The sequence below is a fragment of the Nelumbo nucifera genome, chromosome 6, assembly GCF_055504915.1.
Source record: "Nelumbo nucifera cultivar China Antique chromosome 6, China Antique-T2T, whole genome shotgun sequence".
Classification (NCBI taxonomy): Eukaryota; Viridiplantae; Streptophyta; class Magnoliopsida; order Proteales; family Nelumbonaceae; genus Nelumbo; species Nelumbo nucifera.
The window spans coordinates 31,077,483-31,149,571 of record NC_142654.1 but is presented as its reverse complement, the minus strand read 5'-3'; the positions used below and the strand labels follow the sequence as shown (position 1 = coordinate 31,149,571).

General features: G+C 37.5%; 3 protein-coding genes across 3 annotated transcripts; all 3 read left to right on the top strand.

Annotated features, from left to right (window-relative positions):
* Positions 1-8,049: 8,049 nt before the first annotated feature.
* Positions 8,050-12,340, top strand: LOC104598693 (uncharacterized). The gene is made up of 3 exons (XM_010260874.1): positions 8,050-8,211; positions 10,568-11,113; positions 11,396-12,340. Exons 1-3 carry the CDS (start codon positions 8,050-8,052, stop codon positions 12,338-12,340), a joined length of 1,653 nt encoding a protein of 550 aa, XP_010259176.1.
* A 2,026-nt stretch (positions 12,341-14,366) lies between these two features.
* On the top strand, positions 14,367-20,795 carry LOC104598420 (ATP-dependent caseinolytic (Clp) protease/crotonase family protein). The gene is made up of 8 exons (XM_010260468.3): positions 14,367-15,567; positions 16,324-16,493; positions 17,487-17,561; positions 17,843-17,933; positions 18,039-18,090; positions 19,082-19,185; positions 19,275-19,351; positions 20,476-20,795. The coding sequence occupies exons 1-8, from the start codon at positions 15,348-15,350 to the stop codon at positions 20,650-20,652; spliced, it is 966 nt and encodes a 321-aa protein (XP_010258770.1). The 5' UTR covers positions 14,367-15,347; the 3' UTR covers positions 20,653-20,795.
* A 5,385-nt stretch (positions 20,796-26,180) lies between these two features.
* On the top strand, positions 26,181-71,867 carry LOC104598421 (protein VASCULAR ASSOCIATED DEATH 1, chloroplastic-like). The gene is made up of 18 exons (XM_010260469.3): positions 26,181-26,560; positions 26,733-26,792; positions 30,282-30,332; positions 37,983-38,048; positions 52,808-52,903; positions 53,117-53,218; positions 53,742-53,839; positions 53,933-54,123; positions 63,505-63,545; positions 63,690-63,777; positions 64,406-64,489; positions 64,601-64,655; positions 66,852-66,918; positions 69,246-69,345; positions 70,740-70,801; positions 70,895-70,937; positions 71,017-71,318; positions 71,424-71,867. The coding sequence occupies exons 1-18, from the start codon at positions 26,366-26,368 to the stop codon at positions 71,664-71,666; spliced, it is 1,944 nt and encodes a 647-aa protein (XP_010258771.1). The 5' UTR covers positions 26,181-26,365; the 3' UTR covers positions 71,667-71,867.
* Positions 71,868-72,089: the final 222 nt, after the last annotated feature.

Here is a 72,089-nt window from a genome sequence, read left to right as displayed (position 1 = left end):
ATCATATGTGAATAATAATATGGGTTTGACTATGATATGGAAAAGATATGATATTGAAAAAATAATTGACCAATAAATTGGAATCATAAACGTAGTAGTGAATCAGGTGTCATTTATCAAAATTCATGGGTGGGTTTTGATTGGTCAAAACTCTTTTCATATATCTTTCTGGTATCATAGATTTTCCCTAATAATATATAGTATGCTAAAAATATAATATAATATAATGTGTGAAAATACCTATAATATATTAATATGTTAAAAAGCATATATGATTATATGTTTTTTGTGTATAAAATATGTATTGCATTTTATACAATATAGAATATGGCCCGTGATACATAGAATCACTTGGTCATGTCAACCTTCTTTTTAAACAATGTGATTGTGTTCAAAAAATTATCTTCCATAGTGTTAAAAAATGAGGATAATTTTTCTTTCTTTTTTTTTTTTTTTGCCAAAAGAAATATGAGGAGGTTCATTTCAAAATATCAGACATACAAACTAACATTTTTAACAAAGGAAAGATCCAATACGTGGACTAGAGAAGCCATTCCCCTTTACATTATTCCTGAAGAGCAAGAAAGTGAGCAATAGAATTTAGCTCCCTAGAAAGATGATAGATATAAATTTCATCAAAAAAACCAAGTTCCACCTTAACATCCAAAAGAAATTCAGATTTTCCAAGGGAGGAGAGAGAAATCATTTGCTATAGCCTGAACCAACGTGTAACTGTCGAATAAAATATGAAGGTACTTCATGTTTAACCTTCTAGCTAGATTAACACCAATGAGCAAAGCTTGAGCTTCAACAAAGATGGGTAAACTTTGATCAACACTAGATGAGAGAGAACCCTTAAATCTGCCATCTGAGTCAAAAAGAACTGCACAAATACCAGCATACCTCGAAGAAAAAAATGCACTGTCCACCATTAAGGTCTTAAAACGTACGTAGGTTGCACATGGACAAAGAGCACCATTAGTTAATCTCACAAACTTGCTCCGCACACCTTAGATTGGGAACTTGATTCGGCACTGCTGACTGGTTGAGATACTTGTTATTGGAGTACAAAGTAGATTGGGGATTCAGATTCTAGCCATTAAAAATGAAATAATTCCCTATTATTCTAGATAACCCAGACAACTATTGCAAGGTTTAAACACAGTTTCTGCTTCTCCAACTTTGATAACTTTGCATCATTAAGTAGAGACAATAGAATGGATTTAAAATTGGTACATATTTCCTTCTGGCAAGAAATGACAACCTAGCTGGGAACCGAACTAGATAATCCTAGCCATTTCACAATGGAGTAAAGCATGTTCCACTGGTTAGCTACAACTAAAACAAACAGGGCACATGTTAGTTGGTCTGATACCTCTACTATGGAGATTAGTAAAGACCGGGATGCTATTGTGGCAAACCCTCCACAAGAATAGTTTTATCCTTGGGATAGTGTTTATACCCCTATAAAATGCTAGAACACACTATCATTGGAGTTAGTAGTGCCATCATTGACCAGAGACCCATTTCTAACCAACACAAGACCTTTATTTGCCACATGATAGGTCTTTTCAAAGATCCAAATCATCTTATACTCCATTTCTGCAAAGGGATGTAGATCTTCACAACCTCTCAAGTAAGCTGTTGAAGAAAGATATAGTTCAAACTTAGAAAGATCCCAAGTTCAATTCCTACGGTCAATGAGATTTGAAACTAGCTCCAAATCACACCCAAGAGGCTTTTCAATTGGGATTTTAAAATTCTATAAGAAAGGAATCTAAGGGTCCTTCCAAATGTTAATACTATCTCCACAACCAAGTTGCCAAATAACACCTTTCTCAAGAACTTTTCTACCCATGGTAATACTTTTCTATCCCCAAGATGCATTCGGTGAATCTAAACACCAAGAGAGCCGCTATTAGGGTAGTATTTTGTTTTCATAACTCGAGAGAACAAAGAAGTTGGGCTTTGAAGAAGGGACCACCCTTATTTTGCAAGAAGAGCTTGATTCATACTTCTCATATCTCTGAATCCAAGTCAACCTTCCTTTTTGGCTTGTAGAGTGTATCCCAATCGAATCCAGTTCACTCTTCCACCATTAGTTGAACTACCCCACCAAAATCTTCTTTGAACATGTGTCACCTCCTCACACAAGGACTTAGGTAAGAGAAAATCCAAAAGGGTATAGACTGGAATAGCATTTAGAACAGATTTAATAAGAACTTCTTTATCATTAAAGGAGAGAAGTTTCTCTTTCCACCCATGGGCTGTATTGGTAATCCAATCCAAAAGAAAGCTAAAGGTTTCTTTTTTAAACTTGCCTAAACCAGGTGGAAGCCCCAAGTACACATTTGGTTTTGTTACCCTCCAAACTTTCAAAGCTTTTGAGAGAATTCTTTGGAATCTTAGAGGGGTATTTGAGCTAAAGAATGCCTTTGACTTGTTGAGATTAACTTTTTGTCCTAATGTCCACTCATAACTTTTCAAAAAACTTAGGATTTCCTCGCTATTTACCAAATTGGCTTTACGAAATAGGCTGTTATCATTAGCAAACAGTAAGTGAGAGATCAAGGGACTTCTTCTATTGATTTTAATTCCAAAAAAATCCTTTGAGAGTTTCGCTTTTGTCAAATTGGCTGAAAGAGATTCAATCACAAGAAGAAAAAGGAAGGGAGAGAGAGAGAGAGTGAATGACTCTCCCAAAGAAACCATTATCGATGACTCAATATGAAACAATGGAAAAGCAATGCATGATCCACCTTTCCACTTAGGCTGCTATATCTACTTACTATTTGGTTGTATTTACATGCCTGATAGGATAGTTCATGAGCAGCTATATGGAAAGATCTACTAATATGTTTAATACATATTATATCAAAAAAGTTTTAAGAGACAAATTTTCTCCTTGATCGACATTATAGTCTAGTCCACCTTCTCAACATCATAGAAACTATTCACAACTTCCATAGAATCAGTCAACACAGTTAAAGACTTGATATGAAGTCTGAGGGCTTCCTCTAACCCATGAAGGAGGGCTCACTACTCAATTTGGAGGCAATGGCATGCTGCAACTTTGCTATTTCTTGCATAGATTAGCACATGGTTAATCGAATAAATGGTACACCTCATGCCTACCCGTTGCAATTGAGAGATGAAAGAACCACCAATGTGCATGATGAATTTCATAGTGTCAATAATATGGGCATGAAGAAAACTTGCTTGGTGTTGAATGGATAAAGGATCTCTTGGCAAATAAATTTTGGCTCTGCCTATCAGCTAGGCTGGGTCCAAGACCTTTCCATTGTGGGTTGAGGCATTACTCATGTCCTAAATTAATCTAAATCGAATAAAAAATGAGATGTGAGGAGGGATTGATCTTCTTATGACAGTAGAAAGAGCTTTGATAACTCGAGTAGAATGAGAAACTATTCCTCTTTTCTTTTTTTATTATTCTTCCTTTGCAGGGGTTCAGAAATATATATACAAGCATCTCCTAATTATACATAGATTCTAGTTCTACCTCTCCTAGTTACATACAACTTAGGCTGAGAGTTATCCCTGAATTCAAGGGATATCCCCTAGTTTTACATCTCACGCCAATACTCCCCCTCACGTTGGTGCGTACAGATCTTGGATGCCCAACTTGCCAAGTGAGTTGTAGAAGTTTTTACTGGATACAGCCTTTGTAAGTATATCTGCCAGCTGGTTTTCAGATTTGACAAAGGGAAATCGAATGGTTTTGTCTTCGATATTTTGTTTGATGAAATGTCAGTCCACCTCCACATGCTTTGTTCGATCGTGTTGGACGGGATTCTGAGAGATGTCAATGGCAGCCTTGTTGTCGCAGAATAGGTCCATTGCAGAGGTTGGGGGAAAACCAATTTCAGTCATCAATCTTCTCAGCCAGAGTAGCTCGCACAACCCTTTAGCCATTCCTCGAAACTCAGCTTCAGCACTTGAAAGGGCCACGACCTTCTGTTTCTTACTCCTCCATGTAACCAGATTTCCTCCGACGAATGTAAAGTACCCCGATGTGGATTTTCTATCTGAGACATTTCCGGCCCAGTTTGTATCTGTGTACCCTTCTATCTTCAGATGATCATTTTTTGAGAACATGAGTCCTTTTCTGGGTGAGGACTTCAAGTATCGAAGAATCTGCATTACAGCATTCATGTGATCTTCGCTTAGGCAGTGCATGAACTGACTCACTACGCTGACGACGTAGGCGATGTCTGGGTGAGTATGGGAAAGGTAAATGAGTTTACCCACCAGCCTTTGGTATCTCTCCTTATTGGTAGGTACTTGGTCTGGGTACTCTCCAAGTCTATGGTTCTGAACGATAGGCGTGTCTGCTGGCTTGCACTCCAACTGTCCTACTTCGGAGAGTAAGTCCAAGGTGTACTTCCATTGGGATAGAAATATGCCTTCTTTTGATCTAGCAACTTCAATCCCTAGAAAGTACTTTAGCCCACCTAAGTTCTTCATCTTGAACTCGGATGCCAATTGCTTCTGCAGTGTTGCTATTTCTCCCGAATCATTCCCTGTGATAATCATGTCATCCACGTATATTATTAGGGCTGTCACCTTTCCTCGTTGGTGCTTTAAGAATAGTGTATGATCTGAATTGCTTTGCTGGAAGCCATATTTTTTCATCGCAAGACTGAACCTCCCAAACCATGCCCGTGGAGATTGCTTTAGTCCATATAGTGCTCGTTGTAGCTTACACACAACTTGGTTCTTGGAGTTCGCTGTATAACTAGGTGGGATGTCCATGTATACCTCCTCTTCAAGATCACCATGGAGGAAGGCATTCTTCACATCGAACTGGTGTAGTGGTCAATCAAGATTTGTGGCAAGAGATAATAAGACTCTGATCGTATTCAGCTTGGCTACTGGGGAGAAAGTCTCTTGATAATCTATGCCCTGTGTCTGGGTATATCCTTTTGCGACCAGCCTTGCTTTGTATCTCTCGACTGCCCCGTCTGCATTGTATTTGACGAAAAATACCCATTTACACCCTACTGGTCTTTTCCCTTCAGGCAGGGTGACTAGAGTCCATGTCTTGTTCTTCAGTAGTGCCTCCATCTCTTCTTGTATGGCTTGAGTCCATTTTGGGTTTGTCAAAGCTTCTTGGACACTGGTGGGAATATGGTTAGAGGACAATTCTTGCACAAATGATTTTAGAGGTTTGGTGAGTCTCTTCGTTGATACATAGTTGGCAATTGGATACTTTGTCCTCCTATCCTCAACATCTGGAGAATATCTGTTTGGCGGTTTGCCACGATTATGCCTGAAAGGTAAGGTGTAGCCAGCCAAAGTATCGTTAGAGCTTGAAGGAGTGGTAGGGGAGGTTACCTCAAGGATGCTTTCATGTGCTTCCGGGATATCCTCAGGAGGTGGGCTTTCCGGTACTTGCGAGGTTGGGGTCTCTACTTCTTCTACTGGTAGAGGTGATGCCGACGTTGAGGTTTTTGTAGATACTTCTGGTGTAGTCTCTGTAGGTGCCTTACTGGTTGCTTCATGGTCCACCATTTCTGTTGAAGCACTCGTATTCGGCCAGTCGGGTAAAAACCAGTTTTATTCTTCACTCTGACTCTCCCCCTGAAGAGAAGAATTGGTTGTAGGTCGAGAGTAGAAGGTTTCAGATTCCAGAAAGGTGGCATCCATGGTAACATAGGTACGGTGGGTGACTGGGTCATAACATCAGTACCCTTTCTGGTGTAGCGCATACCCCAAGAATATACATCGAGTTGCCCGTGGATCCAATTTTGTATGTTGATTTGGATGTAGATGCACGAACGCCACACAACCAAAAACTCGAGGTGGAATCATCAAAACAGAGGGCAATGAGACATGAGATGAAAGAGCTTGTAATGGTGTTTTAAACTGCAGGACCAGTGAGAGCATTCAGTTAAGGAGGTGCACGGCGGTAGCAACAGCATCAGCCCAATGTCGGTTAGGTACATGTGCTCCAAGTAACAAGGCGCGGGCAGTTTCGAGTATGTGCCGATTCTTCCTTTCTGCAATGCCATTCTGCTGTGGAGTTTGGGGGCATGAAGTCTCATGAAGTAATCCATGAACCCGAAAATAATCTTGGAACCGTTGATTCATGTATTCCCCACCGTTATCAGACCGGAGTACCTGAATCTGTGATTTGAATTGAGTCTTCACCATTATATGGAAGGATTGAAAGACAGTCAGCACTTCATCTTTATGTTTTAGTAGATATAACCATGTCATGCGAGTGCAATCATCAACAAAGATTACAAACTATCGGAATCCAGAGACTGTAGTCACCAGGGATGGCCCCCACACGTCCGAGTGAATCAAAGCAAATGGAACTTGACTTTTATTCATACTTAAGGGATAGATTGTTCTATGACTCTTAGCTAGGATGCAAGTGTTACATTGAAAAACATGCAGCTGTATATATGAAAATAACTCCGGAAATAAATGTCTCATATAACTGAATGATGGATGTTTTAACCGGCGATGCCAAATCCAAATCTGTTGTTCCTTGGCGTTCCCTTGATGATGTGTATGATGCGCTTGACCCGTGCTAAGATCATCCATGTAGTAGAGCCCCCCTCGCCTAGTACCACGCCCAATTATCTCCTTGGTGAGAATATCCTGAAGAAGACAGAAAGTGGGATAAATGAGCACAACACAATTCAGATCAGAGGAGATTTGACTAACATATAGTAATTTGTGGGAGAGCGAGGGAACAAGCAAGGTGTTTTTCAAGGATATAACAGGTGACAAGGTCACAGTCCCTGCTCCTGTGACTTGAGAGATTGCCCCATTGGCATTAGCAATTGTAGTCCGTCTTGGTGGTGAAGTCTTTGAAAAATTAGTAGCATCATAGGTCATGTGGTCAGTAGCTCCTGAGTCAAGTATCCATGCCTTGTTGTCAATGGTCTTGTTGGGAAGATTGTTACCTGAATCCGAGAGGTGAACTTCTCCCTGTGGTGCGAATGAGGGTTGAGATTCTGTTGTAACTGTTGCAGCCTTACCACTTGTTTCAGCCTTGTCTTGGCGTTTCCGAGCTTGGAGTTCATGCCACCAGTCGGGATAGCCATGTAGCTTGAAGCAGTTCTCCCGGGTATGCTTTGAGTTGCCACAATGAGAGCATTTAGTACCACCAGAAGATGCTCGAGATTTAGAGGTCTTACCAGATTTTTCGCTGCTTGCAGGCAGAGAGCTCGTTGAAGAGGGCGTAGGTTGCCCAGTCTTAACACCTTTAAAGGTCAATACTGCTCCTGGAGTTTCAATATGGTTGCCGGTTATCATGACCCTCTGTCGGATAGCTTCTCTTCGAACATGTGCGTAAGCCTGTTCAATAGTGGGAAATGGGTGCATTTGGAGTACATCTGCCCGAATCTTGTCTAGTCTGTCATCAAGACCATCTAGGAAGATATACACTCTCTCCTCTTGAAGGAGAGTATTGTACCATTGAATATCTACCACACACTCCATCAGATTCGGATGGCGAAAATCAATTTCTCTCCACAATCCTTGGAGATCATTATAGTACTTTTCAAGAGACCCTCCAGACTGGCGCAAGCGGGTCACACGGCGCCGGAGATCGTATACTTGCGAGGTATCACTGCCATCAGAGTACGTGGTAGCCACAGAATCCCACACCATCTTTGCTGTAAGGAATCGAATAAAGTTACCAATCAAGGATACGTCCATGGAGTTAATTAACCAACCTTTGACAATAGCGTTGTCGGTGCGCCACCTTCGAAAGGTTGGGTCAGTTTGTGGAGGCTGAGGAAGTTCTCCATTAATATATCCCAGTTTGTCTCTGCCAGATATATACATCTCAACAACTTGGGACCAAAGGGCATAGTTGGTGCCATCCAACTTGATACCGATCTGAGCAGCAGAGGTTTTTGTAGTTGAGATCGGTCTGTGCAGGAGTTCAGTCATTCTGGTGGTCAATTCAGTGAGAGTAGGATTAGGTCGTTGTTCTCCAAACGGATCTGAGGTTTCCGAATTAGACATGATTATTAGCGGGTTGTAGCGGTAGTAGCACCGTCGACCACGATGGGGCAGCGAGATTGCAGCAGAGCACCTGTCGGTCTTGCGATGACAGTAATAGTAGCCAACCACCCGGGGTTCGCGGTGAGGTTGATAGTTCTGGATAGATCCACTGCCGGAGTTGCAGCGGTAATGGCAGTGGATAGAGCCACCACCGGACTTGCAGCGGTAACGGCAGCGGTCACCTCCCGGTGACTAAGATTCGCGGCGACCAGGATTTGCAGCGGTGATAGCGGTGGTCCCCTCTTGGTATCCACAAAAAATCAATAACAGGAGATCTCGGTTGACGGATTGAGAACTTTGATTGAACCTCAAGAAGAAGAAGCAGAGAGCAAAGGAATCCTCAATGTTTTTTTTTTGTCAACGAATGCTCTGGAACAATCTTCGAAACTAGGAAGCTTCTTCGCTTTCCTCCCAGTGAGAAAAAATTTTCCTTGATTGTCTCGATCGCTAGGTGGAGAAAACGATATGGAAGAACAACCTCCCGGCGACCGAGTTCTTGCAGCGATCACGACCTGCAGTGGAGATAGCAGTGGTCGCCTCCTGGCAACCGAGTTTTCGTAGCGATCACGACCTGCGGCGGTGGTAGCAGTGGTCACCTCCCGGCGACCAAGTTTTCGCAGCGATCAGAACCTGCGGCGGTGATAGCAGTGGTCACCTCCCTGCGACTGAGTTTTCACAGCGATCACGACCTGCAGCGGGGATAGCAGCGATCACCTTCGATGACCAAGATTTCGCAATGATAGGGATTTGCAGCGGTAATAGCAGAGGATGGAGCCTCTGTCAGCGACCAAGATTTTGCGGCGATCATATCATCGAGTTTATCATGGATCGGTATGCTCTGATACTATGATAACTCGAGTAGAATGAGAAACTGTTCCTCTCTTCTTTTTTTATTATTCTTCCTTTGCAGGGGTTCAGAAATATATATACAAGCATCTCCTAATTATACATAGATTCTGGTTCTACCTCTCCTAGTTACATACAACTTAGGCTGAGAGTTATCCCTGAATTCAAGGGATATCCCCTAGTTTTACAGCTCACGCCAATAAGCTTTTCCTTTCTCCAATCTTCAAAGATTTTGTGCAACATTGTATTATGAGTTGCATCTGGGTTTATACCAATCTGGCCATGAATCCAAATGGATCAAGCATAATGACTGTTGAAAAAGAGATATTCACATGTCTCTATTGCCTAATGATCACAAAGTGTAAACTAATACATGTGTTTATGACTTGTGTTGGTTATAACCGACCTTGCTGACATGGACGTCAAACTTTGTATCTATAAATAGATGTCAAGTCTAATAAGAAAATACAATTCATTCTTTCTTTCCCATCTCGGCTTCATTTATCATGGTATTAGAGCCATGATGAGGTGCGCTTCCGTTGGTGCGTCGATCATTGTTTCTCTCCAACCTATTTTTTCTCATTTCCAGATCACTGATCCTTTGTTCTAGTTTCCTCTTTCTTTTTTTTTGGTTTTTGAATAGACTTGTTCATGAGCCAGGCCGGGCTGGGCTTTGCCTCTACATTAACAGAATATGTTCAGGCTCAAGCCCGAGCTCAGCCCAACCATCGGGCCTAGGTCTTGAGCCGAGTCTGGCCTTGATATAAAGCCCGAAGCTAGGCCCAAACCTGAGCCCAACTAGAAATTTGGAAAAAAAGATTTTTTTCCTTTTAAATTCAATTAAAAGCTGTTTTATTTATACTAAAAGACCTCAAGACCTAAAAATTAATGAAAAGTCTCATTATTTGAAAAAGAGAAGAAAAATATATTATATATATGCTTTTTATTATATAAAATATATTTTTATTAATATAATACATTATCAAGTAGGGCGTGGGCTCGGGCTTGGGCCGAGCTTTTTAGAGAAAGCCCGAGCCCGCGAGCTTGAAAGAGCAAGAACCCAAGATTTTATTATATAAAATCTATTCTTGAACAAAAGAATAGATTTCTGGTTTCTTGATCCCTGTTCAAGAACCCAAGAATAGAGCAAGATCTAGCTTCACCACCATATTTTTTGTATTCTGTCATGTCAAACCAAGATCCATCTTTACCATACTTTCTTCATTCTTTAGACAATCCAGGAACTGTATTGGTGTCATGTCCCCTTACAGGATACAACTATTTCACCTGGAAATGAGCTATGCAAAATGCCTTGAGAGCTAAAACCAAGTATGGGTTTGTTGATGGCTTTGTTCAATGACTAGTTCCATGTTCTATTGAAGAACGATCATGGATGAAATGCAATTCTTTGGTTGTGTCCTGGATTTTTAACTCCCTTGTCCGTGAGCTACATGAAAGTGTAGCTTATGCAGACTCTACCCAAGAAATTTGGTGTGATCTTGAAGAACAATTCTCCCAAGGCAATGCTCCTCGAGTCTATCAATTGAAATGGGACCTTTCTCCACTTCATCAAGGTGATCTATCTGTAGCCTCATATTTCACCAGATTCAAAGGCATCTAGGATGAATTAACAAATCTTTCTTCCATTCCTAATTGTTCATGTGGTGCAACAAAGGAGATGCATTCTAAACACGAGAGGAACAAATTACACCAGTTCTTGATGGGTTTAAATGAAACTTTCAATAGTGTTCGCTCCAATATTTTAGCAACTGACCCACCTCTGAGCGTTAACTGTGCCTATGCATTCATGATTCAAGAAGAGAAACACCAAGCCATGGTTAGTCAAAAGAGCATCTCAATACCAGATGTTGAAGCGTTTCACACCTCTATCTCAAAGTTTGGTAACAGTTGTCCTCGCAATGGAAATTCTCATCCCAAGTACAAATGCAACCACTATAAATGGCAAGGCCACACCAAAGATCACCGTTATGATCTCATTGGCTACCTTGAAGGATGGGAGAAAGGCAAGAGCAATCATACTAACAAAAACACAAGGCCCAATTCCACTACTGCTTGTGTTCAATCAGATCCACTTGGACCCCCCATTGTTGGTCTTACATTAGAACAATATTTCCAACTCCTATGCCTCCTAAACACTGAAGCTTCTCAAGAAGCTAGTGTCAATATGACTGGTAAGACCACTACCTCCGTATCTACTTCTGTTTGTTGGATAGTGGATAGTGGAGCATCTGAACATATGACCTCCAATTATATAAATTTGCTTATGCATCTTGAATCATTGCCTCTTGAGCCCTTGGTTCATTTACTAGATGGCTCTGTCCTATTTGCAACTCACAAACGATCAACCAATGTTGCACCTAGTTTATTCATTACCAATGTCTTATATGTTCCCCAATTTCGTCACAATCTTTTATCAATAAGTAAACTCACAAGCCAACTGCATTGATCTATGGTTTTCTCCAGTATTGGTTGTATTATTCAGGACCAAGCATCTCACACTCAGATTGCTTGGGGAATGCTCTGTGACAGCATTTATTGTCTTCATCCCCATTCGCCATCCTTTGCTCTCACATCCAGAGCTAATGGTTCTTATCAACTGTGGCATAATAAATTAGGCCACGCCTCTCTACAACAGCTATCTCTTAGTCTTGGTGATGGTTTTTCGACTCCAATAAAGCATGCATGTGACGCATGTGAACGTGATAAGCATTGCCGCAATCCATTCCCACTTAGCTCATTTCGGGCAACTACTCCTTTTGCCCTCATCCATTGTGATATTTGGGGTGCATATCATGTTCTGTCTCTATCCGGTGCAAGATATTTCTTGACCATTGTAGATGACTTCAGTCATTATACTTGGATTTATCTCACGAAAAACAAATTTGAGACTTATCAGTTGCTTGTATCCTTTTATCACATGGTTCGAACACAATCCAATGGAGAAATTAAGGCAGTTCGTTCAGATAATGGCAAAGAATTTATGTCTGGACCCATGCAGATTTCATGTGCCTACCTACAAATTGTGTTTACTACTGCTTACACAATTAATTATCTTCCCTCTACTCCTTTACAAGACAAAACACTATATGAAGTGCTCTTTGGAAAACCCCCTACATATGGGCATTTTCGTACATTTGGGTGTTTATGTTATGCCCAACACCGACCACTTTTAGGTGATAAATTTGTTGCTCGGACTGATCATTGCTTATTCATTGGATATCCTAATGCTCAAAAGGGATATCATGTCATCCTAAACACCAAGGAGGTGTTCACATCTTGGGATGTAACCTTTTATGAAGATGTATTTCCTTTCTTATCTACCCCACCTAAGACCCAAAATGATGAAATGCCTCGGCCCAACAACATTGTTGTTCCATTACCACAACTTGATGATGGGATTGATATGGTGACACAACCCAATAACTAGGTTGTAACTGAATTCAATGTCATTGAATCACCCACTAGATCACTTCATACTGAGCCCAATCTCAATGAACACACAACTATTCAATCCCATGTCCTCATACAGCCCCAACGTGTTAAAAAGCCATCAGTTCATCTTCATGATTACATTTTTCATGGACCCACTGGCCCTTTTGCAAGTCAGATCTGTGGGACAACAAAAACAAAATCCTACTTTGAAGCATCACGAGACCCAAACTGGTGTCAGGCCATGCAAGATGAAATTGTCATTTCGGAGCACAACCACACTTGGTCTATTGTTGATCTTCCACCAGGTAAAAGATCCATAGGTTCCAAATGGGTCTACAAACTCAAGTATAAGGCCGATGGCACAATTGAGTGATATAAGACACATCTTTATGGCAAAAGGGTACACCCAAATTGAAGGGTATGATTATCATGACACCTATGCTCCCGTTGCAAAACTAGTTATGCTCTGCTACATTCTTTCTTTGGCAGTCGTTCAAGGTTGGGAATTACATCAGCTCAATGTTAATAATACTTTTCTACATGGAGATTTAGTTGAAGAAGTTTATATGAACAATCCTCTTGGCTTTCCGAAGCAAGACAAAAATAAGGTCTGTCAACTACATAAATCCTTATATGGGTTGAAACAAGCTTCTCGTTATTGGTTTGATAAGTTCTCTTTTACCCTCAAAAGAATTGGTTTTTAGCAATCAGCTGACGACTATTCTCTATTTACCTCCACCCAAGGAGAGTCTTATATTGCCATACTGGTTTATGTCGATGACCTATTGATAACTAGTAATGATCCTCCACGCATTTAGGCCCTCAAATCCTACCTTAACGGGTGTTTTTGTCTCAAGGATCTTGCCCCCTTGCATTATTTTCTTGGCCTTGAAATAACCAGATCCTCATTTGGTATCTTTGCCTGTCAACATAAGTATGCTATGGATATTATTTCAGAGTCAGGCATGCTGTCATGCAAACATGTCTCTCATCCTATGGAGTAAAATCGTCATTTCAATGATGAAACCAGCCCATTACTCACTGATCCTGGTATCCTACCACCTACAAACACTCATGGACCAACTAGTCTATTTGACCATCACCAAGCCAGAATTGAGTTTCCCAGTTCATGTTCTTACCCAACATCTCAGTGCTCCACGAGAAGAACACTTATAGGCTGCCAAGCGAGTTATTCGTTATGTTGCAGCTAAACCACGTCAAGGTATCTTCTTTCCAACATCCAATGATCTAACTTTGTGGGTCTACCGTGACTCTGATTGGACCTCATGTCCTACTACTCAGAAATCTATAACCAGTTACATCACTATTCTTGGAGGTGCTCCTTTGTCATGGAAAACAAAAAAGCAAACCATTGTCGCATGATCTTCTTCTGAAGCTGAATACCGCGCTATGGCCACCGCATCTAGTGAGATTTTGTGGCTTTGACGTGTTCTTCAAAACCTTGGTTTAACCATTTCTGCTCCAGTGCCACTCTATTGTGATAGTCAGGCTACTATCCACATCGCCACAAACCCTGTCTTCCATGAATAGACAAAGCACATTGACATTGATTGTCATTTTGTCTGAGAGCATGTTCTATCAAAGGCATTTCAGCTTCACCACATATCCACATCTTCTCAGCCTGCCGATCTACTCACCAAAGCCTTAAGCGCTGAACAATTCCATTTTCTGATCAGCAAGTTGGGCATCAAAGACGCACTTATGTCAGTTATAACTGGCCTTGCTGACGTAGACAACAAACTTTGTATTTATAAATAGATTTCAAGACTAATGAGAAAATACGATTCATTCTTTCTTTCCCGTCTGGCTTCATTTATCACAAAGAGAGAACATTGCTTCTTTTGACTCTTTCAAAAACATTAGTTTTTCTTTGGTTGGAAAACTGTTCCACCAAGCTTTCCATATGAAAAGCTGGAATAGTAGTGGGACTTTAGTTTGCCATACAAGACTCCACTTTAGGAAAGGACCAGAAGGCCAGGGATGCTGACCCATGAAAAATTGATAACCAGACTTCACAATGTAAACTGCATTCTTAGATCCCTTCCACAACAGGCGATCTAAAGGCAAAGTAGGTTAGATAATAGTCTAAGCAATATGATTAAAACTCTCATCAGTGAAGAGTTGTTGTAATTTTCGTCTATCTCAATCCCCAGAATTACTTAAGAGATCATGAACCTGCAGTGTCAAATCTGAGGTTATGGATTCATCTCTAAATTTAGGAACATCTCCATATATAGTAGGGACCCAGGGGTCTCTCAAATAAAATTTCCTGTCATCCTTCACTTGCCAAATCAAATTATTTTTAATAAGATTCATGGTGTCAACAACCTGCTTCCACCATCTAGAATCAGAGGGTTTTTTCTTCAGACTGAAGAGAGCCATAAGCCATATTCTCCAGTGAGCTATCTCGAGATTTGCTTAGAGAACAGAGCCAAATAGAATTCCTTCCATCTTCCTGAAATTTAAACCCCCCTCTTTTTCTTAGTCTACACAATTTGTCCCACGAAATTGTATGGAAGGATTTTTTTGAGAGGGAGCCCTCCCACAAAAAGCTTCTTTGAATTTGTTCTAATTTTTATAATGTCGAGTTTGGTAAAATAGAAGAGCCCATTATGTATGTTAGTATAGCCTGGAGGACAGTCTTAACCATTGTAGTTCTTCGAGCCTGTGAAAGAAATTTTGTTTTCCACATTCATCTTGTCCACCATGGCTAATTGATTCTTCTCTCAATATTTTCAAGATGGAGAGTAGCCCCTAGATATCTCTCTTGAAGTTTACAAGATGGAAGATGAAGTTGTTTCAGCAACAGCAACAGTTTTCTTATCTCCAGTCAATCGATAGTTAAAAAAGGTAAGGGTATATTTGTAATTATGGCTCCGGGTGCCGTTATAGTTGACACCGGAGCAGTGGAACTGTACAAGCCTCGTCTCTAACGATCCACGCCTATCTCTGAGACTCTGACACAAACCCAATAATTCCATATGGGTCCTTTTCCGATCCTTGTCCGGTCAGTCGTTCATCACGTAGGAAGGAAATCGAATCCCTTCTTGTCTCAGCTCTTTGGTCGGGGGAGTTATACTCGACGAGTGAGCCCGGTTTCGGGGAGTTCTTATCAATGGCTGAATCAGAGCTACAGAAGTCTTATTCTGCAGTCCGCTTCTGAATCTGTGAAGATGGAGAGACTCTCTGGTTCCGATTCCGGTAATCAAATTTCTGTTTCTTTCCATTTGATATCTCTTTTGTTAATTTTTCCCGATAAATATTGTAATTTTTGGTATTTGACATTAGTGGTTCATCCCAAGTGAGTTTCATAGTTTGTTAATCCAGTTCCAGTAGAGCTTATGCTGAATTCTAACTAGAAAAAAAAATTGCGTGAAAATCCGTATTTTATGCTTTCTCTATATGGAGCTCTACCCTTTTGGGGGTTCCTTGATGAAAACCAGTCCACTATGAAGGTTTGAGCTTTACGAGATACTAATTTTTTGAAAGATACCAAATATTAGTTAAAATGCAAATCGTGTGAAAATTTTCCATTTAAGATAGCTGTATTGCCTTTACTACCATCAAGTTGAAGGTGTTTCTCCTTGGAAAACCCTCTTTAGATATATATTGTAGTTTTTCAGAGTTGATAATGTTGAGAAACATCAGTCTCGTGCAGTGATCCTCAAAAATGGGAAATGAATGGTTTATACTACTAACTAATTGTGAATTCTAGAAGTATTTTTCCCCTTCTTTAAGGGAAAGAAAAGAACCACTTCTATGCATACTGTTAATTATAACTCTGACTATTAACTTCCTAATTGTGTCATATAGTATGCACATTTTATAAATTTATATATCTGTAACATCTCGGTAAGTTACTGTCGCTTTTGTCACAAAGAGTTTGCTCATCTTGAAATTTAGCACTTCTCTTTTTATCATTTTCTCAAATTGAAGTGTATTTCATTTTCCTTACAGGAATTATTGAGGTGAACTTGGATAGACCAGAGGCTAAAAATGCCATTGGAAAGGATTTACTGAAAGGCTTACAGCATACTTTCGAATCTATTAACAGGGATTCCTCTATTAATGTTGTGATGATTTGCAGTTCTGTTCCTGAAGTTTTCTGTGCAGGTGCTGATCTGAAGGTAGAGTGTGCCATCATTGTTCAGGTTCATTTATAATGTTGGTTAAACTGGCTGTAAAGTTCTAGACCAGAATTGATGTTTTAATGGGGAAAGTTCTAGACCAATGTCCAAAAGCCCTAGCAGACTGGGTGGAATAGATCTTGGCCTTTGAATGATGTCAAACAGAGATTTATATCAAACTGAATTTGCATTACACCAGAAAAACTTATTGGTTGAATTGCTGAAGGGAATGATAAATGGCCTTTGATTTTTTCCCCTTTGATTTTAACTCTATAGTTAACTCTCATTATGTTGATAAATGGTTCAATTGATTGACACCATTTGCCAACATGTCAAAAAGTGATATACACAGCTAATATAAAAACAAAAATTGTAGTGGTCTGTGGTCATGTTACATGGAGGTTTCAACTCTCAACTCCCAAGTAAATACACTACCTACTTACCAAGTTCAAGTTTGTCAAAAGGCACTCTCTTGAATCCAGGTATACAGAATCCATTGACAGGTCTGAGCCCCCATGACTTGCTACATCTCCCATGTTTTGGATGGGTTACCTAGTAGATCAGAATCAGATAGCCAAAGATCAGCTTGCACAGGAGACTATAGCCATCTAACTTTAATGCATTTAATCAGATTCTGGAGAGAAGTTTCTGTCTAAGTTAAGAAGAAGCTACAAAAACAGTCCCCAAATGAGATGGTTAAAAGTCATCTGATTATGCTGATTTCTGGCGTAGCCAATCTTAGTTGGGAGACCTTCCATGGTGAATCTCAATTCTTGAAACAAGGGACAGGTAACAAGTTGTGGGTCCCCCAGACTGAAACATTCACTTTGTTAAAGTACTTCTCTAACAGAATTTCTTAATGTATATTTTCTGCGATTAGATATTTAGATAGAGCTCTTATTATTCAATCTTCTTTATTTATGCCTCCCTGTATGCATATCCATACAATGACTACAAAATACTGTTAACCATTTCCATGTGATAAATTGGCAGGAACGCAGGACGATGAATCCATCAGAGGTCCAATTTTTTGTTAATTCTTTGCGTTCAACATTCTCATATTTAGAGGTTAATGCTCAGAATCATGAAGTTTTATGTTTAAGCACTGTATTTTCTTCCAGGGAAATCAAAGCATGAAGTGTTTAAAAGACATGATCATCAGTTACAGAATGCTTCTTTTGACAGCTTGTGACAAGAACAAGAATTGATTTTGATCTTTCTTCCAAGTCATTCTTCCCCCCTTCTCTTTTTAGTTATCACCTTTAGATGGTGGTCTTGTTGCATGCATCCATTTCTTAATTTTTTCTTGTGTTTGACTAGTCTGCTGAACATGGCTTGATTTTGTTCAGGCACTTCACGTTCCTACAATTGCTGTCATCGAAGGGGCAGCATTGGGTGGTGGACTGGAAATGGCTCTTTCCTGTGATCTTCGGATTTGTGGTACCCTTCAATTGCACAGAATTTCCTATTGAACTCCCTTTGATTTCTAAGTCATGGATGCTATATAATTTCTGTAACTGATTTCTAAGACATTGAATAATTTAGGAGAAGATGCAGTATTTGGCTTGCCAGAGACAGGACTTGCCATCATTCCTGGGTATGTACTGAAATTCTATTTATATTTATAGAATGAGTGAACATTTATCCACAATTTATTTGACTTATATATGACTAGTGTAAGGATATGTGCAAGTAAAGGGTAAAGATATAAGTAAACATTATATAATCAAATTTAACTTTTATGACCTGCACCAAAACCAAGGCAAGTATCTATTTTATATAGTACAAGTGTAAGAGCACATGCAATGCACGTGTGCAAGTGAAGGGTAAAGATGTAAATTAACACCATATAATCAAATTTAACTTTTATGGCCTGCACCAAAACCAATGCAAGTGTCCACTTTATATAGTATAAAGATAATATCAAGGTTTTAAAATTTGTCTACATCTTTGAAATTTTGAGATTTTCTTTTGGTATCAACTGTGAGTGGAATGAAAAATAGGTAGAATTTGGCATTATACAGTTTGAATGAAACAGAAAATAACTAAATAGATTTAGATAAGGAAAAGGAGAAAAGATAGGAAAACATATGCATGAGAGAAGAAATAGGAATAAAATGAGAAAAAAATGGGGAAAATATCATATATTTGTGAATCAATATTATTTTTTCTCATGTTTCATACAGAAGATTGAAATTCTGACAACATTTTGGAAAAAAAAAATTATTGAGGATGTCAAAACCCATCTAAAAATGATTTAATACCTTGCACATTATTGCTTGATGTGTCTCTGCAACCAATTTGCTTTGTTAATGTTTGTTAATGTAATAATACTTGGACATAATGTAGTGCCCTGTTAGTAAAATGTGATTTTATAGATCAAGCTGCACCTACTTTTATTTGGAGTTCTCCTTTCACAATTCAACTGTAATTATAATATGCATGAATTCTTGGCTCCGATGTTTTCTACAATTTCTGAAGTGCAAGTGTTTTTAACCTACAAGGCCCAGTTCCATATCCTCGTAAATGAAAATCATTATATTAAATTGATTTTTTAGTTTCTTTAATGGAGTTCTAGTAATTTGCAGTGCTGGTGGAACCCAACGGCTTCCTAGACTTGTGGGAAAATCAGTTGCAAAAGAACTTATATTTACTAGTCGAAAAATTGGTGGAAAAGATGCAATGTTAATGGGTATAAATTTTTTGCATCCTGCACTGTCTAAAATTCTGGTATTCCATAATTAGCTATTCTGTCAACCATGAAGATGCACTGTGACACAGGTCTGGTTAATTACTGTGTTCCTGCTGGTGAGGCTCACCTAAAGGCTCTTGAAATTGCTCGAGATATAAATCAGAAGGTATGATTTGTATCTCTTTGGATGTTTTTACCAATATGTGTTTGTGTGTATCTTTCGTGGTTGTTCCACACTGGATTACTTTTCACTTTTGGTTGGTAATATATGTTTGAAGTTGAGAATACATTAAGTGTGGGTTTTTGTTTTTTTTTCTTGTGTGTGTGTGTGTCTGGGGTAGCATACACTAAGTGAGGTTTTTTCAGTAGTTCTATGGACCAGCCATATAATGAATATATGTAAAATTTTGTTACTTTCATTGTATTTTTAAATAATCTAGGTATAGGTAAACTGATGGTGGAACAAATTGTTGCATTTATCTTTATTAGAAGAGGCATATAGCTTAGCACAAATTGATGTTTTGTTGGCCTTGTATTTGATGTACTTCAATTAGAGCAATTCATTCAGTGAAGCACCTCAAAGATAACCTATTAATTAAACCTATGGACCTGATGGCCAGGATTTGTAGACAAGTTTGGTTCATCTATGAGATCCCATAATCAAATGGTAGTACTTTTCTACTAGTAATCAAACAATGGTTTTTGTTCATTGTTCAGGCACACACCATTCCTGTTACTTGTTTTTCTACAATACAAGGTTAGAGCTTCTTTCTTCCTTCCTTTCTTTTCTCCCCCCCCCCCCCTTGCTGGATGGATGGGAGGGGCACTGAAAACTTCATCTTATGCTCATATCAGGACTTTCTAGCACCTTGTCATCAAGTTGGAGCATCCAACTGTTAGACCAGCATGTGGATTGGTGACAAACCAACTTCACATGGATCTAAGGATCCTTTTTCAATGTTGAAATATTTCAATTGCATTGTAAACTAGAGCTTTTTTCCAAAAATCCTGGTTGTCTAAAAGATCTCAGTTAATGCTTGAATTTACATAACTCTGATCTTTCTAAATTTAGGACCTCGAAGGCACTTGATTCAAGTTTTCCATAGGCTGCTTGTTCTTTCATCCCCATCTCACCAATACTTCATCTGCAATTAAATATTACTCTTGCTATCCATTGGAAAAGAAAAGTTAAAAATCTTCCGTAATGCTTGTGTTCTATGTGCAAGGCTAAAAAGTGTGCCTTTGTGTCAAGACTGACAAATAATAAGAGTTTGAATTTATCTTTCACAGGGTCCATTGGCAATTAGGATGGCAAAGCGTGCTATTGATAGGGGTATTGAAATAGAGTTGCCATCAGGTTTGGAGTTGGAAGAAGAGTGCTATGAGCAGCTATTGAACACAAAAGATCGCTTGGAAGGTTTAGCAGCATTTGCTGAGAAAAGGAAACCAATATATAATGGCCAATAAGAATCAAGTATTCCTTTTTTTGTCACTTTGTAGTGTTCAACTCCATGTCTTCATTATTATGAAAATAAAATCAGAAAATGTTCTGAAAAATTGATTGTATTTTTACAAGTGTGTGCTATAGAGGAATTTTGTTCAGTTCTAAATTGCATATCAGGTAGCACCGCCGTAACTGGGTGCAATTTCCCATTGCATTGGGTTGAATTTGATGAGTTGGAGTGTCGAAAACAGGTCTCCCTTGTACAGTTGGAACTGCTTCGGGCTTAGAACTTCAGTGTGGGACTGCAGTGTCAATTTCAGAGCAACTATCTGAAAGGATAATCCATGGTTCAATACAGTTTCTTGTACCTGTTTGGCTCTTATGGAATCCTCTTACAGGCACAACTTAATCTCTCAACCTTATGCTGTGTTTAGTTTGAAGGAAAAAGTAGGGAAAGGTAGGGAAAACGTTACAAACCTTATATAGGTTTCCCTACCTTTCCCTCCCTTTCCCTACCTTTTCCTTCAAACCTAACATAGCCTCAGTGAAAACTACTTGATGGAATTTCTTGTCTTTGTAATTAGAAAGTATCAAGGCTCCACTGTTAAAATTGTAGCCCATGTGAACCAAGATTATGGATTTCAATACAATATAACGGCCTATGATCCTGAGGAATATATACGATTGACCACACTAGTTCCAAATTAACAGTTTTAGCCTATGGAGTTCCAAAACAAAAGCCTTGGAAGGTTGATCTCAGGTGTTAATTTTCACATAATGTTTAAGTTCCTGTATGAAATTATAAATGTAAAATTGACTATTAATGTTATATTTTAAGGTTTTATGTTTTTATAATATAATGAAATTAAAGTAGTTCAGAAACATGATTATTTCAAAAACCCTAACATATTCATGCATATCCAAATCATTCTATCACATCCATGCATATCCAAAGCATATCACTATATCATGATACATATCATAAAATCACCAGTGTTATTATGAACGATACAGCTTAGGGGCATTTTTCTTTGAAAAAAACCACCTATCTTTTGGAAAACAATATATTAAATATCAATTGATACCATTATTCTAACAATAGAGTTTCTCCATTCATCTATATCTGTATTGTTATGAAAAGTACGAATAAGGTTTTAGATTTTTGGATTCTTTTTCACTAAAATAACCCACTTGTCAAAGTATAGCCAGTTAGCCACTCTTTATTGTGGAGAGAGAAAAATGTAATTTGAATACTATTATTCAATTTATTCAATCCCCTTTAATTAAGTCCCACATTTAAGGTGTTAATTCCTATTCTCCCTCATTGAGCCATATATCTAAGGCATTTTATTTCTCATCATAAAATTCCATTTATCATATCCATCTATAATAGTTTTAATAGTATAAAAACTTATGTTTTTTAAAATTAACCCAAAACTGAAGTTGTATTTCGATCTAGGTGGTGGTAAGAAGTTCAACCATTTTGGGTCAAATGGGCTAATCCATGATGCTATGATTAATAAAAGTAAAAATAGAAAATCAAGAAAACTGGTAGAAAATTTTGGTCACATCTTTAACATTATATATTCATCATATTAAACAAAAATAAACGATAAATAAGAAATATCTTTATTAATGGTGGAAATGGAATATAAAATTTAAAGCCAACAAAAAATGAAACCATTTTCCTATTCTCTCTCATTAAGTCCCAAATCTAAGGTATTAACTCTTATTCTCTCATTAAATCCTATATTTAAGATATATTTGTTTCTCGTCATTAAATTATACTAATTAAATCCATAACATTAATTTTAAAAGTATAAAATCGATATTTTAAAAAAGAATTTTGAAAACAAAACCATTTTTTCACTCCTAGTGGTGGATAAGCAATTCAACCATTTTGGTAAAAATTAGTTAACCAATGATGCCATAATTAAATAATAAAAATTAAAAATTGATGAAATATAAAAATATAGAAAATTAAAAATATTTTGGCATATCTCTAATATTATATATTCATCATACAAAGTAAAAATAAATATGACTTGTAAAAAGTATTTTTTATTTTTTATTAATGATAGAAATGGGAAAAAAATCTAAAATCAACCTAGAAATGAAATGATATCATAATCAAATAATAAAATTTTAAAAATAGAAAATACAAAAAATCATAAATACAGAAAGATTATAAAAATTTGGGCATATTTGATGTTAAACAAAAATAAGAATTAGACATAAACAATTTTATTAATGATGAAAATGAAATACAAATTTTAAAATCAACCTAGATTTTAAATGAATTAGCCCATAATGTGAAAGTCAAAAAATGATTTTTTTTTTAAAATAGAAAAGTATAAAGAATCACAAAAAAACAAAAATCAGATACATCTATAATATAATATTATACATTAATTATATCAAAGAAAAGCTAAGTGACAAGTAAGAATTGTTTTTATTAATTATGTAACTGAAATATATATTTTAAAATTGATTTGAAAACAAAGTTGTTTTCCTATCTAGATGGTGGGTTAATTATCCAACTTTTCGAGTCAACTCATGATGCCATAATTAAATAAATAAATAATTTAAAAAATGTATAGCACAAAAGAAATCAAAAAGTAAAGAATTTTGTAGAAAGAATTTGAGAACATCTTTAATGCTATATATTCATCATACTAATTAAATAAAAATAATTATGAAAATAAAAAGTATTTTTATTAATGATGAAAATGGAATACAAAATTCAATATCATCCTAAAATCAAAATAGTTTTTCCATCTAGGTGTGGGTGAGAAGTTCAATCATATTAGCCGAATGAGCTAACCTATGATGTCATAATTCAAGTAATAAAAAATTAAAAAATAAGTAGAAAAACAAAAAAGTTTTAAAAAATAGAAATTTTGTAGTAAATGTGAATACTTTTTTATTAATGTATTTTTGTCCTATTAAAAATTAAGTGTGATAAATAGTAATTATTTTTTTATCAATGACAAAAATAGAATAAAAACTAAAAGTAAAAGAGAATTAATATTTAATCTATTATCTATGAGCCCATTTAACAGGTTAAATGGTTTGGTTAGTTATATCAACATGCCAATGGTTTTTTTTTTCCAATAGGTAAGTAGTTTGGTGATAAATGGACCTAAAATTTTGGTCTTTGAATAGTTGATTTGAGCACAATATAGAAAGCACTAATAAAAAATGAATGTTCTAAATCAATTGGATATGTATTTCCCTCCTAATTTAACAAGTCAATATGAGATTCATATAACAATCTTTATAAATTTTATAAAATAATTGAGAATGCCGTTAATATTACATATTCATCATATTAAACAAAAATATGCGTGAAAAATGAAATCTATTACTATTAATTATGAAAATTGATAAAAATAAAAAAAAAATAATTAATGTATTGCTTATAGCTTATTGACCTGGTAAAATACGTACATAGTTTAACCAATAAGGTCATCTAGTTGTTAATGAAGTTAATGGTTCTTTTTTTATTTTATTTATTTATTTTTTGCAATAGTTGCATTGAAGCATATTCATTTGTTTGGTCCAACCAATAAGGTCATCTGTTTGGTTCAACCATGAGTTAAAACCATTAACATAAAATACAAACAAGAAGTTAAGTTTTCAAGTTAAAAGGCAACAAATCCACTAGTCATGTTTCCATTATTTGTCTTTGTTGCCACATGATCTATTGTAAAAACAAGTGTATGAAGCTGGTTATATGGAATGACGGAAAATATACGGGAAAGATATGGTATGGGAAGAGTTTTGATCAATCAAAACCCACTCATGAGTTTTGATAAATAACACCTAATTGGCTACCACGTTTATGATACCAGTTGATTGATAAAAAAAAAAAATTCAAATATCATATCTTTCTCATATCATAGTCAAAATGATGATGTTGTAATGTGCATCATCATTTGATATGATGTTGCATCATAGTCACCTATTAAATGAATTTATACTATTATTAAAAATATGAATAGGGTCCCATATATTTGAAATTTCTTTTTGACTAAAATACCCTAATTTTAAATCTAGCTAGGCAGAAAATATAATTTGCATTATCACTTTTTAGTTTATCCCATTCTCTCTCATTAAGAACTATATTTTAGGTATTAGTTAGTTCTTAATCTTTCTTGTTGAAATTTATATTTAAAGTATTTTTATTTCTTATTATTAAAACTTACGTTTTTAAAATTGTATAAAAAGGAAACTGCATTTCCATCTAGGTGTTGTTGGTGGTTCAACTAATAAGGCCATTTTATTGTTGATCAAACCATTAAGAAGATTTGAAGCCAAGTATTTAGGTTGGAAAGCAATAAATCTATTTGCACACCATATGGGTTTTAGTATATTATCATCATCATCTTCATTATTATTAGGGTAAATTACAAATAACCCCATATTTGACACAAGTTAAAAGAACCAAGACCCTAACCGTACTCTATACTAAAACCAATAAACCTGACCCTAGGATCGGGTTAAAAGGCAGATTTACCTAACCAACCCATTGACATCATTATCATTCCTCTTTCATCTTGCACATGCACAACTATCATTTAATAAGGAGGAATCTTTTTAGGTAGTGAGAAGTTGAGAATTTAGGAATAGGGATGGCAATTTTCCCCATTTCCTTGATCCTCATGGGGATCCACCCCGAATGGGCTGGGGATGGGGATGGGGAAATTTTCATTCCTATTGGCGGGGACTGGGAGAGCATTCTCCACCTTAAGGGGACCCCAATTCCTGCCGAGCATCGAGTGGGATCCCCACTAATATATATGTATATATGTTAATATGTACGCATATGTTTATATATGTACATATGTACACATATGTCTATATATTAGTATTTTTTAAAATATTGTAAATTTTAATTATTTTATTTTTATTTTTTAATAAAACAAAAAACAAAAACAAAATGATTGCCATTTTAAAAAATCATGAGGAGTGGGGGTCCCCATGAGAATGGGAATTCCCTTGGGGACGGGGATGGTGATAACTTTGTCCCTGGGGACGGAGATGGAGATGGGGATGGGAATTTTTACGGGAGATGGAAATGAGAAGAGGCTCCCTATCCCCGCCCCACCCAGTTACCATTTTTAAGTAATGTGTTCATTGGCCGTTTATCTCAACATCCATCATTAAGGCTATGCTTGGTTCGAAAGAATGTATCCTCAACCGAATAAAATATAGATCCGTTTAGATTCCTTCATATGTGCATCCGATTCATGCCCCAAATAAATAGATCTTGGCCAATAGAATTTCACTTTTATTATCTAAAAAATATAAATGGATCTACGTAAACCTATCTAATTAGGATCCAAATGCACATCTCAATTCTCAACCTATTTGTCTCATGGAATATGATTCTGGGTCTGGATGAGATCCGACCAGTCTCATGTCTTACCCGGATACCGACATACACCAAATTCGGGCTCGGATTTGGGTTTTAAGTCCCCGGGGTCCCAGCCTCCCAGGTGGCAGTCTAGCAGGTATGCGTTTAAGTTAAACAAACCAGCACGAATGAATGGGACTATGGGAGTTGAAATGCCGCATTCATTCATGAAATCATGACGCCTTTCTCTCTCATCTCATTTCATCAAACCGTAAAACCGGCAATGCTTGAATTCACGTCTATTTAAAGTCAGTTCATTTCAGACTCTCTCTCTGAACTCCACGTCTGCTTGGTCACCGACGCCCTAGATCTCTGCAATGGCCGTAGCATCTCCGAGCAAAGAGAAGGCCGAACCTTCTCAGTCAATTGAGTCCATTCCTTCTTCTCCATTGGTTTCGAAATCGGGTTCAGACTCCGGTTCTGAAACCTCGTCTTTAGGTGTTGTTGATCCCTCTGATCGTAACGAGCAATCTGATTCGTCGGTTAACCACCGTAAAGATGTTGAAATCCAGGTACTATTGATACTTTTTGACTGAGGTTTCCATCCAATTTCTGCTGTTTCGGATTGATTCTGCGGTTGATTGTGTCAACGATTGTCAAATTTCGAACTATTCAATTTCTTGCTTGAAGTTATAATAGCTATTGATTTTACTGTTCATTTCCGGTCCGTGTGTTTTGTTACAGTCTGCAGCATCTTTGAGAAGTGAAGAGTATCGGCAACTGTTTCGTCTTCCACCTGACGAAGTAAGCGACATTAAGATTAATATGGCAAAAAAATATTTGATTTTTTTAGGAACTATAGGTTCTCTTATTAATGTTATTTACCTTTTTGCAATAGTTGATCATCTTATAACCATAATGGCTGCTTGATTTTTTTTTTCTTGTCGTGTATAATTATGATATTACTGAAAGGAGCTAATATCGACTGAATTAAGATTTATCGAATAAAAATTGACGCCAAAAAAACTATATGAAATCTCATTTTGACCATTGATGCCATTACTATGTTAGAGATCTTGGAGATGGTGAATTTAGATAAATGTCCATTCACCATTGAGTCGTCAAGTCAATACCAATTTAGTTATATATATATATACTTTTGAGGGTTATGTCAATTGGTGTGGGGTATATTTTTGAGGGAAGTGTTATGAAAAGAACAAGGGATAGAAGCAAAGGATGTTACATTCGATAAAATGAGCCTATCAGGAATTGACATCCAAAGCCCCACAATCAAACCTTAGCCAGAAAAACACACACACAAAAAAAAAACCCAAAATTCAATCTATTTCACAAAAATAGAGAAAGCCAGTGCACAATGATTCTGTAATTCTACCCCCCAAACAAAAGACAGCCAATAAAAGCATGTACCACTTGCAGACCCCAACACAACTCTAGTTGCATCTTGTTCCTTAGACACCCCAGTGCATGAATTAACGTGTCTCTTTTATGTCCATTCCCTTCTTTTATAGTACATTCTCTTCTTTTCCTACCCTAGTTACATTATCCATCACCTTCAAAGTAACTTCAACATGTGGGGCTATGGCAGTAAGATTATATTTCCTTCCAGTAGTATAGGATTAAAAAAATGAAACTAATAACTTGGATTTATTGCCCCTGCATACCTCTGCCTTTCTGGAGTACTTCTGCAGCACTCAACCTTGATCTTCTCTTGCATGAAGAAAAGGTAATTCTGCAGGAGCACTATATCAGCCCCCTAGTGACCAAGCATCCACTCTCCACTCTCCAGCCATACTATTACCATCAATCACATGAATGCTTACATTCGGCAATGTTGAATGTTCCAAAACTCCTCACACAAGAAAATGAATCACCTTCACAGGTATTAATTTGATTGGAACCATCAAAATAGGACTTGGTAAGGTTGCTCCTGGAGCCTGACATGGCGTTTCAACTGATTGGTTCATTTTAATGCCCTTCTCTCTCTTTTCATGGTTCTTTCACTCAAGTAGATAAATGGAGTCTCAATAATCAAGATCCTACCCAGAAATAATGATTTGACAGTGAATGGGTCCACATCTGATTTGTGAAACCAAAGCAAGCACCTGAAACACTCAAAACTTTGACATGGGATCCCTGGAAAGAAAACAAGCCATTGGGACTTTTCACTCCGTTTTCTTCCCAAAACAACCATCCCTTTGCAAACCTCTTTTTCTCAGCATCCCCCTCTTGTAAATCACCAAACTACTTACCCTTGAATTGTAAATTACAAATTGTAAGTTCCTACTTTCCTTCAGTTCCTGTTGATATCACCTTGCAGGCCTTTGGCCATTTGACATTGTCTGCCTGGTCCAGATTCTACTTTCCCACTCGCTGCATTCTGATCACCAGAAGGTAACTACTGTGGTCACTGTTGAGTTCACCCTCTTGGAAGACGCACCCAGTGATGATGTTCCACATGAATTCACTGATTACACCTTGATTGATCATCTCAGTGGACAAGTACCTGACTTGATTAATGCACTAGGTTATGTTGAGTTTCTATTCCTGTGGAAGTCTTAAAAATCCATTCCTTCTGTTTCCAGTTTCAAGAAGTTAGGATATCCTTTCAGGTTGACTCCAACATCTTTTTGTTTTTTTGGCTTTTTTACCTACTTCCAACTTAGGGATATGCAATTTAGCCTCTGTGAAACAGTGAAACCTCTACATGCATCATTTTAACTGCAAATGTTGCAATATCAACACATGTTGCAGCAGCAACCAGAAAACCATAACCTATTGTTTACATGCCCTGGAGTCTGCAGTCACTAGTCAGAGCAAAGCATCAGGCTCCAGAGTCCCAGACACTGATTCTGAATTCAAGCCTATTGAAACCTCTTCATTCTTTTCTCACAATGTGGTAAGCATCAATTTCCCTTATCAAATAAATATAGAAGAAACTCCCATCTTTTTTACACTATGGTTACCTTAGATGGTGTTCTGACAGAAAAAAGTAATAAAATGAAACCAGCTTTTGATTATCTACTGATTTTGTTCTGACAACCAATCAAATACCACTTGAGTTCTTATTATCCTAACTCTATATTTAAAATCAATATGTGGCACATGCCAAACAGTCCTTTATTCATGAGAAGTGATGCATACATATTATCATCATCATCCAAGCCTTATCCCAATTATATGGGGTTGGCGACATGAATCCTGTTTCACCATTCCATTCTGCTTAATTAAATTATGGGTGCAAATGACGGATAAACATATACTATTAAATTCTGTTTGTAGTTACAGTGAGGAGATATACTTTTTTTTTTATCAGCAACACAGAAAAGGATTCATTAAAATTAGATAAAATAGGTACAACAAGAAGTTGTGGAAAGATTCAACAGATTCAAGAGGACATTTTTAACCCAGAAAATTACAAGTGAGCCCAATACATAGACTGTCTCTGAACCCCTTGCTTAGCTAGCCCATCCGCCAAATGGTTTGCAGATCTTCTCACCCAGTTGACTTGAATCATCATTTCTTTATATAGCCATTTGAGCCTTCTATAACCATTCCTTAAATTCCAAATTATTCGTTCTCCCTTTTTCAGCCAACTCACAATTGTTCTTGAGTCCCCTTCAATAATCAGCCTTTCAATGCCCAACTCTTTTGCTTTCTCCACCCCATAAACTGCTGCCAAAAATTCTGATCTGAGTACATCACCTTGCCCAATTGGACCTGAGTACAATGAGAGTATAACTCCTTTCTCATCCCTAATTACACCACTAATGCCTGAGCCAGTTAGACCCAGATTACCCACACAACTACCATCAAAATTTAGTTTCTTCCATCCGCAACTTGGTGGTGTCCATTGCACACAAACATTTTTTCTTCTAGAGGAAGAGTTGGCTATTGCACAGTGAGGAAATATACTTATGTCTTTGCCAATATTGATTTCTTGTTGTTTATTATTAACTTCTGATATTATATTGAAAAAACATCAGTGATATTATCAACTCATTTTTTACTTCCATTTGCAAGGTTATGGGAACTGTATTTTTATGCCTTTGCTAATACTGATTTCTTGTTGTTTGTTATCAGCACATTCTATTATATTTGGGAAAATCTTTAGAAACTGCCAATATTATATTTGCAAAGAGCTTTACCACTGCAAATAATGAATCTCATTATATTGTAAGGATAAGCACTGTAGAATTCTATAGTGCACGATTTTTGTATTATTCTAAAATGGACTCCATCTTCTGTTTTTGCTTTTTTTGTCTTCTTATAAAGGTCCTTGTTCAAGACTTCAATTGTGCCCTCCAAGAGAATATCCTTCTTCAGGTAACTCTTGATTCTTGTGGAAGTGTAAGCATCCTTTTTTTGATAATAGCTCTGTCAAGAAATTTGCATCAATATAGGCCATGTGTGGTTCAACTCTCATTCTTTCTCATTCTTACCCAAGATGAAATTCTAAAATGGACAAGAATGGGTAAAAACAGGAAGAATGAGAAAATATTGCTATGAACCAAGTAGAAAGGTTTGGACAACCTGTTTTGATATAAAAACTGTAAAAGAAAAAAAGAAAAGAAAGAGGAGAAAAGGTTTCAGCTAAGGAAGAGAGAGATGAGAGATAGAAGAGAATGGGAGAAGCTTACGATTAGGTCTGGCCACCCCTTTCATTAGATTATATACTCATAAATAAAAGAGTACAAAAACAAGTATGCCCTTGGTAAGTCGGCTACTTGTGAGAACTTAAAAACACTCTTAACTTAAAACATAAACTAATGGGTCTAAGGCTCAATAACTCCCTAACTATGCTATGTAAATAAAATACATGTTATATCAATCCAAAACTCAACACTCCCCCTCAACAAGTTGGGAATAAATGTCACACATTCCCAACTTGTGTAGATCATGTTCCAACTTGTTTCTTGCAACTCCTTTTGTAAGAACATCAGCAAGCTGCAAGTAGGGGTGAGCAAAAAAAACCAAAAAACTGAACCAACTGGAAAAGTCGACCAAAACCGAATCGAACCGGTCGGTTCGGTGTTTTTAAAAAACCGAAGGGTACCAGTTCAGTTTCGGTTAACCAATATAAAAAAACGACGGTTAACCAAACTAACCGATATACATATATTTCTATATATTTTATATATATTTATGTATATTATATATATTATATATATTTTATATATTATATATGTTTTATATATACTATATATAAATATATATTTATATTATATTATTTAAAATATAATATTATATATATTTTTAAATTTTTATTATATATTTATTTATATTTTTATAATAAATATTGTAAAAATTAAAAAATTGAAAAATTGACGAATCGAACCGACGGTTAACCGAACTGGTCAACTGGTTAACTGACTGGCTTCGGTTCGGTTTCAGTTACCGGTTTTCCAAAAACCAGTAGTACTAGTTCGATTAAAAAAAACACCCCATGGTTCGGTTAACCGAACCGTGAGCACTCCTAGCTGCAAGTCAGATGCAACATATGGCAAGAAAACTTCTCCGGATGTCACCCTTTCCCTTATAAAGTGTCTATCCACTTCTATATGCTTCGTCTTATCATGTTGAACTGGGTTGTGGGCAATGTTAATTGCTGTTTGATTGTCACAATATAGCATCATAGGTTCTTCGGCCTCAATTCCAATCCCCCCTAACAAGGAACAAATTGAGAGGAGTTCTGAAACACCATGTGCCATGGCTATGTATTCAGCTTTTGCACTTGACCTTGCCACAACTGTCTGTTTACTCTTCTGTGAACTAAATTACCTCCAACAAGAGTAAAAACTCCTGATGTAGATCTCCTGTCATCTAGGCACCTTGCCTAATTAGCATCTGTGTGAGCCTCTAATTTCAACTGTCCATGGTCAGGAAACAATATGCCTCTACCTGGGTGTCCCTTCAAAAAGGAAAGTATCCTATCAATAGCCTCCTAATGCTAAACTCATGGGGCATGCATGTATTGACTCACCACTCACTGCATAAGAGATGTTTGGTTGCGTCATACATAAGTATAGTAACTACCCCACTAACCTCTGATATCTTTACAACATCCTTCACTAGTTCACCCTCAGAAGCATTTATCCTGTGGTTCTGATCAATAGGTGTATCAGTTGCCTTTGCCCCAAGCTTTCTTGTCTCCTGTAGTAGATCTAGAACATACTTCCTCTCTGAGATGAAGATCCCATGCTTGGACCTTGCCACTTCAATGCCCAGAGAGTACTTCAGCTCCCTAAGATCCTTAATCTCAAACTCTTTATGCAGATTCTTCTTCAAGGTATCAATCTCACTCAAATCATTTCCTGTAACTACAATGTCATCTACATACACTATCACAATTGACACAAGTGAACCCCTCCTCTTTACAAAAAGAGTATGATTAGATTGAGTTTGAGTATAGCCAAATACAACCAGTGCACTTGGTGATTGTTTTAATCCATATAGGGACTTCTTCAACCTTCATTCCTTTCCTTTTTCCACATTATTGTAGAAGCCAGTTGGAAGGTCCATATACACCTCCTCCTACAAGTCCCCATTGAGAAAGGCATTCTTCACATCTAGTTGGAAGAGTGGCCTAGAGTATGTAGCTGCTAGTGATAGAAGAATTCAAACTAAACTCATCTTTGCCACTGGTAAAATGTTTCCAAGTAGTCTATGCCATAAGTCTAAGTATCCCTTTTGCAACTAGCCTCGCCTTGTAGCTTTCTACACTCCCATCAGCTTTGTACTTCATTGTATAAACCCATCTGCATCCAACAGTCTCCTTGCCATCAGGCAAATCCATAATCTCCCATGTTTGGAGAGAGCCTCACTAACACTCCTGGGTATAGACATAGAGTCAAGGGAGGAAAGGAAGGCCCGATAGGAAGGGGATAATCCACTGTAGGAAAGATAGTGTGAGATGCAACGAGTAGTACACTTCCTCTTCCCTTTTCTGAGGGCAATAGGTAGATCAAGGTCATCTGCAATGGCGCTAGGAGCAAGGGTAGTAGTATCAATAGGAACTAAACCATCAGAGGAAACAAGAGGCATACTTGGGTTTGTGTCAGTCGAACCTGGAACCTCGGATGAGCCGATAGGGAGTGACGTGGGTTCCTCTACTGTGGAATCAACCTCTCTGTGCTGTCGTAGGTGCTGCACTGAGAGACAAGACACAATGGAGGTGGAAAAGTGGGTGAGATAAGTAGGTCAGACACTGGAGTAGACAAAGGAGCTGGAACATGAAGTTGTATAGATTGTTCACTTCCTTCTCCAAAACACCTCCCTTGAGAAGAACCCCTAAAAAAAAATGGTGTGGACTTAAAAAAGGTGACATCCATAGTAACATACCGACTCCCGGAGACTGGATCATAACAACAATACTCCTTCTAATTTCCTACATTACCCAAGGAAGACACACTTCTTTGCCTTAGGATCCAACTTTGAGCAGTGAGGACCAAGAACATGGACAAAGAACACACATCCAAACACCCTTAGAGGAATATGGAATGTCTCCCCCTTAGGAAAAAGAAGGCTGAACGGAGTGCTATATCCAAGAACACGAGAAGGCACTCGATTAATCAAGAACACTGCTGTAAGAACTGCATCACTCCAAAAACGAATTGGAATTGTAGAGCTCAACATCATGCTTCTTGCTACTTCCACAATGTGTATGTTCTTCCTTTCTGCTACACCATTCTGTTGTGGAGTGTATGTACAACTACTCTGATGGATAACTCCATGCTCCAAAAGGTATGATAAGTTTTTTTTCAAAGTATTCCTTGGCATTGTCTGATCTAAACACTTTCTCTCGTACCCCAAACTGTGTCAGCACCATCTGATGGAATTGTTGAACCAAAGATGGTAGGTTCCTCATCACAGGATCTCATCAAATATATCCAAGAGTACTGAGAATAATCATCCACAAACAGAAGAAAACACCAATAGCCACCCATAGAGGAAACATGGTATGGCCCCCCACACATCAGTATGACTAATATAAAAAACAGAAGAACATCTTTTATTACTTGCTTTAAAGGAATGTTTACAATGCTTTCCAAGTTGATAGCCCCCACACTCCAAACTGGACAAACTGACAGACAAACAATTTGGGAAACAAAAACGAAAGGAAGCAAAAGACAAATGTCCTAACTGATTATGCCAAAGCATAATCTGACCCACTGACTCTAACTCAATACTCCTGCTGACATGATGACTCTAATGACTAGGAAGTGCATCAAGAAGATAGATTCCATTCACCTCACGACCACTCCCAATCGTCTTCTTTGATTCCAGATCTTGCAAAACACAATGACCAAGAGAAAAAAGCACAGAATAGTTTAAATTCTTTCTCAAGCTACTAACAAATAAAAGATTAGTGCTCAGTCTAGGAACATGAAGGACAGAAGGTAGGGTAATGGTATCAGTTATCCTGACAGACCCTTTCCTAGCAATGGTAACATGTGATCCATCAACTGTGGAAATTCTATCTCTACCAGAGCAGAGGTGGTATGAAGTGAAAATGGTGGAAATGTTGTTCATATGTTTTGAGGCTCCTGAGTCTATAATCCAGGGAGGTCCCTCCTTACCTGTAGTGGATACATAATTTGCAGTGGCACGTGAACTACTTGTGTGTGCAAACGAGGTAGAATGACTACCTCCTGATCCACTTGCACCTTCTGTCCACCTGATACTGACATGGAACTGGTTGTATCCTTCAAATTTAGGAATTGCCCATATCTCTCCAATTCGGCCCTCACTGTAGCTGCTGCAACAGATTCTAGAGAGGCTGTAGTAGGTGGCCCTGATAAATCACCAATTACTGCCATATTCACATTTCCCTTCTTATTTCTGAGCTAACTCGGTACAAGGTGTAGGTAAAGCTTCCAGCAGGTATCTCTGGTATGTTTGCGTTTGTTATAGTAGTCACAGATTAGATCCCTTTTGTCCTCCTTCCTCAGTTCATTTCCGCCCTTATCCCCACTCGGCTTAGGCTTCATTGTGCTAACCATAGTTGATTGCTCAAGGTCTGGGTTCCTCATCATCACATTTCTCCTACTCTCCTCTCTAGACACAAAGGCATATATGCTTGAGAGAGAGTTACACTGTCTCGGGAATGAATATGTTGGCGTGCAATATCATACTTAGGGTTAAGTCCAGCTAAAAAACTCAAAAACCTTAATCTTTTCTACCAACTTCTGATAAGTTGCTGCATCTTTTCTACTTTCCCAAACCACAGTCTCCAAATGATCTTTCCCCTGCCATAAGATTTTTAGGGTTGAAAAATAAATAGCAAAAGACTTATCTTCCTGCTTAGTAGTAATCACTTGGTTTCTCTGATAGGCTCTAGCAACATTTTCATTCTATGAATAGGTTTTTGCTACTCCATCCCAAATCTCCTTAGCTGTGTTAACCCATAAAAAGTTCTTACTTATATGGGGCATGGTCGCATGGAATTACACAACCAAGTCATCACCATGTAGTTTTCCTGTACCCATCGGGAATGGTTAGTTTTAGGTTTTTTTTCCTCACTGGTGACATACCCCAATTTCCCACAAGCACCAATGGCTATCTTTGCAGATTGTGACCATTCTAAGTAGTTTGTACCATCCAACTTGACTGTAGTGATGGTTCCGGCTCCGAAGAGATCTCCAACACCTCCTCCCCCAGATCCCATTTCTCCTGAAAATTTGTTTTCAACTACACAACCCCTCCATAACTCTCAGAATAGGTTAGGAAATCAATTTGAGATGGAAAAGAAGGTATTTATCTCCTTTAGAAACCTCAAACATCCTCTTGGAACCCTAGAAGCCTCTCCTTCCAAAGATACCTTTTTCCGTGGGAGCGAGAGAAGAGAGAGAAGAGGTTGTTGCAACCTCTAGAGACCTCCGAAAAGGCTATGACTTGAACCTCCCCCTTCAGGAAACCTCAAGGAACCCTAGAAAACTAGAGTGCCACTTCCTAGGTCAAAATTGAAGAGTCCTACTAAAATAGGACTCTTCCCCTTTCTCTAGTTCTTCCTGATTTTGGTGTAAAACCCTAGACCAGCTACAAGGGATTGCAATTCCTCCAGAAAATCCAAAAACTGGGCTTACTTGAAGTCTTCGATCATTCCTTTATCTTATCATGCAGTCAGTCGATCTAGGGCTGCATGATGGAGCAACTCAAGAAATGTTTAACCTTGCTCTGATACCATGTAGAAAGGTTTGGACAACCTGTTTTGATATAAAAACTGTAAAAGAAAGAAGAAAAGATAGAGGAGAAAAGGTTTCAGCTAAGAAAGAGAGAGATGAGAGATAGTAGAGAATGGAAGAAGCACAGAATTAGGTTTGGCCGCCCCTTTCATTAGATTTACTCATAAATAAAAGAGAGTACAAAGACAAGTATGCCCTTAGTAAGTCAGCTACTTGTGAGAACTTAAAAACACTCTTAACTTAAAACAAAAATTAACGTGCCTAAGGCCCAAGAACTCCCTAACTATGCTATGCAAATAAAAAACATGTTATATCAGCCCAAAACTCAACAAACCAAACACTTTTTTTTTTTCCTAAAAATGAATTCTTTTTAGACTAACAAGTGTCCTATATTGCTCATTTTCATTCTTCAAATAAAAAAAAAACTGTCGGTATTCATAAACTGCCAGCTAGGGGTGCAAGTTGGGCGGGTTAGGCCGGGTTTATGGTCAACCTGGGACCAACCCTAAAATTTGGGCTTAAGGCCCGAGCCCAAGGTCAAGCCCGATTTTCCCAACCTGAGCCCAATCCGCACTGTAATTTGATGAACTCGGGTTGGGCTCGGGCCCAGGCCGGGCTTGGGTTGGTCAATGAACCCACTCTAAAATTATACATATATATTTATGCAAACATGTATACATATATTTATGCATATATGTATGCAAAATATGTATGTAAATAGGTAAATAAGTATACAAATGTATATATATATACACACACAAATATGTATGTATATATATGTAAATATGTATGCAAAATTAACATATATATACATATGTGTATAGTTGGGCCCGGTTTGGGCTACCTAAGGACTAGGCCTAGGCCCGACCCGAAAAATAGAAAAGCCCGATTTCTTGAGCTCAAGCGCAGTCTGAGGACTGAAATTCCAAGCCAGCCCGTGTAAAATTTCGGGTTGGGCTAGTTTGGGCTCGGGCTGGGCCCGCCCAAGTTGCACCCCTACCGCCAGCCTAGGTCTCCAAAACTGTTGGCATGGATGTTTACCGGTGGATGGTAGGCAGTTAATGTCTATTGAGGTGAGTTTCCACGATAGTCCGCTAGTAAACATCTATGTTAGTAGTTTTGTAGGCAGAGTTTCCTCAAAGAATGAAAATGAGCAAGATGGTGCATGATTGTTTTTCATGCTGCAGGCTACCTCAAATTCTGTGCTATGGGCTGATTTTTCATTCTAAAAAGAATGTGGCATGTAGCAAGAATTTTGTAACCAAACACATGTTATTCATTCTTGCTCATTCTTGCCCAAAATGAGCAAGAATTAAAAGAATGGGGCCCATAGTAGTGAACCAAACACGGCCATATTTTCTGCACTCATTTGCTTCTCCTTATTGTGAATAATCTATAGTTGTTAGGAATTCCATGGTACCATAATTTTCTTTTGTGATTTTCTTCTAACTTTAAGACAGTAGTTAAGTTGTATGCCTAGAGATTTATAAATTTACACTATTATAATTTGCCCAAGGTTCAAAATATCGATACACCTGATACGCCGGTAGAGGCATATTGGACAGTATCGGTAGTTTTTTTCAGTTTTTTTTTTCAAATCCGGTTCAGAGGGGCCGGTTTAAGGTCCGTCCACCCTCTGGACCGGTCAAAACCCCGATACACCCTCTATAGGGCGTAGTATCGGGAAGCTCCCGATACGATGTCTCAGCTGATACGGGCTGATACGTATCGATACTTTGAACCTTGAATTCACCCTTTCTTTTAATTTCCCTAATTTTACTTTAATTTGCAGGGTCATATGTACTTGTTTGTTCATCATATTTGCTTTTATTCTAACATTTTTGGGTTTGAGACAAAGGTATGTTGCCAATATTGCTTTCTTTATTTTGTTCATTTGAGTCCTTATAGATTTAAATCCTTTTGTGGCTAAATGATATAGCTTCCCTTTGATGCACATAAGTTAGTTAGCTCATTTCTCTAATATTTTCTCTATCCTTATGGTGTATATGTTCTTGAAGGTCTTATCAACTTAATTTTCTTGAACATGCACTTCAGATTTCAATTTAAGCTTTCTCTTTTGTCTTCTTCCTGGCCAACTGATCATTATAATAGGAAAACAATCTTCAAAAGAATAGGATGAACTATGGTATTACTATCTGGTTATGAGACTCAAAAGGATGATACTCCATTAGTTCATTTAACAATACTACTGATGTATGGTAATCTTTACTTGATGATCAAAATAAAAAAAAAGCTACTGACATGGTGTTGCAAAATCCTCATTGATTGGTACAATTTGGTGGAGCCCACTTCCTCTGAAGGTAGAGACATTTGCATGGCTTGTTGCTCTTGGGACTGTTCTTATAGATGATATTCTATATGCAAGGGAGTAACAGATGGCTGTTGGATGCCTTTTGTCAGTAACAGAAGTATTTCATTATCATGTAAAAATTGAAATTTATAAAGGAGGATAAGACATCCTTGAAGGGAAAAATATGTCTTCAGAAAATAAAGAAATAACAAATTAATATTATAAATCTGATTTCTGCGGAAAACATATATATTGACAAGAGGCTACCTTGGTGGAAGAGAAATATCCGTCTATGGGATGGGATGAGGGTAGGGATGGAAAATTTCCCCATTTCCCCGATCCCTGTGGAGACCCACCCTGAATGGGGCGGGGATGGGGATGATTTCCCTTCTGGGGATGGAGATGGGGAAATTTTCATCCCCGTTGGTGGGGATGGGGCAGGGATGGGGAGAGCACTCCCTGCCCCGCGGGGACCCCAATCCCTGCTAATATATATGTATATATGTATGCATATGTCTATGTATGTATGTATTTATATTAATATTTTTAAAAATATGGTTAAATATGTTTGAATCTTTTTTAAAAGTAGACCTGTTCATGGGCCAGGCTTGGGCTTGGCTTTTGCCAAATTTTGAATGGGGTCCGACCCGAAGTCCGAGCACAACAAAGTGTAAGTCAAGCCTGAAACCCGGCCTGTGAACAGGTCTATTTAAAAGGATTGTAAATTATAATTATTTTATTTTTAATTTTTAAATAAAATAAAAACAAAAACAAAAACAAAATAGTTGACATTATAAAAAATCACAGGGAGCGGGGATTCCCGCGGGGATGGGGATAACCTTGTCCCCATTGGCGGAGACGGGGATGGGGGTGGGGATTTTTGTGGGGATGAGGATGGGGAGTGGCTCCCCGTCCCTACCCCGCTCCGTTGCCATTCCTAGATGAGCTTATAACTCTTACCATAAGTGTCTTTCAAGTCTTCCCATCTATTTATGCCATCCTTGTGAGTTAATAGTAATTGTAGAAAGTCCAAAAAAAATTCCTATGAAAGGAAATGGGAAGTTGAGGAGATTGGAAGGTATGGGTGTCAGCCATGATTTAAAAGGCATGCCTAGGTGCATAGACAAGGCACATTTTAGGGTATGTGCCTTGCCTAGGTCCTAGACGCAACACTTTCAAAAGGTGTGCGCCTTTTTAAATTTGCACTTTTTGTTTTTTGAACCTAGCAGTTGGGTTAGGGGCTCCGCCCCTAGACCCCCAACCAAGCCCCTCGTGGCAAGCCCAAACAAGTCAATGTTAGGGTCTTATATTCTTAATCGTTACAGAAAAAATAATGATTTTATAATTTTGATTGCCTTTTAAGAAGATATTTTATTAGGATGAATGAATGAACAACATTAGCAATTGCCTTGAGGGGCTTGGTACAAAGGTGGCTTGTAGAATCAGGAATGCAATATGTTTTACATCACACTAGCTATTTGAAGTAACGCAATTGAGGAGAAAAAGAGATTGTGGGTTTTACATGCTCGAAAATGTTTATATGTTTGATTTTATTTAAAATTTTTTCATTTGAATACGCTTTGCATGTTATGTTTATTTATTTTTATTTAGATAATAGGTTTTTTAAAACATTTATTCTAAAATTTAAGTTTATATTTTTATTAATATCATGTTTAATATATTTTTTAATTATTTTGGCATTTTTTTTTTGTATTTTTTGTGCCTTGCTTAAAGGCACACGCCTTGCCTTGCACCTTGTCCCTTGGGCACAAATTGACCCTTGCGCTTATTTTTGTGCCTTGCACTTTTTTTGCACCTTGCACTTTTAAAACTCTGGGTTTTAGAGCACGAGACTTTGAATAATTCTATTTTAACCAGGGTTCCCCTGTGTTATCTTTGTATTATGCCAATCTTGTTCTGATGTGAGTTGTGTTGCTTGTGTGGAGCTCTTTAGTGTCTGGAGCTCCAACAGGTGTCTTGTTGTATCATTATAGCTTTTAATCAAGAAAATTTACCTTAAATCACTTCGAAGGAAATGGTTGTCGTGTTTTGATAATGAAGAAGTTGTCTGGTCTTTGAAACTAAGAAGAGAGCTTGCCTCAACACAATAGAGCAAATTGATAGGGCTGAAGGGGTAGGGCCAATCCCGGAGGCCTTGAGGCAGAAAAGAAGCCACGCAAAGTTGATTTTTGACAAACTAGCCATAAAAGATGAAATTAAATGGAGGCAGAGAGCTAAAATTTGGTGGCTGAAGTCGGGGGACAGAGATACTCAATTCTTTCACAAAATGGCAAATGCTCAGTACAGGGCTTCTTTAATTAGTAAGTTGGAATGGGATGGAAACTTGGGAGAGTCGACTACTAAAGTTAAGCAGATTGCTACAGGCTTCTATAAGAGGCTGTATAAAGAGAACTGGTCTAGAAGACCCTTTCCATCAGGTCTTCCCTTCAAGCACCTGAATGATGATAAAAAGTAGTGGTTGGAGAGACCCTTCACAGAGGAGGAAGTTAAGGCTGCAATTGGTATGTTGGAGAATGTGAAATCCTCGAGTCTTGATGGGCTGACAAATCATTTTACACAAGTAGTTGGGAGTTTGTTAAGCAAGATGTGATGAATGTTTTTCAGGCCTTCTATGAGAATGCTTCTTTGTGAAGGAGCTTGAATGCCACCTTTATTACTCTAATTCCGAAGGTAGAGGGCCACCTTTAGAGGACTATAAGAGATCCAGGAGAAGAGGTGTGGTGTATAAATTAGATCTGGAAAAGGCTAATGACTTGGTTGATTGGTTCTTCTTATTGGAGGTGATGATTAACTTTGGGTTTGGAGACATCTGGTGCAAATGGGTGATGGGTTGCATTAGGGATTGCCAATATTCCATTTTGGTGAACGGGACAGTGGTGGACTATTTCCCAGCTTTGAGGGGGATTAGACAAGGTGACCCCCTATCCCCTTTCTTGTTTATGTTGGTTGCTGAAGTGTTGGGGGACCAATATCCAAAGCAGATTCTAGGGAGTTAATAAGAGGGTGGAGAGTTGGAAGAGATAATATACCACTTACACCTACAATTTGCAAATGACACAATTCTGTTTTGTGAAGGAGGGGATATCAATTGGATTGGAAACTTGAAGTTCACTATACAACTTTTTGAGCAAATGTCAAACCTTATAGTGAACTTTGAGAAAAGTTGTATAGTTGGAGTCAATATGGGGGAAGGGGAGATTGGTGAGTATGCAGACATTTTGGGATGTGTAGTTTCTAATTGACCCTTAAGTTACCTTGGTTTACCTATGGGGGATAATCCTCAGAAAGGCGATTTCTGGGCCCCTGTTGTGGAGAGATTTGAAAAGAGACTTGCTAATTGGAAGAAAAATTATTTGTCTCTTGGAGGGAGAATCACCTTAATTAGGTCTACTCTGGCTAACCTTCCTGTCTATTTCTTGTTAGTCTTTAAGATTCCAGCTAAGGTGGCCAGTAGGCTGGAAAAACTAATGAGAGATTTTTTGTGGGATCTGGGGGAGGAGAAGGACAATAGGATCAGGTGGGAGGTGGTTTTGTAGGGGTAAAAAGGAGGGAGGTTTGGGAATTGGGAACATTAGGACTAGGAACCTAGCATTACTAGGGAAATGGCTGTGGAGATTCTCATTGGAGAAAGAAAGATTGTGGGTTAAGATAGTGGGAAGTATACATAGGCTGGTAGACAATGGATGGGATTCTGGAATTCTAGCTAGGACTACAAGAGCTTCTCCTTGGAAAGCTATTCAAGCCATCTTGCCATTGTTCTCTCCATGGATCAGGTACGACTTGCACTCAGGTAACCTCATTAAGTTTTGGGAATATGTTTGGGTTGGGGATTCCTCTTTGAAAGATCAATTTCTAGGCCTTTTTGCTATTTCTACCCTTAAAAATGAACCAATCTCCTCCTTTCTTCTTCCTTCTAATTCACCTTCTGGGTTTGGATGGAACTTGAGTTTGAGAAGAGATGTCAGGGACATAGAGTTAGCCTGTACTTTAGCCTTACTATCCATTCTTGAAGGGGTCTTCATCAGTTCATTGAGCCATCAAAGACAGATAGCAGAATAAGGAACACTCATTCCCTCGGGTTCCTACATTTGTGCTTCTTTCTTCAAAGCACTATTACCCTCTCCTCCTGTTGGATCATCTTTCCCTGTTAAAGAAGTGTGGTGTCGACCTATACCTCCAAAGGTTGGGAGTTTCTGTTGGGAAGCCTTTCTAGAAAGAGTTAATACAGGGGATCTACTCCAAAGGAAAAGACCCAACAATTGTTTGTATCCTCACTGGTGTGTTCTCTATAAATCCGATGGTGAGTTTGGATAACGAATCCTGATCTCTTGCCCACGAGAACTCTGCCCACGTTCATCGGAGCCACACATGGAGAACATCTCATCCTCTGCATAGTATTATGTAGGGGGAGATGTTCCCAATTCACGGGGGGTAGTGTATTGTGCGTAGGCGTGGACAGAGTTCTCGTGGGCAGGTGATCCGGACTCCTGGATAACATTTACTAATTTCTTGTCAGTTTGTTATAGTTATTTGGGAATGGTTTACTTCTCTGTTTGGGTGCAGGTGGACTCCCCCTTTGAATGTGCAAAGCTTATTTACCTCTATGCCTAATTGGCCAACCAAAAGGGCCAATATCATGTGGAGGTGTGGTAGGGCTGTGGTATGTTGGACTGTTTGGGAGGAGAGGAACTCAAGGATATTCTCAAATAAGGAGAGAAGTGTGGAAGAAATCATGGAGATTATCCACATTAGGATGATACATTGGTTGAGAACATTGGAATTGTTTAAAGTGTTCTCAGTTGATGAGATGATAAGGAGCTGGAAGGAGATTGCAGATTCAGGCTCAAGTAGAAAGAATTTAAACTCTTGCTGGACTCCTCCACTTCATGGGTTTACCAAACTGAATTTCGATGGTAGCAGCATAGGCAATCCAGGGCCTTCCGGAGTAGGGGGAGTGATAAGGAGGTTCGATTGGGGTGGGAGATTCTGATTTTAGGAGCTATCGAAGGGATACAAAGGGCCAAGGAAACGAATATTAAAATGTTGATTATAGAAGGTGATTCTGAAATTGTGGTGAATTGGCTAGAAGAGGACAGTTCTGTGCTCTGGAAATACAATAATGAAAAGAGGAAGTTCAAGTGGCTCACTAAGGACATGGAAATTCATTGTACATGGATAAAGAGAAGTGCAAATGCATTGGCAGATGGTCTAGCTAGGCAAGGGGTAGACAGAAACACTATATTTTGGGCTGTTTTGTAATTGCTGCATGGTCAGGATGTTCCTTGGGTAGTTGGGACTTGGGAGTTAAGATTTTTTAGCTCTTTCCCTTGTAATTCTGATTCTCTCCATCATTAATAAAATTTCATTGTTATTGATCAAAAAAAAGAAAAAATTCTGAAGGTAGAGGGAGCTATAAATATAAAAGATTTCAGATCTGTAAGCCTTTTGAACAGTTTCTACAAAATCTTGGCAAATGTGTTGGCTAAGAGAATGAAAGGAGTTTGAGTAGTGTGATTTTAAGCAATCAAAGTGCCTTTGTTCCCGGAAGGTAGATGCTAGATTCAATCCTTATTGCCAATGAACTTACTGATTCTAGAAGAAGAGAAGACTCCCCTAGCCTGATTTGTAAATTAGACATTGAGAAAGCTTATGACCATGTGAACTGGAGTTGTCTGGACTTGGTGCTGGAAAAGATGAGTTTTGGTCAAAAGTGGAGAAATTGGACCGAAGTTTGCATTTCTTCCCCCAAGTTCTATATTTTGGTAAATGGTCAGACCGCAGGTTTTTTTTTTGAAAGCTCTAGAGGGCTAAGGCAGGGTGATCCCCTCTCCCCTCTCCTCTTCATTTGCCTCATGGAAATTCTTACCCAATTTTCCAGAAGGGCTGCTGAGGCTGGGCTTTGGGAGGGTTTTGCAATTGCTCCAGGTGAGGAAAAAGTTAATATTCTCCAGTTTGCAGATGACACACTTCGTTTTCTTGATGCTGTTCCTGAGCAGTTAGAGGTGTTACTTGGAATTCTGTGTTGGTTTGAAGTGATTTCGGGTCTAAAGGTCAATTTGAGTAAACACATGACTAGTCCGGTGGGTCATGTTGCAAACTTGGAGGGCTGTGCTAGAGTGTTGGCTTGTAAAGTGGATCCCCTTCCTGTTAATTATTTGGGCCTCCCTTTGGGGGCAAAATGTACTAAAGCTGCATTGTGGGACCTTGTGGTTGATAGGTTAGAGAGGAAGCTTTCTTTATGGAAAGCTAAATATTTATTAATGGGGGGCAGAGTGACTCTCATTAAAAGCACATTATCTAATCTACCCGCCTATTTTCTTTCCCTCTTCTCACTCCCAGCTAAGACTGCCAAAAAGATTGAAAGTCTTCAAAGAAACTTCCTCTGGAGGGGTTGGGAAGAAGAAAAGAAAATACACCTCATTAAGTGGGATCAAGTTTGTCTTCCTATTGAAGAAGGGGGACTGGGAATCCTGAAATTAAAAGTGTTTAATACAACTCTCCTTAGCAAGTGGATCTGGAGATTTGGTACTGAAAGGAACACTTGGTAGAGAAGCCTTATTGCAGCCAAGTTTGGTGTAAATTGGGGGGATGGGCACTCTCAAGATCCCCTCCAAATTGGGGTTGCTCTGTCTGGAAAGGAATAATGAAGTGCCTTCCCTATTTTTGTGAAGGGGTGAACTTTAAGATAGGGAGAGGGGACAGGGTAAAATTCTGGAAAGACCCATGGTGTTTGGACAGCTCCTTGGCAGAGGCCTTCCCTCTTCTCTTTCAATGTGCATCCAACCAAGATGTATCTGTGGCTGATTCTTACATTTTATCTGAAGAATCTATAGTTTGGGCTCCTATTTTCAGAAGAGATCTGTTTGATTGGGAGTTAGGTGAAGTAGTGGAGCTGCTGAATCTGTTACAGAGACAGGAAGTTATCTGCAGCAAGGAAGATGAGTGGTTTTGGAAATGGAATGGTGATAGATGCTTCACAGTTAGATCTTTGGCCTTAAAGTTAAGCAGATCTGGTATTTCAGATTTCCCCTGGAAGCAGATTTGGAATCCTATCTCCCCCTCAAAAGTGAATTTTCTGGTCTGGGCAATGACTTTGGACAAGTGTCTTACAAGGTCAAACTTGGAGAGAAGGGGATTGCAGATTTTGGATCAGTCTTGTGGGCTTTGTGGTCTTGTACCTGAAACCACAGTCTCCACTGTACTGTCACCTCTAAGGGGTGGGATCACTTTTTCAAGGCTGCTGGTCTGAGTTGGGTAATGCCGAAATCAGTTAAGGAGTTGCTGCACTGCTGGAATGTTCAAGGCCTGAAGAAGAAAGGAAAGATTGTGTGGAAAGCTATTCCTGCTGCTGTCCTTTGGTCCATCTGGGCTGAAAGAAACAATAGGATTTTCTGTAACAAAGTGAAGAACTCAGAGGGTCTTATTCACTTTGCTGTTTGCAAACTAATTTCTTGGGTCTCTGTGAATGCTGAGTTCAAGAATCTGAATGTATCTGAGTTGTTAAGAACACACTCCATTTGGAGTCTGTAATCTGTAACCTGATCAGCTTTCTTGGCCAAGCCTAGTGTGGCTTGGGATCTGATGTAATATTTGTGTGATGTTTTTAATAAAACTTTACCTTACCTTTCAAAAAAAAAGGAGCTGTAAGAGGGTGGGTGGTACACAATTTAGTCCATTTTACTAATTAAATATAAGTGCTGAATATTCCAACACAGTAACAAAATTAATAACCAAGGGATGAATGCTCTAGAAACCAAAAAGTGCATTCTTGAATTAGAATAAACATGTGCATAATAAGCGAACATTCTAGAAATAAATCCATCTAAGCACATTCAAGAATGGAAATAGACATGTGATTTAAATGACAAAAGGGTAAAAATGGAAATGACAATTGACCAGATAATTCTAGAAATAGATTTAATCACATGTTCCAAAATAGGAAAAGCACAACTTAAGAAACTTTTGGAATGTGCACCCAAAACCTATAAACAGGTGCTTCCCATCCATTTCAAGGGCGGCCTTGGTATGCCACTCCTACCCCATCTCCTTGATGTTAGCCATTTTCCATCTCCCTATGCATCTATCCATCGTTCTCTCCCTTTTATCGCCGGAATTCCAGCACCAGTGAACTACATTGGTCTGATCCCTCGTTGGAGAGTATGTAGGCAGCCCCTCTGTGAGTCCGGTCACTTCCTTTTCTTCCCCTTTTCTTCCCCATTGTGTGAAATTCTGTATTTGTCCAAGAGTATACTGGTTAAATGAATAGAAGAATTTTACAATTTTTGAGCATGCAACTATTGAGTGCTATGAGGTTAGAAGCAGGTTTTGTAATTCAACCTTCAGGCAGCTGCTTCTTCAAAAGGAAATTGATTCATGCTCTAGTCAAACAAAAAGTGAAGAGTAAAGAACATGGTTGGGTCGGAGGACTCCAAAAGTATGCTTCAAGTTGCTCATCTAATAAGTTGATCAGAGTGGTAAGAGACATTGTTAGGAATAGGAAGAGTTAGGGAGAGTCTTGTCTTCCTAGGGTTGAGGCATTACTTGGCAGTTTTAAGGAAAAAACTAATGGTGGGCCAACTGAAGGAACAAGAACATCTGGAGCTTCCTTGTTGATAGCTTAAAGTCAAAGTAGAGATCTTGTATTGAGTTGATATAGTCGTAGCCACCATTCTCATTCAAAGCTACAGGTTGAATTTTATAGAGAATGGTGGATTTGGAATTCTTAGGGTATACTGAAAGTTGAATAGAAAAATCTTTGAAGTCTTACCAAGACCTTGGGAAGGCATTTGCAGGTTGTGAGGAGGTGGTATAACATGAAAGAACATGATTTTTTTCTTCGATCCTTTTTTAATATTCTTTACTAAGGATGTTTCATCCTCTGTTCTTGTACATCTCATCTCAGTACATCAATGAAATTGTTTTGTCATCAATAAAAAATAAAATCTTTTTTGCAATATAGGTAGGAACATTGACAAACAACATCCTTAAGGATGATTAAATCCTCCACAAATGATGGGATAGATGGAAGAAGGTAAAAGCTTAAGAAAAGAAGATAGCTAAAGAAGTTTCACCTCTTTTTCAAATCAAGGTAGGAGTCATACTAAACTCAAGTTCTTGATATTTTCAAAGTATTAATATCAGTAAATGGATGTAGAAGAAATGTGAACGTTGACATGGATGAGTGGGAAAACTAGAAGGATAGGATCAGAAATGAACCATCTGGAGGAACCTTGGAGTAGCTCCACTAGGTGATAAAATAGGGAAAGCAAGAGAGAGAACAATAACAGTTGCAAGACACATCATTGTACAAACTCACCTAGGTATCATGTGTAGGGAAGGTGACAGGACATGATTGATGGTGTGTTTGCAGAACTGAATCTTCACCAGATCAAGCTGAAGGATCTGGTATCTTCAAGTGATGCAGAAAATCTCAGCAGAAGTGACCTGTGTCCGAGCACTAAGGTCAATTGGCAGCATTGTGGGGTTCATGCATTGGGTGAGCCAGATGGCTTGGAGGTTGGGGAGGTAGGAACTCTGATAACCAGAAAAGGATAGGCACAAATTGTGCTGGGCAACTGGACAAAGGGCAGGGGGCTTGGCTGGGCAAGATAAGGTCGTTAGAGTATCACATTGGATCAGTATCCTGACCACAGTTTTTTTTTTATTTGTGCAAGGTAAAAGGTAATTCATTAAAAAGACAAAGAGGATTCAAATAGGAAGGTGATAAGTTATCACCCGAGAGAAAGAGAAGAACACTAGGACATGACTTACAACATTGACATCAGACTACAAAACTCTAACAGAAACAAAGATCGAACAGCACCAGAACTCCCAATGACTCCACACTCCACCACCTCCTTTGAAACCAAGCAGAACCTTGCAAAGCCAAGACCCTAATCCTCCCCCTCAAACACTTCCTCCTGGCCATCATCATCCTCATCCCAAATCTCTCCTCCAATTACAACTTTCTTCATCCTCTCTTCTTTCTCCTCTCAAACTCCTCAAAGGCTTTCCTAGAAAACTCCTCACCACCCCAAAAAAATAAGCCAAGGATTTTGCCGACCACTACATCTTTCTCAACAATTTTCTCAATAGGTTAACCTCTAGACCTCTCCATCTTTTTTTTAAAGGCTTCTATCAATAACTCTCGCTGCAGAATTGAAACCATTGTCGATCTTTTTCTTGCTGGGAATTCCCCAATTGAACATCCAGTTTGGTGTGAACCCTAGAGTCCTCATCACCAGCAATCCAAGTTTCAATTGAGAGAAAGCTTTGGTAACGTGAACAATTTTTGAATTCCTTGCTCCATGAATTTTTTTGGAGGCCACTACTTCAGCTGCATTGAAATCCTTCTCTACTACCCTCCACCTATCCAAATCCACACCTATCCTTCCAATCACCACTTCTCAAATAGATGGTGATCAAACATCAGTGCACTCGACTAGGGAAAGAGTCACCTGGTCGATTAGAAGGAAAGCATGAATTGAGTTTCTTATAAGGAAGGGCACAAGTTGACGAAAGGGCTAGTTAAAGACAAGAAGAGCAAGGGGGGCCAGCTTTCACCTCCGAAGAAAACTTTCCTCATTCTTTCAGCCCCAATTGTCTTCCTTGGTAAACCTGATTTCAAGGCCTCTCTCACCCTCTACAAAAATGGTCTTAGCCTCAGACTTGAAATTGTTTTGCCCCACAAAGATCGGAAGTGAAGTGGAAATCAATGCATTCGGTTTGGACACCAATAGCATTAGTGCTCTGCAGAAACCATGGGGAAGGCCCAAATTGGCTTGACTTGGTTTGCACTGGCCTCCTAAAAGAACCCACATTGACACTATTGGACAGGTTAGATGGGTTAACAATTCACTGTTAGGGTTGACAGTAGACCTATTCATGGGCCAGGTAGCTTGATGGGCCAGCCCGTTCTTTGTCGGGCTTGGACATTATTTCAGGCCTATGGGCTTGACCTTAGGCCCAAAACACTAGGCCTGACTTTTTTTGGGTCGGGATAGGGCTTTCTCAAAAAAGTTTGACCCGAGCCCAATAATATTTTATATTATAAAAATATATAATATATTTTTTTCTTTGTTCTTCTTCTCTTTTCTCAAGCCATAGTGAGATCTTTCAACATTCTAAGGTCATTTAATATAAACAAATCAGTTTTTTTTGAGTAAAAACAAAAAAAAACAACAAAAAATCTTTTTTCCAATTTATGGGTCAGGCTTCGGGCTTTATAGTAGGGCTGGGCTCGGGCTCAAGATTTAGTCCCAATTGTCGGGCTGGGCTTGATTTCGGGCATGGATGTATTTTGCTAATAAAGAGGCAATGCCCAACCTGAACTTGGCCTGGCCCGTGAACAGGTCTAGTTGACAGTTCATTTAACTGAGTCATTTTTTCCATAATATAGAAGGCTAGAGGTTGACCTGAATTGGGATTGTGGCAAGGAGTGATCATGGACTCAGCTGGGCCTGATTGTGGGCCTATGACCTTTATGTATAAAATAAAATAAAGTATAATATGTATATATGTATATATATATTATGTCATATAACATGTGTATAAATACATTATAATATAAAATATTACATGTAATATGTGTTATAGGTGCCATATTATAATATTTATATATAAAATATAACACAAAACATGTATGAATATTATATATGTAAATATGTGCACGCTGGGCTGTGCTGAAAATGATCACCCCTAATTGTGACTGGGTCACCAATCTGATTGGCCGACTCAAGGATGGGTTGAAAACACTGGTTACATGTTGAAGGATCTAGAAGAGCTGGGGCCAGACCAAAACAGACATCTGTTGAAGTAGTTAGAACTGATTTAGGTTGTGTTTGGTATCATTGATGTTTCTACCTGAAATGTTTTGAGTTGATCAATACAAATTGGCATACGGTTGTTATTTGAAGTTGTTAATAATTGAAACAGGCATACCTTTAAAATGCATATGTAGGACTGATCATTGATGTTTATAGTTTAAATGTGAAATTGGCAAAGTCTTATCTTTCTAGCTGAAGTGACTCTCATATGTGATGTGACAAGACATTCTCACTCAACCAGCTGTTGTTGGAAACAATTCAGCCAGTCTTGGTGGTCTCTGTGAAGAAACTCCCTGATGTACCATATTACTGTAGTTCCTATTGTATTTTATCTCTTATTTTCTCTTCAGCCCTGCAAGGCCCTCTTTGTAAATTCTCTAATATCGGAAAAACTTTAGCTGTTGGGAGCGAACAGCCTATGCTGTTGAGAGAATTTCTGGAAATGCCACGTTACCATGAGAATGGGTAAATTAGTAATTACATCTTAATTTATTTTGATTAAAAACCAAAGCATGGGTGTGAATAGGTGAACTGCCCAGAACGTGCCCAGCCTAGAAACTATCTCAACAGCCTATGCTGTTGGGCCCCAACAGCCAAAGTTAACCCCTCTAATATCTGTTGCCCTACAAGGGCCTCTCTGTAAATTCTCAAATTTCATTATCTATATAAAGGACCCTTGGGATAGGGTCGAAGTATCCATTTCTTCACCCCAGAATCCCATATTCTTCTCTGGGTTTGTTGACAATCTCGAGGTATAAGCCACCTGCCAATCTCTTACCAAATCATTCACTGAAACACCTCTGAATTCATCAGACTGAAATCCAATGAGCCACCCTAATCAAAATAAGTTTACATACCTCCTCTGGTGTCTTATATTTTTCTTCAAGAATTCTGACATTCCTCTCACTCCACAAACCCCAGACGTCTCCTCTTACACACTACCATAAATTTTTTTGCCTCCTAGTAGTATATCTCAACCAGCTTGGGTTGAAGAGGATATAGCTGTTTAACTGAAGTAATAGCCATTGCCCAAAGAAACTGGATATAGCTGTTTTTTCTTCCCTTTTCCTTTCTTTCTTTTTTCTATTTTTTTCTTCCCTTTCTTTTTCTTTCCCTTTGCTTTCTTTTCTTTTCCTTTCCTTTCCTTTCCTTTCCTTTCCTTTCCTTTCCTTTCCTTTCCTTTCCTTTCTTTTTTTCTTTTTTTCTTTCTTTTTCTTTTTTTTTTGTCATTTTATATGAAATGTGCATGAGGCGCATGAGGTGTACACCTCTAGCATGCCTCATGAAAAAGGTGTATGCCTCAGAGGTATCAGCGCCTCTGGCATACGCCTCAGGGTGTTTTGGGGGTGCCTCGCCTGGAGACACACCTCCAAGTGTGCACGCCTTTTAAAACACTGAATCCAACTTATAAACTAAATCTTTCTTCCCTGCTCTCTTGCACCTCCATTGCTTCATTGCCTATTAAAATATGATCCAAGATTTGTCTATCTTTGACAAAAGCCCCTTTTTCACTTGCTACCATGAAGTGGATCACATTCTTTTAGTCTGAAGGACAAAACCTTAGCCACAATCTTATATAAACTAGTTGTTAGGCTTATGGGTCTAAACTCATTCAAAGAAACCGCCCCAGCACATTTAGGGATTAAGGTGACAAAAGTGGCATTCATTCTCTTCCCAATCTTCCCTCTTCTATGAAACTCATCAAACACCCTTTTCAAACCCTCTTTGACAATCTCCCAGCACTCGTGATAAAATGCCAAAATAAATCCATCGAGACTAGGGAATTTATCTCCTTCTAGGAATGCAAGAGAGAGAATAAGGAAAAACTGAAACTGATCAGAGATGCGGTGGCAATGCTAATGATAGCAACAAACCTATTTGGCTTCTGTTGGACAGTCATTCCCTGTTCATGCCTTTTTCTCTTTGTCTTTGATTACTTTATTAGTTTGAGGTTTAACCTTTCAGTGGATATTAGGAAACTTCTTATATCATGGAAAATGTTTTATATTATAAGTTTTGGAGATTCTCCTCCAAAGCATTCACATTACGTTTCCACTGGTTAAGGTTACAGAATGCACTCAACGGTTACAGAATTTCTGGCATTCTTCTACATATTGGCAATTATATTCTATAACTGTTTGCTACCATTAGCTGCAACTGTTACTTCTTAAATCTATACATTTTACTTTTTACATTCTTATTTATCGTCTTGTAAGTGCATCATATCTGATGTTTAAAATATAATTTCCTTTGATTGTGGGCAATAATTTGTTGATAAGCAAGACCAGGTGAGCAGTAACATATATTAGTAATCATTCTTTTAACTTTGTTGGCTATTATTCTTTAAAGCTTATTGAATAACCTCTGTTATTTGTTATGTTTTCTCAAACAGATTAAAACATTGTGCTATGGATGATTCAAATGGAAATATTGTAACATGAAGTTATATCTTATATGCAGAAAATAATCACCTTCCATGAGGTCACATGTGTACGGAAAGCAAAGACAGCAGCAATCTTCCCTAATGCCATAGAAATTCTAGCTGGGGGGAAAAAGGTAAGCTCCCCAAGGTATCTAATTTCCTGCATGTACCAAAACTTTTTGGTAGTTCTCTAGAGAAACCACTAGGATGAATGTGCTGACCAACAATGAACCTTTTTCCCTTGTCCTATGTGGTTTCATTTTTGTTGATTGAATAGATTATCTTATGTTCTGCTTTTAAGGTACAGCACTGGCTGCAAGGTCTTATTTCTCTTCTTGCTTTGATAGTACTTCTTTGCGTCTTTTCTGTCCCGCGATGAAGCTTATCGTCTGATTGTTGATGGATGGGCTCAACATAATGATCGCGTGAATGCCCAAATAGATTGCCAGGTATATAATTCTTTTACATATGAAATGGTCTCAAATAGGAATCCCACTATAGATATGTCTGCTGTTCTTAATTTTAATAACCAAATCCATTGAAGTTCAACCTTATAGTTGTTGATTCATTAGAAAGTTAAATAATAAGAGTTTCAAGTGTCATTAGAATTGGTGCATATGCAGAACTTGTGTTCTTAAAATCATAGATCTAAATAGATTGACGAGATTAGGCTTCTTAAGAAACCTTGTACTATTAAATAAAAAAAGTGCTTATGCAGATGTAAATGTATCATGAAATCAAACTGCATAAAAACATTTTATGGCTTTAATAACTTAGCTGGCCTGTGTTACTCTTCAGCTCGAATGAGCTGCATTCCTTGCTTTCACTATCATTATCAGTTGCAACATGCTTTCCTTACCTATAGAGTCCAAATCTGTCTTCTGAGAGCAAAGTGATGTATTCTTATGTGGAAAGAAAATGATGAATTTCTTGTTTTGTTGTCATTCCTAATGAGCTAATTTTTTGTGTTAGGAGTCAAAATCTGACAATGGCAGCCAAGATGCCCTTGTTATATTTGAAAACTCCAAGAGCTTCAAACGACAAACTAACGACCTTTATTCCATGGACAGGTATTTTCATGTCTATCTTAAGAAATCTCAAGTTATACATTGTCTTATTAAGTAGGAATTTATTCTGGTCTTGGTTACTTGTATTTGAATCAGAAACAAAGATTCTCGGGTTCTAGAAGAATGTAACCGTCTATCCAATGGTGAGGATGATATAAGTGTATCAACAAGACATTCAGAAACACTAGAGAATGGAGAAGAAGATCTAGAACCTGTTGCAAATGCTGAGACTTTGCTGTCTAGAAAGCCTTTCATATGGAAGCCTGAGGATGCCAATGCCCCTAAGAGTTAGTTGACTACTACCTTTTTTTCTTAAATCATGGCTCTTTTTCTTTCACGTTTGTTTTCATAGGAGGTGAACTGTTGTTTTAGTACCCAGACTGGAGGATCATCAAGTGATAGGGTCAGATTGTCTCAGTTGGACTTTACAGTTTTCCCGGGTTCATCACCAATCTCACATATTTAAATATAAGGCTATCACAAAATAAACAACATAGACATGGAACAAAGAGTTGAATGCAGTTCTTCTGTATTTGTTGTATTCTTTTTGTTCCTTTTTGTTCTCCTCCTTTGTCTTAACCAGCAACTCTCCTTTCTCTATATGTGTGATCTTTCATTAACATTGACAACGTCCTTTCAGATCACCTTATTTGACAACTCTCTAATCTCCTTGACAATGGCATGATCTCTCTTTTCCTAAGATGAGAATCTCCAAACCTGAATACCTGATTACCATGATGACTTATTGACTATCCTATTTTTTCTGCATATTGTACCTACGTAAAATCTCCTCTTTTCTTACAAATTGTTCAAATCTCTTTCTTTCACAAAAACACATTTTGTGTCTCAGTTCAAACGTTCTTTGCACTCTTCTTTTCGCCTCATTCTTCTCTATTAATGTTTTGTTCAGTTACCGATGAAAATATAAATAAATAAATAAAAACAAAGGAAAAGAAAAGGATTCAGAGTAACAAAGATGGTTACGAGCTTTTCGCACATTGACTCATTATTCACCATTTAAACTATTATATTGGCTATTATAGCAATTAGTATATTTTCCATTTCTACTGTTCTATGTTTGGTTACTGATTGATAGATCAGTCGAACCAGGTTTAGAGAGAAAAGAGAAAGAGAGAAGAAGAAGAAAAGGAGTGAAGAAAAGAATTATCGATCTGAGAAGTCAAAAAGACTCTCCCAGCTGACTACATATATATATTGTCGATACAGGTTACAATATCTAATATGCCCCTACTTAAGTATGGGACATGCAACTTAAAATAGTACCAAACTGGCAAAGCACAACTTAACTTATGATAAAATGATAGAAATACCCCTCAGCCGATTCTAACACTCCCTCTCAAGCTGGAGAGTATATGTCATATAGTCATAGCTTGTTACATATATAATTCACTCTTCCTGAACTCAACCCTTTTGTAAACAAGTCTGCCCATTGATCACCTGTCCTCACATGCTCTATGCTTATGGCACCAGTAAGAACTTTTTCCCTTACAAAATGGCAATCAACCTCTATGTGTTTAGTCCTCTCATGAAAAATTGGATTAGATGAGATATGAATTGCAGCTTGGTTGTTATAGTATAGTTTCATGGGTTTTCTTATTGAGAACCTAACTTCTTGCAAAATATTTTTCAACCACACAAATTCACATGTAGTGTGTGCCATGGCCCTGTATTCTGCTTCAACACTACTCCTTGTCACAACAGTTTGTTTGTTGCTCTTCCACGTCACTAGATTTCCTCTAAGAAAGGTGCAATAACCTGTAGTGGATCTCCTATTAGACATTGAACCTGCTCAATCTGCATCTGTATAGCCAACTATTTCAAGAATTCCTCTTGGCTTGTACAATAATCCATGGCCTGGAACCCCTTTCAAATATCATACAATTCTAAGGACTGCATCCCAGTGAGGAACTCGGGGGTTTTGCATGAATTGGCTTACCACACTGACAACAAAGAAGATATTTGGTCTAGTAATGGTTAAGTAATTCAATTTTCCCACTAGCCATCTATACCTTCCGGGATCATCAAATAATTCACTTGTATCACTTCCCAACTTCACACCCGGTTCCATGGGTGTTCCAGTTGGCTTAGCACCTAATAGTCATGTTTCTTCCAATAGATCAAGATCAAATCTAGAGAGGAGATGAGTGCAGATTTTGGATCAGTCTTGTGGTCTTTGTGGCCTAGTACTTGAAACTATAGACCACCTAAGTCTTCATTGTACTAGCACCTCTAAGGTGTGGGATCATTTTCTCAAGGCTACTAGGCTAAGTTGGGTAATGCCAAAATCAGTTATGGAGTTATTGTGCTGCTAGAATGTTCAAGGTCTGAAGAAGGAAAGCTTGTGTGGAAATTTGTACCTGCTACTATTCTTTGGTCTATTTGGGCTGAAAGAAACAATAGAATTTTCTGTAACAAAGTGAAGAACTCAGAGGACCTTATTCACTTTGTTGTTTGCAAACTGATTTCTTGGATCTCTGTGAATGCTGATTTCAAAAATCTGAATGTAACCAAGTTGTTAAGGTCACATTCCATTTCTTGTCTATAATCTGGTCAGCTGTACCGGCCAAACTTAGTGTAGCTTGGGAGCTATTGTCATATTTGTTTGATGATTTTAATAAAGCCTTATCTTACCTTTAAAAAAAATATTTCCTTTGATACAAGTTTATACCTTGCTTCGATTTGGCAACTTCTATATCCAAGAAATACTTCAACTTCTCAAGATTTTTTGTCTGGAAATGATCTTGTAGAAAGACTTTCAGTCTATTAATCCTAAATCTATCATTGCCATTTATGACTATGTCATCCATGTAAACCACTAGTAAAATCTTCCCGGCTTCAGAATCATAGCTGAACACTGAGTGGTCAACTTGACATTGTCTCATTTTCTGAATTCTTTCACTATTTAATTGAATTTGCCAAACCAAGCACAAGGGGACTGTTTGAGCCCATAAATTGCCTTCTTGAGCTTACACACCTTACCATCCTCCCCCTGAGCAATAAACCCTAGTGGTTGCTCCATGTACACTTCCTCCAAAAGACCACCATGGAGGGAGGCATTTTTAATGTCAAGCTGAAATAGGAGCCAATCATACATAACTACACCATGTAACTAAGAATACCCCTTAGCAACTAATCAGGCTTTTACCTTTCCACTCTCCCATTTGGTAGATATTTAACAGTATACACCCATTTACAACCAACAACATGCTCACTTGGAGGAAGATTGGTGAGTTCCCACATGTGATTGTGTTTAAGCACAATGAGTTTCTCTTCCATAACTTGACGCCACCCTGGTGAGGTAAGAGCTTCCTAAACATTTTTAAGTGTAGACACAAATGACAGTAGAGTAACAAATTGGCAATGTGAAGCGGAAAGGTGAGATAGAAACATAATTGGATATAGGATGCAAAGTACAACTACGTTTACCTTTCCGCGATGCAATAGGAAGATCAAGGTCAGAAGGAGAAGGCCACACTGGTGTAGAAGAAACTGGATTCGCCGACGAAGTAGAAGCTGGAAGAGGTGTTGGTGTTTGTTGATGAGTATACACTTGCCAGATCAGTGGTCTTTCGGTACGGTTCTGCACTAGAGGAGGTGGAGACTCATTCATAGCGGGAACAACAAGAATGGGATCATCAACCGAAAGAGGAAGAGGGACCACCGAAGAAGGGAGGGACATATCAAGACCCGAGAAGAATGGCACAAACTCAAAAAATGTAACATTAGGGCAAACAAATGACTTCCGAATAATAGGATTGTAGAACTTATACCCTTTCTGTGTCCTAGAATAGCCAAGAATTAATGAAGAACGACCTCCAAGAATTAATGAAGGCATTCGATTAATGAGGAAACAAGCTGTAAACACTGCATCACTCTAAAAATGTTTAGGAACATTCATATGATGAAGAAGGGACCGAGCTGTTTCAAGTAAATGTCGGTTCTTCCTCTTAGCCACCCCATTTTGTTGGGGGGTGGATGCACAAGAAGTTTGATGAATAATGCCATGTTGCTCCAAATAATGATGAAATGAAGTAAGGAAATACTCTGTCATTGTCTGAATGAAGAATTTTAATTGGAACACCAAATTGTGTACATATGTCAGTATGAAATTTTTAGGAAATTGAGAATAATTCATTCCTTTCTTTCATTAAATTAATCCATGTCGTTCTTGAACAATCATCAACAAAAATAACAAAATACTTGTAATCATTATAGGATTCAATTCCAATTGGACCCAAACATCTGAATGGACTAAAGCAAAAGAACTCAACATACGACTATCAACTTTAGGACTAAAGGAAACCCGATTGTGTTTCCCATATTGACACGACTCACACTACAAAAAAGACAAACGACTCAATGAAGGAACAAGTAGCTTGAGAGCTTTGAGAGATAGATGACCAAGTTTACAATGCCATTGGAGAGGAGTCAAGGAAGTCTAAAGTGCAATTGTAGATCCATCATTGTCAAGATAATACAATCCACCAGCTTCATGCCCTCCACCAATCTTCTTCCCCATCTTAAGATCCTAAAAAACACAAGAGGAAGGGTAAAAAGTGATAAAACAATTGAGAGACTTGGCTAGTCTACTAATAAATATAAGATTGAATGGAAACTTGGGTACATAGAAAACAAAGGATAAGGAAAGAGTGATGCAATGTCAACGTTACCAACACCACAAATGGGGGAAGTAAAACCATTGGCTAGGGTAATAGTATGTGATGTGGAGGTTTGAGAAGGGAGGAAAACACACTTGAAGTCTCGATCATGTGATTAGAGGCTCCAGAGTCAATGATCCAGTGAGAAGGTTTTGATGCCAAACAAGCCATACCTGAATGTGCATGGCAGTATTCTGTTGTGAAGTAGCCTAAAGGAACTTCTCATACTCATCTTTTGGCACTTATCATCTCCTTCCGGGAAGCAGTTGTAGATGTAGAAGGTGTTGTTGGATCAACATGCTGATTATCACTTACTTCACTACCACCAACAACGCCATGATTAGCCAATGTGGAAGGTGGCCCATGTAGATCATAACAGAAATTAATTGTTTGTTAGTCCTTTCCACTGTGTGTACACTTCCTAGTAGTGCTAGGATTGGATTGGATTGGACCAATCCAGTCCATAATATTTATTACATTGGATTGGACCTGGTCCATTCGTAACAAATTTATATTGGATTGGGTTGGATTAAGCCAATATCTGGTCCATTGATATAAGATAATAATATATGTGTCAGTGGACCAGGTTTGGGTTGAAACCAATCTAAATCAGAATGAATTTGAACAGATTGGACGGTCCAGACATTGAATTGGACCGGTTCAAATTGGTCCAAAACATTCATTGGATTGGACTGGACCTGGTCCATTTATAATGGACTCACATTGGACTGATCGGATTGGACCAAATCCAGTCCAATTGACACCCCTACCTCATCCAACCACGACGACTCAGTACATGAGATACCACTTAAACACATTCAGCTACCTCTTTCAACACACAAAAAAAAAAACTGATCACGACTTCTTCTAACACCACAAAACTGCCATATGACTAGAAACCCCTCTTGAAACTGCTTAGTAGAGGGTTCAAACCACCACAGACATCACCACACAACCACTAGGGCTGCCACACATGGTGACAGCAGTCTAGAAAACACCAACTAGGGCTGCCACACCTCTCTCTCACCTGTAATCCAGACCACAGTAATTCTGGGAGCACCAGAATAGGATACCACAGCCCTCTATAGATTGCTGCAGCCTTCTCTCACCTGTAATCCAGATTGTGCAGCCCAGAAAAAAAATAAAAGGAGGACTGATTGCAGTACCAAGGACTTGAAGCTGTAGTCTTATTTCCTCCTGTTTATTGCTCTAATACCATGATTTGATAGATCAATTGAACCAGGTTCAGAGAGAAAAGAGAAAGAGAGAAGGAGAGAAGAACAGAACTGTCGATCTGAGAAGTCGCAACTTAACTTATGATAAAAAGACAGAACTACCCCTCCTTAGCCGACTCTAGCAGTTACTTGTATATATATTTTTTTGATTAGTAACAAATTCAACAAAACTATATTAATTAATTAAGAAAAAAGTACTAATAGATAGAGAAAGAATACTTGAGATCAGTTCTTTTGAACCATTGTCGACCTGGATAATCAGACCGTTCGGCCCGGGAACCATCCAGGCAACTGGTTCCGTTTTACCCTTAACCCAGTCCTTGGCCAAAAACTGTTGACTTTGTTAGCGACCCATTGACCCGGGCGGTCAAATCGTCACCCCGTTTGATCCAGACAACATTTTTTGCCGTTTTTTTTTTTTAATTATTTATTTTTTAAGTTGGAATGGGTCGTCCCTTCGAACCGGATGGTCGAACCACTGACCTGGAAACTGGTGGCCAAAGTGGTTCTGGTTCCGGGTCAGTTTTTAAAACCTTGCTTGAGATGATACTTAAATGTTAAAGTGGTGGCCCAAAGAAACTGGATATAGCTGTTTAACTGAAGTAATAGCCATTGTTTTAAGGATGTTATTACATATTGAATACCACTACTAACATTAATAAGTGAAAACCATTGCCCTCTAGCCTTTCCAGGGCAAAGATGTGAACTTATTTTACTTGTATTTACATAAAGTTGTCAGCTATTCATCAATTTCCCCTATCCCCTGTTCAATGGATGATGGGGTGTGTACTCTAAATATTATTTTCTTAAAACAATTCTTTTTGGCTTTTACTGAGAGGGAAAAGAACTTCATCCCAATCCTATCCAAAGTGACTACCATGAATCCATTTGCTAACTGACTAGATTTTAGTGATTTGATGATTTGCCTGTTCATCCGGTCTCCATTCAACTCTTTAGCTGGCTGTAAGTGCATTTTCAGGTGAAGGGTCATGCTAAACCTTTTAGAATCATTATTGGGTTCAGCTGTCATGTCTTCATCTTCACACATAGAGATAACTTGTTCCTGCATTACAATATATTTCAAATGGATATTTTTATAATAAATTAATTTTTAATAGAAATAAAAAAGCCTATTAATAATAAAAAAAAGAGAATGTACAATTGAGATGTCTTGGGCCAATAGACTCAATACCTTGTATATGAGGTAGGAGATTATATATAGTACTGTTTCACAGTTTCAAGGACATTGTGAAAAACTGCTCCCAAAAGAAACCTCATCTAAACCCTTAGAAATGCAGCCCCTTCATTAACTCATGGAAGGGGCTGGATCATGCGTCAACCCAGTTGCATTGAAAACTTTAGCCCTACAGTTCACTAATCAGCAATGACTAATTCCTAGTACTAGCTGAGTTGAACCGTGCTCTTAAATAAGAGTAAGAAAACTCTCCATTGTCTGAAGCCACATTGCATCTTGGGAGAAAAGGTGTTTAGCATCCCCCCGTTGCACGCATAACAGTACTCATCCTACTGTTGTATTCTCTCTTGAAATGATGAATTTTCTAAATTCTATCTAGTGATTATAAGTTAATCACCACAGAGATGCTTCAACTTTTAGAGGATATAGATTCACAATGCCAGTTTAGATTGTGCTATTCTAGGACATTGAAGGTTATTTATTCAAGTCCTAGCAATGCCACTTTGTTCATTTTTTAACCTTGAGTTTTTTGGTTTTCTGTTTATTACCACTTTCCAACTTACCAGCCTCTGATTCCTTCTTTTATAAGCCAAAAGAAGATTATTTGACAACATATTGTCACATTCCCTTGGCTGAAGGGATCAACACAAAGCTTGGCTGTTCCCTTACCGGAGAATCATTGATGGTTCAAATATGCATGTAGATACATGTTTTTTCATGTTAACAAGAATGTATGTACTTATCTACATACAGATGTGCATATGAATCAAATCATGCATGATTTTTTATGGAAATCTTCCCTGATTTTGGAAAATGTATCTTTGCTTAGGAATGATTACAGGAATCCATATTTTCTTTTAAAAAAAGTAAACTATTCTATTAAGAAGGTGGGATCCCCTTTGATGAGACACAAGGGCAAAGGAGTGAAGAATGTCTATTAGGTTGATAGGTTCCTTTGCAAAAGATTGAGGAAAATGGTTGAATTCCTTTGTAGCTAAAGCCCAAGAGTTGACAAAAAAATATGATTTCTTGGTGCTTCTGAGGAAGCGAATTTGCCTTAAAACCTCTGTTTATTTGCTCCTTTCACATACCCTCTGTTATGGTTGTTTCTTGTTTCTTGTTTATTCTGTCATGCACAGATCCATGATAACTTTAATTGATGTCAGATGAGAGAATTTACATCAGAGGCTCTACTTATAATAGAGCAGAAATGACTCACCTGGCTGTTGACCCCTTGCACAGCATCCCCTGCCAAACCAGAATTGGCAGACCCTCCAAACATCTCCACCTGATTTACTCCTCCTGGCAGTTCATCCATTGTGTTTTCTGAAGTAGTATCTTCATTTTCTTCTCTTTATTTTTGTTGTATAAATGGAGGCAGCAACAAAAGCCAGATTATTTGTGCCCATAAAAGCCTTCGGTAATCTATCCTAATCTTTAATCTATATTTGGAAATGTGCCCATTATGATGAATATATATTATGTATGTACATATGCTATACATGTATACTTAATGTTCCTTTTATCATTGTTACTCTCAACCCTAAACCTAATAATGCAGGAGCTAATCTTTAATTTATATTTGGAAATGTGCCCATTGTGATGAATATATATTATGTATGTATATATGTTATACATGTATACTTATGTTCCTTTTATCGTTGTTACTCTCAATCCTAAACCTAATAATGCTGGAGCTAAAATTAAAAGAAATCATGGTGCTTGTACAATTAATTTCATTCTTCTAGAAATTTCCTATTCTTAGTATTTACTATTTTTATTAATTTCTGATTTCTTTGGATTAAGTTAGTAGTATTTACCTCTTTTAAAGAGTTTGTGTGAGATTCTAAATTTCTTTTTTTATGTCCTTTTCTTTGTTATGAAGTGTTTGAGTTTGTTATGGAAAGCATAGGTTTAGCCTACCTAGAGCTTTATTGATATATTGTAAGTCTCCAATGAGTATGAATTTGATTTGAAGTTGTGTTTTGTACCTTGTGAGGTACATTAACCCCTGGCTCTTCCTTTTCCACTTTTCTTTGTCTCATGACCACAAGTACCTTGTGCTTCTCCCTGTTATACTTGTTTTCTCCTTTATCTGAGCACCTACAAAGAATTCAATTTTTCTCCATCATAAGATCACCAATTTCTTTCCTAAAATATACTATAATCATCCTAAATTTACTTCAAAGCATTCACTAGCATGTTTTCCTTTATAATCTAGAAACTCCATTGTTTCTCCTCTATTTATTCAGCCCATCGCAAATCTAACTTGTAGGACTTTCTCCTATCTGTCCTACATCACCCAAGATCCATCCCTAGTGATTGTTCCAACTTCTAAAGATACATTTTTAAAAGACAAAAGCATCCCTGTGATTTGCTTCTTATCATTATAAATAAGGGTTGCTTTGTCTTTTCGTTAGGGATGTGCTCAGTTGATCATAAAATGGGATGTGCCAAATTACTCCCCAAGGAGAACTTCCTGTAGTTTACTCTTTTTAATGTGTTATGATTTACTGTTTCATCTACTTATTTTCTGAAATCTTAGTTCTTTCTCTGCAGTACCTGAGTGTTATACATTGGTTGCAGAGTCAAAATTTCCGGTAATATTATTTTTTATTACTTTTTTTGGCATATTTCTTTATTACTTACATGGTTTTTCTGGACTGGTCCATGCTTCAGCGAAGCCATTTCACTGAGATATTGAAAAGCCAAATTGATTTACATTAAAATTTTATGGGCCACAGATTCAGCTAGAGGAGTTTTTCAATCTCTTTTTCTCAGATGAAGCTGTTAATTTTCTTGAATCATTTCATACAAGATGCGGAGCCAAAGGTATAGCATCTCATATGCCATAAAACCGTTAGGGGGTGTTCTACAACGTCAATTGTTTTTTCTTGTTGCCGGTTCCAAAAAACAAATCAAAACCATCTTGTTTGAAAACATATTGTTTCTTAAAACAAAAACACAGAAAACATGTTCTTGGTTGTCTGTGTGTTTTTTTTGTTTTCAAAATTGAAACCAAAAACATGTTCTTAAATCTGGTTTCAAAAACATGTTTTCATCTGATTATTCAACATCATGTTCCATAAATCATATAGTTTTTATACTAGAAAATTTGTTTTTGTTTTGAAAACCAATATTCTGTTGGTTCCAAAAACATGTATTGTTTTTTGAAACAAAACAACCTGTTTTTTTTCCCTTTGAAAACAAAAACAGAGTTCAAGAACATTTTTGTTTTGTTTTTTTCTTTTTTTTTTCTGATGCGGCGATTCCAAAACCAAATGAAAACAAAAAATTCATGTTGCAGAACACCTTAATTTATGTTTTTCTTCATTTTGTTTAGCTAGCTGCTATTCATTTCAACCATTTCCATGATGACTAAACTAATGTGGACTTCCTTGTGATGTCCTACAACACTGTACATTTGTTTGTCTACATGCTTAATTCTTGTACCTTTCAGAGTTTAGGTGCACTTCATGGTATGAAGAGCAATTTGGATATGCACGTGATGTATCATTTCAGCATCCAATAAAACTGTATTTCGGTATGGCAATCTTATTTTCTATTCAGTTCCAGATGACTTGTACTTCTTTCCTATAGACATTACTCTGGATTGAGTTCTACTGACATTTAATTTCTGCGTGTTGCATCTAAGGTGCGCGATATGGTCACTGCCAGGGGATACAGAAAGTTAGAGTTTACCGAGACAGGTTGGTAATCTATTTTCTTCATGGACTATCTTAAGATTATGATAATATATTCTGCAATACCTTTTTATTAGTTCTATCACTTCCATTGTTCTTAGTTTTCTTTCTTTCTCTTTTTTAGTTTTATTTCATAAGAGAGCATTTTACAATTTATACTTAACCATGTGGTCCATGTCTTACAGTAAGTTGCTTTTTATTTCTTATCTTCACTGATTTACGTGGTGAAAACAGTTGTTAAACTAAAAGTTTATCATCTATGTATGCTAAAGAATTTAGAATCTTTTCTTTATTCATAAAAAAAAATTGAAGAATGCTCCTTTACACTTATTTATAGGCCTTTCTAATCAAGATGAAAGTAAGCTACTTAATTATCTAAAGACCAAGCTACTAATAATTGTCAGCCAAGAACAAGAACACTTATTAAAAAAATGTCAACCAAGAAACTGACAAGGCATGGAGGGTTGCCTTGCCTAATAGCCTAACTATTTTGTACATGGTGCTATCATATACTTTTATATTCTTAATTTTTTGAGATTATAATAATAAAACAGACATTTTTTTATGAATAATGAGTGAATTTATTAATAGATTAAAAGCATAAAAGATACACAGAGAAAATTCCCAAGATGAGGCACGAGATACAGCCTCGATTAAAGCAAAAATTACAGTTTATCCCAAAACATCTGATTCCTATGCACCCCTTGTTTAGCTAATGAATCTGCTAACCCATTTGCTGATCTTCTTTCCCATTGGAATTGGACTGACATTTTTGTAGTTAGCCATTTGAATCTTCGTAAAGCTCCTTTATAGGACCAGGCTGCTGTTTCTGGTTCTTTTAACCACTGGATCACCAGCTTGGAATCACCCTCAATTAACAACTGTTCACAGTTCAGTTCCTTGGCAAATTCAATAAAACAGACATTATTAACCTAAATTGTTCAGTTTGTGAGTTAAAATACTATTTTTTATATTTTCTTATTTGTTAGGGTTCAATCAACACACATGTTGGTTTATGTTGTCTTGAACCTTTGCAGAATTCAAAACCTAAACCAATAAGCAAGGAATAACTTAAAATTTTGTCCACATCATCATTTCTTTCCTTCTTTTTGTAGGACAAAAACAGGGGATCAATCCCTCTATTTTCTAAATTTTCTTCTCTTTCTTTTTTTTATCATGAATATGTTGATTTTTTATGTTTTAGTATTAAGGTTGAACATATTTTATGAAAATTATAGATAACTACTAGTAAAAGATGGTTGCTTGTTGCTATGGAACCTAGGGAATTACCCTAGATTGATGATTTTTACTTAAAAAATCCATTGAGTTTATAAAAAAATCAATCGCCTATGCAACTAGGCACCTATTGCCTAGCCTCACCTTGGTGCCTTGAAAACTAAGCTAACAACTTGAACTTTTAGCTAATTTAATACTTGTATTACATGGATTCAAGTGTGGGTTTGTGAGTAAGAGAACCTGTCTGATCCTAAAATCTTGAAGTACAGAGATATGGCTAAAATTTGCCTGCCAATTGATAAATATATGTGGACATATCATGCATTGGATACTAAATATTTAATATCCAATCATGCCAAGTCATCTTTAATATTTAGATGCATTCCATTACCATTATTCAACAAAGGCAGCATTAGAAAGAAAAGAGTCAATAAAGGATTTGATACCATGTCAATGATGTGGCATGTCTGAAAATCATGCTTGTCATAGTCAACTAACCTGTGGAAAGTTACTAGTAGCTTAATTACTTTTTAACTTGCTTGGGAACAATGTAAGATACATCAGCTGTATGTAAATGATGTGAGTCTTGGTTTTGTGTGGGAGAATGGCAAAAAAATTGGATGCAGCGACAGGCTAGATCCAAAATTCTGAGATTACTTTAGATGGCTTGCCTTTCCTTTATTTTATTCAACTTTGTGTATTTTGATACTCTGCAAAACTTAATTATGTAGCATTTTCTTATGAGTCCCATTATGGTACCAAAAAGGTATGGTACCTAAAAACTGATAGCTAATCAATTGGTATTCATCCAAGTGGTAACCAATTAACTAGTATTATCCACATTCACATGGGATTCTGATTGGTTAAAGTTTTCCAGGTACCATTACCTTTCCATCTCTACAGAAATTGCCTTTTTTAATATATGAAATTTTTACCTGCATTGGAATTGATTTTTTTTTCTATCAGACATATGATTGTTGAGACATCACAAGAAATCAGCGATGTACCTTATGGGGATTATTTCCGTGTTCAGGTAACAGTTACAATCTTGATTGGTATAATAGACAGATACATTAAATTATTTTAAATGCCATTGCAGTTTCTAGCTATCTTTTTAAATGTACTATTAATTCTATGGTTGGATATGTAACTTGGTAATGTAGCACTGGATGACATTTTTAATCTTAGTTTCTGCTATATCACCTTTGGTACAAATTATAAGCTATAATATAATGTTAGGTTGGTTGTATTTTTGGGACAAAGAGGAAGTATGAATTGGCTTTTTAGACAGTATAATTAGTAGATAAATGCCATGCAACATATGGTTCTCAATTAGCTAATTTACAAGGGCAAGATATGCAAGACAGAATATCATTTGGGAACTATAATGCAGGATTTCTATAGTTTTAGTTTGCATTTCTAAGAAACATAAAAAAGGGGTGTGCGTGTGTGTGTGTGTGTGTTATTGGCTGACTTATAGTGTAATATGGGCAAAAAGCAAAAAACTTTTGACATAATTTTCTTCACCCATGCTTCTGGACATGATGTATACACTGATGGTTGCTTATACTTGCTTATATTGCCTTTGTTATGAATAGTCCATCGGAAATTTTGAAAATATATAAACATATTCCTGTTTCTTCTCCCCTTTGATTTTATTTCTTAGAAGTTATCGCTTTCTATTAAAGCCTTTTTGTTGCCTATGGTATGCCTCACAATTTTCCCCTTAATTATAACCTAAAGTCAACATAACGATTTTGGTACTTCATATTCTGATTCAAGGATTGGATAATGTTAAGTTTTGATGTTGCAATCTTTCTTACCTTAGTGATCATGAAATTCTTAAAAAAGTCTAGTATAGTCTGTAAAGATTATTATGATTTTCTTCAGGTTTTAGGAAATTTTTAGATGAAACTTTTGTTTCGAAGAGAATCAAATAGATATATGACATTCCTTTTTTTTTCTCTATCTTGTAGATAATGTGTTAATTTTAAATCCTTCAGGTTTTCTAACCACTCCATATGTGATGTTGTGAGCAGTTGTAAAGATTAGAGGCCATAATATTTTTTTATTCAGGTTCTGGTATGGTTTGGCCCTGTCCAAATTGAGTATTGCACATCAACATGAAAAGAAACTGCTAAAGAATTAATCCATGCATGCACCAGAATTTTCTCTTAGCTAGGACTCCTTGATGAGGTAACAAATACAATTCAGTAATTTTGTTGAAAGGGGTGCATACAAAGAAAGGTCTTGTTACATGGTGAAAGAAAAGGGAAACTGTTTTGAAGAATAAGTTACACAAATCAGAACCCAACTAGAATGCCCCAAGAAAGTACCTTGTTTGAAGAACGAATTCATGCATCTAGAAAGAACTATTAAGGTTTTATCATATCTTATATCTAAGCATTTACCATTTTGCCCTTAATTAGACTTAAACCAGATAATAGCACATAATAAAATGGTCTTTGTGTGTTCTAAAGATAATCTGTCTAGAATTGGTTTCTCTTTCAACCAGATAAATGTTTATTAACATCTTATCTTGTAACACAGATCTGTTGAACATTAGACAAATTTATCACCAATAAGTTCTCTTCCAGAGCATTCTTCAAGTGAAACATTGTTTTCATACAAAGATTGCCTATTGTAGTGCATTTTGGAGATAAACAAGGGAGATGTTCAAATTTTATTTTTTTGTCATAATTGTTTTATGGACCGTAAAGTTTTTTATGATGTCATTAGAAATCTATGCTCCACTGTTAGAGAATGCAATCTTCATTTTCTTAGACAAACTGGTGGTATATATCACTATATATGTTTTGAAGAATAAGTTACACAAATCAGAACCCAACTAGAATGCCCCAAGAAAGTACCTTGTTTGAAGAACGAATTCATGCATCTAGAAAGAACTATTAAGGTTTTATCATATCTTATATCTAAGCATTTACCATTTTGCCCTTAATTAGACTTAAACCAGATAATAGCACGTAATAAAATGGTCTTTGTGTGTTCTAAAGATAATCTGTCTAGAATTGGTTTCTCTTTCAACCAGATAAATGTTTATTAACATCTTATCTTGTAACACAGATCTGTTGAACATTAGACAAATTTATCACCAATAAGTTCTCTTCCAGAGCATTCTTTAAGTGAAACATTGTTTTCATACAAAGATTGCCTATTGTAGTGCATTTTGGAGATAAACAAGGGAGATGTTCAAATTTTATTTTTTTGTCATAATTGTTTTATGGACCGTAAAGTTTTTTATGATGTCATTAGAAATCTATGCTCCACAGTTAGAGAATGCAATCTTCATTTTCTTAGACAAACTGGTGGTATATATCACTATATATGTTTCAACCTCAGGGGCTTTGGGATGTGAAGAGCACTGGTGATGAAGGAAATAGTTATTGTATTTTGCATGTCTACATAAATGTGGCATTTTCTAAGAAAACTATGTGGAGAGGTATGTCTTTGATTTTATTTGAAGCATTCTTTTTCTTTTTTCTGTGTGTCTTTCTTGATATGGACATTTATGAGGCATGTTAATCTGTATATTCACCATTATGAAGAGATATACTGTCTTAAGATTAAAACCAGTGTTGTTTAAAAAATTGGTGATCTGGATCATGTATCATCTGATCCAGACAGAAACTTTGCACCAGGTCTCCTAGGATCAGAACCTGGTACAGCCAATCCTGTCAGAGCCCTAACTTGGGCTGCTTTTTGGATTGCCAGATTTGACAATAGATGAGGCAGATTTGGTGATCCTGATTGCTTATCAGTCAAATAATGAAATAAATTAAATAGGAAAGGAAACCCTTGTTTGACAGGGAAGATGATTTGATCTTCCATTGTTGAATTTGATTTTGAAAGCCATCTTCTTTGTCTTTGAATATGAAAAAATATGCCAAAAACTAAAAAAGGGGATAGTTCTGTAACCCTGTGCAAAAACCGGATCTCTAGCTCTCTTTATCTATCTATAAAGAGGTGGATCTCTAAATAACCAGGCCTCTACTTGAATCTTTCTCCTTTCCTCTTTGAAGTTGAATTGTAACATAGGAACCCCACCTTTAATTTGATAGTTATCATCGCTCATCTTATTTCCATTATCATGGTTGCATTTTTACTCTTAGAGTTTAACCAAGTTTCCTGGTGTGAAACACTCATCACCTAAGCCTTGCCCTAATTATATGGGGTTGGCTACAGGATTCCTGTTTTTCCATTCCATTCTGTTTAGTGCCATATCCTTTGTTAAATTATGAGCATAAGTTCAGTTAACATAACTTATTGTTTTGGTTGACCATGAATGATGTGAAAAAAAAAATTCTAGAAAGGAACAAAGATTTAGGCATCAGATAATGCTATTAGCTTTGTAATGCTGAATGATCACCATTTTTTTTTGCCATCAGATCAAGAAAATAATGATTTTTTTTTCTTTTGGTTGCCAATTTTTTGATCTTCTATTTTCAGTAAAAGTATAAAAACCATAAAGTACTAGCTTGCTTAGATGATTGTGCTAAGCCTATGTATTGTTTGGGGATGGGTATGGGAAACAACAAAAAAATTTGAGATCCCAAGTATATTATTTCCTTGATTCAAGAAAACTATGGCATATCTTCCTTGTGTTTCTGTAAGTTAAAGATGGAAATTCAATTTATTATTTACTTTTGAGGAAAATCTCCTTCAATGTTTTATTGACAAGACTTTTTTACCCATCTCTAACATATAGGTTGCCATGATGAGATTCTATTTATGTTTGTCCAAGTTTCTTCCACTCGTTGAAAATATCCATTATACATGCATACTCCTAAAACTTGGATACAATATTTATTGCCATGTGGACAAACACTGATGCAGGGAAAATAGAGCAGTCCACAGCAGATGAATGCCGAGATGCTTATTCAATTTGGATAAACAATGTATATCTTTTCACATCACACATCTAACTTTTTTTTCTGAATCTTGCAAGTTTTCGAGGTTCAAACTGACAGCCAATTGTCTAATTTTGTCAGGCACATGAATTGTTGAAGCAGAAGCACCTTACGAGACAGGAAGGTAGATTTGTTGAAAGACTGAGTATACTTAAATTTTATTGATCATCTCATGATTTACTCTTCCATCTTCTTATATGTAGATCGGGCTGCTAATGGAGTTGAAACTGATGCTGCTCAAGTGGATAGGCACACTAAAATTGAAGAATCTTCAGAAGGGTTACATGATGCAAGGAATCATGCAGGGCACCCACAGTTGGCTTCTGATTCTATGGACAGTAATAGGCAATTTGGAAATCCATTGCAAGGAATTTTGAATGACACAACCTCCGTTTCATCTTTATCTAAAGAATTGTTGACAACACTATGTTCCTATTTGAGAAGTCGAAGCCACCTTCCTCTAATTTTGGTTATCACCTCAGTTTTGATACTGCTTTTGATGCAGGTAGGCAAGATGTGTGAGCCATTAAACTTTTCATATTATATGTTGTTGGTTCATGAAGGAATTAATGGTGTTTAAGGAAGATCTTTTGCTCCTTCTTATTTGCAGCTTAGCATAGTTGTGCTATTAACTAGAGCCCCTCAAGTACATATTATTCCTCAAGTGGATTATATAAACTCTATTGGTAGTCGTGGCAATGGAGCGGAGGAAATAGCTTTGTTAGAGAAGCGGGTTCACCTCCTCAGCGATGAAATGGTTGTGGTTGGGACCCGATTAGAGAAGTTGCACCAGGAGTACCTAGAGTTGAAAGCACGCCTACATGACCTTAAACAGTTCAAGAAACAAAGATGAGTACCGCCAATGTGAAACTCAACTGTATATATAATATAAATCTTTCTGCATGTAAAATCCAATGGGAATTGTTCCTTTTCTTTTGTAAATCAACAGAAAGGGTGCTCCTCTAAAAGATCTCATTGATTATTGACAGAATCTTCTCTGATAGTATTCTATTTTCTCTTTAATTTTATTTCCATGGCCTCTATATTGTATTACAAATAATGAACCATTTTTCGGTCCATCATTCTCTACCCAAATGAACCTGATTTCATATCTGAGATCAATGATTTTGTTTATTTTTTTATCTCCTAGTTTCTTTCGTGTTTGCCTCCTTAATTCACACTTTCAACTCTAACACCAGTCACAGCTAAAAAGCTTTTTTTGGCACAAAATACCTCTCAGATTCGAACCCGTGTTCTCAGGGCCCAAAATTTACCA

What these genes read in the sequence shown, in the direction of transcription:
- LOC104598693 (XM_010260874.1), top strand. Translation starts at nt 8,050, where the DNA reads ATGGGGCAGCGAGATTGCAGCAGAGCACCTGTCGGTCTTGCGATGACA. An exon ending in CCACCACCGGACTTGCAGCG is followed by an intron (nt 8,212 to 10,567) that starts GTAACGGCAGCG and finishes GGTGCAACAAAG; the next exon opens with GAGATGCATTCTAAACACGA. An exon ending in CTACCTCCGTATCTACTTCT is followed by an intron (nt 11,114 to 11,395) that starts GTTTGTTGGATA and finishes TGTATTATTCAG; the next exon opens with GACCAAGCATCTCACACTCA.
- LOC104598420 (XM_010260468.3), top strand. Translation starts at nt 15,348, where the DNA reads ATGGGTCCTTTTCCGATCCTTGTCCGGTCAGTCGTTCATCACGTAGGA. An exon ending in GGACTTGCCATCATTCCTGG is followed by an intron (nt 18,091 to 19,081) that starts GTATGTACTGAA and finishes AGTAATTTGCAG; the next exon opens with TGCTGGTGGAACCCAACGGC. An exon ending in CTCGAGATATAAATCAGAAG is followed by an intron (nt 19,352 to 20,475) that starts GTATGATTTGTA and finishes TATCTTTCACAG; the next exon opens with GGTCCATTGGCAATTAGGAT.
- LOC104598421 (XM_010260469.3), top strand. Translation starts at nt 26,366, where the DNA reads ATGGCCGTAGCATCTCCGAGCAAAGAGAAGGCCGAACCTTCTCAGTCA. An exon ending in GTTAGAGTTTACCGAGACAG is followed by an intron (nt 64,656 to 66,851) that starts GTTGGTAATCTA and finishes TTTTTCTATCAG; the next exon opens with ACATATGATTGTTGAGACAT. An exon ending in TGATACTGCTTTTGATGCAG is followed by an intron (nt 71,319 to 71,423) that starts GTAGGCAAGATG and finishes TCTTATTTGCAG; the next exon opens with CTTAGCATAGTTGTGCTATT.